We start from the raw sequence: 70,589 nt of genomic DNA, 5'->3' as shown, positions 1-70,589 counted from the left end.
GAGATTGGCCATGGATGTAACGAAGGAGAAAAAAAACTTTCTGTAGGAGAAAGCTCCCATAGATATGAGGTTAGTGGCCAAAACTTCAAACATAAATCAGGATTAACAGAACATCAGAAAATTCATAATATAAATAAGACCTATGAATGTAAGGAATGTGGAAAAACCTTCAACAGGAGTTCAAACCTGATAATACATCAGAGAATTCATCCTGGAAATAAACCATATGTGTGTAATGAATGTGGGAAGGACTCTAATCAAAGTTCAAATCTTATACATCAGAGAATTAATACAGGAAAGAAACCTTATATATGTCATGAATGTGGAAGACTTCAATCAGAGCTCTAATCTGCTGAGACATAAGCAAATTCACAGAGGCGGGAATCCCTATGAGTGCAAAGAGTGTGGGAAGGCTTTTAAGGGAAGCTCAAACCTTGTCCTACATCAGAGAATCCACAGTGTGGGGAAGCGATATTTATGCAATAAATGTGGGAAGGCCTTCAGTCAAAGTTCCCACCTTGTCACACATCAGAGAATTCACACTGGAGAGAAACCCCTCAAGTGTAGTGAATGTGAAAAAGCCTTCAGGCAGCATTCTCACCTTACTGAACACCAGAGACTCCACAGTGGAGAGAAACACTATGAATGTCACAAACGTGGGAAGACCGTCAGTGGGCGCACAGCTTTCCTCAAACATCAGAGACTGCATGCTGGAGAGAAACTTGAAGAATGTGAGAAAACCTTCAGCAAGGATGAGGAGCTTACAGAAGAGCAGAGACTTCACCGGGAAGAAAAAGCTTATTTGTGTAATCAGTGTGGTAGGACTTTCCAGGGCAGCTCAGACCTCATCAGACATCAGGTAACTCATACTAGAGAGAAACCGTATGAATGTAAAGAATGTGGGAAAACTTTCAATAAGAGCTCACACCTTGTGAGACATCACAGAATTCACAGTGGAGAAAGACCTTATGTATGCACCGAATGTGGGAAATCTTTTATGAGTAGCTCAGAACTTAATACACACCATCGTGTTCATACTGGAGAGAAACCTCATGAATGTAGTGAATGTGGGAAATCCTTCAGCCACAGATCACACCTTGTTACACACCAGAAAATCCATACTGGAGAGAAGCCCTATCAGTGCACTGAATGTAGGAAAGCTTTCAGGCAGCGTTCCGTCCTTATTCGACATCAGAGAATTCACAGTGGTGAGAAGCCCTATGAATGTAAGGAATGTGGGAAACTCTTCATGTGGCGCAAGGCTTTCCTCAGACATCAGAGATTGCATGCTGGAGAGAAACTTGAATGTGAGAAAACCTTTAGCAAGGATGAGGAGCTTAGGAGAGAGCAGAGAACTCACCAGGAAGAGAAAGCTTATTGGTGTAATCGGTGTGGTAGGAATTTCCAGGGCAGCTCAGACTTCATCAGACATCAGGTAACTCATACAGGAGAGAAACCCTACGAATGTAAAGAATGTGGGAAAACTTTCAATGAGAGCTCAGACCTTCTGAAACATCATAGAATTCACAGTGGAGAAAAACCTTATGTATGCACCAAATGTGGGAAATCTTTTAGGGGAAGCTCAGATCTTATTAGACACTATCATATTCATACAGGAGAGAAACCCTATGAATGCCCTGAATGTGGGAAGGCCTTCAGTCGGAACTCACACCTTATCGGTCATCAAAGAATTCATACCAGAGAGAAACCCTTTGAATGTAGCAACTGTGGTAAGGCCTTCAGTGGGCGGACAGCTTTTCTTAAACACCAGAAACTTCACATTGGAAAGGAATTTGAGGACTTTAAGAGAGTCTACAAACAGGACCTATTCTAATACATAGCAGAAACCTAATGAATATAGTAAAACTACAAAAAGCCTGATGGAGACCACATCTTATTGCACTACAGATGGGTTTTATTAGGAAAACCATGTAAAGGTGGGAAAGCATAGAAAATTCCTGCTGGAGTTTTCAAAGATGTAAGTATAATCAAGTGGAAAAGCTAAAAGCTCTTGAACGTAATCACCTTTTTTTTTCTGTCTCAGAATTGACATTAGAATATGGTCCCAATGATACAATTTTTTTTGTTTGTTTGTTTTGTTTTTTGTTTTGTTTTTCAGACGGAGTCTCGCTCTGTCGCCCAGGCTGGAGTGCAGTGGCCGGATCTCAGCTCACTGCAAGCTCCGCCTCCCGGGTTCACGCCATTCTCCTGCCTCAGCCTCCTGAGTAGCTGGGACTACAGGCGCCCGCCACCTCGCCCGGCTATTTTTTTTGTATTTTTTAATAGAGACGGGTTTCACCGTGTTAGCCAGGATGGTCTCGATCTCCTGACCTTGTGATCCGCCCGTCGCGGCCTCCCAAAGTGCTGGGATTACAGGCTTGAGCCACCGCGCCCGGCCATGATACAATTTTTAAAATTATTTATTTTTTTAAAATACAAAGAGACGAGGTCTCACTATTTTGCCCAGGCTGGTCTTGAACTCCTGGGCACAAGCAGTCCTCCCTCCGCAGCCTCTCAAAGGGTTGGGATTACAGGCATGAGCCATTGCACCAATGTGTCAGGGGATGTCTATCATTATTAAAATCATTATAAATCGCTTTGGCAACAACCCCAAAACTAAATTATTCATGGAAAGAGCCATTTCAATCTTGACTTCCTAGTCGAGTGACAAGTTTAAATGTGGGAAAAAACCCTGTGAAAGTAAGGAGTGTAGGCCAGGTGTGGTGGCTCGTACCTGTAATTCCAGCACTTTGGGAGGCCGAGGTGGGTGGATCACGAGGTCAGGAGTTGATCACGAGGAGTTACTATGCCTGGCCAACATAGTAAAACCCTGTCTCTACTAAAAATACAAAAATTAGCTGGGCATGGTGGGGCATGCCTGTAGTCCCAGCTACTTGGGAGACTAAGACAGGAGAATCACTTGAATCTGGGAGGCGGAGGTTGCAGTGAGCTAAGATCATGCCACTGTACTCCAGCCTGGGCAACAAGAGTGAAACTCCATCTCAAAAAAAAAAAAAAAACAAAAGTCTAACTCTTTTACTTGTCTTTATGATGCTGTACAGTGAGAGCTAATGTTTATAAGGATAAACAGGATACCTAAAGGGATTTGAAGGTAATTTAATGCAGTGGTTTCCAACTTTTTAATCACCAAGGCCTTCTTTTTACTCCCCTATGTCCTGTGTTTTAAAAGATTATGTTTACCAAACTGCATTTATTAAATAATTATATTTTGCTACATAAAGGCATGTACAACACAAATCATGCTTCTGACTGGCACCATGTAGGCAGACCTAGGTACTAAAATTCCAGCCCAAAGCAAATAATTAAACATTTTCATTAGCCTTTTTATCCCTTTTGTGGGCAAACCTATCACCTATGTTAGGCTTTTTGAAATATGAACTATGACTTGTAAACTGCAGATTAAAAACTAACCGATTCATCTTTGATGGAGCTTGAATCAAACTAAGGGTACTGGACTTTTGAAAGATTGAAATTTTTGTTACACTACGGAATGTTTTCAACTGTGAATGTGGAAATAAGAGTTATTTAAGAATTACTTAGTGACTGTTTAGTATGTGCCAGGGTCCATAATTAGATGAGGCCAAAGAAAGACAGTCATTGTTCAAAGAATTTACAGTCCAGTGGGGGATGAAGGAGGACAAAGAGTTAACCTTCAGATAATCAGATAATCCATGAAATAAAAGCCCACCTATTCAAAGCTTTGATAGGTAGCAGAAGCTAATGTAGTAGTGTCCAGTTTGTAAACCTGAATTCTGTAAAATAAAACCTACCTGTTAAGGAGCCGTCTACTTTGGAACTTTGAGAAAAGAGCCTAAATGATCAAAGTTTGCCTTCATAAGATTTTAAACAGGCCAGGCGCGGTGGCTCAAGCCTGTAATCCCAGCACTTTGGGAGGCCGAGACGGGCGGATCACGAGGTCAGGAGATCGAGACCATCCTGGACGACACAGTGAAACCCCGTCTCTACTAAAAAAATACAGAAAACTAGCCGGGCGAGGTGGCGGGCGCCTGTAGTCCCAGCTACTCGGGAGGCTGAGGCAGGAGAATGGCGTGAACCCGGGAGGCAGAGCTTGCAGTGAGCTGAGATCCGGCCACTGTACTCCAGCCTGGGCGACAGAGCGAGACTCCGTCTCAAAAAAAAAAAAAAAAGATTTTAAACAGCTAAAGAACCAAACTCCAAGAGGACCAAAGCTGAGAAAGTCAGAGTCTGATTATCTCTTTGAGGAAGAGGGGTGATTGGAATGTGGCTTAGGAGAGGTTTCTTCATACAAATATTTGATAGTGATAGAGGCACGACAGGAAGTTGAGACATTCTAAGCAGATGTGGCAGGCCCCCTGTGAAACCCCACCTTTGAGCCGAAAAGCCTGAAACCCACAGCCCAAAGTAAGAACTTCTATTCCTCTTTGCTTGCTCCCTCCTAGTTGGTTCTTTCTGAATAATGTCTTCTTACCAATTGAATGTTGCCCTTTCCAAAACTATCTATGGCCGCCCCACCCTCATTCTGTGCCTATAAAGACCGCATACTCAGTCAGTAGATGAGAGAGATGGCCAGACTTTTGGGAAGAGATAGCCAGACTTTGGGGAGAAGATGACCGGCCCTTTCTATCCCCTCTCTAGCTCCCCTCTCCACTGAGAGCCATTGTGACCACTCTATAGAATTCTCCACCTTCATCATCCTTCAAGTGTTCCACACAACCTCATTCTTCTTGTATGCCAGACAAGAGCTCGGGACCCACCAAGTTTGGCTACCCAAAAGACTGTCACACCCGCTCTTTGCCCTCACTGGTGGCGGGTAGCCACCCCACACAATGAGGCTAGGGGCCAGCTGAGCTGTTAACACACAGCCATCCTCAAACAGTGGCACTAAGAGAGCACTGTAACACTCCCTCTGGGGCTTTGGGGTCATAGGCACCCCCACTTGGGCACCACCACAGACCCCAAATGGAGCTTGCTCCTGAAGCTGCCCAGAGCAGCCAGCTAGATCCTGCAGTCATTTGCTCATGCCTGCTCTGGTCACAGGCCCTGCATAGAGCTTGCTCGTGCTGGTGCCGGTAGTGGCCAGCCAGATCCTGCACTCGCTCGCTTACCTGCACACTCCTGCGAGAGGCTGAGCGCAGTGGGCTGAGTAAACAGGGTGCCCCGTCCTGAGTCCCACGAAGGAATCAAGGAAAAAAATCCTGCATCAATAGGAAATAAGACTGTCACTACCATCCCTGAGGGAGCGAGTGCATGACTGTGGTAGAATAAGTAAATGCTAGCCAATAATCTGCCAATATAGTCCACTTGTCTTTTTTATTTGTTTCCTGAGATGGAGTCCCTAGGCTAGAGTTGCCTAGGCTAGAGTGCAGTGGCATGAACTTGGCCCACTGCAACCTCTGCCTCCCGGGTCAAGTGATTCTCCTGCCTCAGCCTCCTGAGGAGCTGGGATTATAGGTGCAAGTCGGTACACCCAGCTAATTTTTGTAGTTTTGGTAGAGACAGCGTTCCACCACGTTGGCCAGCCTGGTCTCAAATTCCTGGTTATCTGCCTGCCTTGGCCTCCCAAAGTCCTGGGATTACAGGTGTGAGCCACTGCACCCAGCCTCACCTGTCTTGATTTTTAATGCCCTTAGAGTGAGGCCACCATTATCTCTTGCTTGTACTATTACCACAGCCTCCTAACATGCCTCCCTGATTCCAACCCTTCTCTACAGGGCAGCTGGAATGATCTTCCTTTAGAACAAATCTGATAGTGCCACCCTCTCTCTGAATTTCCACAGTGATTTCCCACTACAGCCTGAAGTCCAAAGTCCTTAATGTGACATACATATTCTGATGCAACCCCATTTATCCACTTGTGCCATAAATATTTACTGAGCTTTTTTTTTTTTTTTTTTTTTGGAGACAGAGCCTCGCTCTGTCACCCAGGCTGGAGTGCAGTGGTACAATCTTGGCTCACTGCAACCTCTGCCTCCCGGGTTCAACTGATTCTTCTGCCTCAGCCTACTGAGTAGCTGGGATTACAGGCATGTGCCACCACACCCGGCTAATTTTTGTATTTTTAGTCGAGAGGGTGTTTCACCATGTTGGTCAGGCTGGTCTTGAACTCCTGACCTCGTGATCCACCCGCGTCAGCCTCCCAAAGTGCTGGGATTAGAGGCGTGAGCCACTTCGCCCAACATTATCGAGCTTTTAATATGTGTTAAGCATTGGGTGCTACAAAGCAGGGCGAGCATAAATGGACAAGTCTCTGGCCGGACGGAGGTTATAATTGCAGAAGAGAAACCAATGGAGGTTATAATTGTAGAAGAGAAACTAATTAGAATCATTAATAAAGTTGCAACCATAATAAGTGCCTAAAAGGAGAGGCATATGATACTACAGTGGGGAGTCTGACCTAGTTGGGGAAGGGTTTCTGCAAAGTACTTACCTTTCCTTCCTATTATTTACCCATGAACTCTCTGCAGTTCCCCAAGAATGCAGGCACCGCCCTCCTGCCCTGTGACCATTCCACGAGATGTTCCCTCTGTCAAGATTGCTCCCTCCGTACCTAGCTCCATTATTTTCTAGTACTTGGTATGTGTTGGGTACCGTGATAAGCACTCAACATCGATTTTCTCTTGTATTTACCTCAGTGAGTGCAACTGTTAACCCTGTTTTATAAATAAGAAACTACGCTTTAGAAAGGCAAATTTGCTCAAAGACTCACAACTAGTAAGCGAAGAAACGAATTCAGAATCCCGGTGAGCCCGACTCGAAAGCGGTCTGGGCGGCACAGTCTTGTGTCTCCCAATTCCTTCCTGTCCAGGCCTCACGTATCCGCCCGTCTTTCCTGACCGACTCCTGGTGACGGTCTACCGCCTCCACGGGCCACGGCCATGGCAAGGTAGCAAGTGTAACTTGTCGCCTGCCCCACTAGGCTGAGCTCTTCCCGGACAGGGACTGGCCTTTTCCCTTTGGTCGGCTCCGTGACTCCGGGTAGACGCCCCTCAGACGCCACGCGCGACGGTGGCTCACGTGGGCCAGAAGTGTTCCCCTTCTCCCCCCACGGCTTTTCTAGGAAAGCAGGAGGACTCGGTTCGACTCCATGGTGCGCGCCCCAGCCCCGTGAAGCCGGGAGTGGTGAGGCGGCCCGCCCGCAGCCGGGCAGTCAGTGACGGCGCGCAGAGAGCCCGCAGGCGGAAAGTCCTCGCAGTGAGCATCTCGAGCGAGGCCTGCGACCCCTCATCATGACTACTAGTTGGGGCGGGGACGGCATGGGCGCGGCCGCCAAGGTAGCGCCGAGTGGGGGGAAGACTGATGGGCGCCTGGAGACAAGCTCCCACAGAGGCCGCGTATTTGGAGCTGGGAGCCGGGGCCCGCCCATCCCGGTGAGTCGCTAGCTGTCCCCTCCGCCTGGTCTCCGTGCCTTGCGCCCCCAGCGCCCTCCAGCCCTGCAGCTTTGCGGCCCTTCCGGCGCACGCACCCCGCCCGGATCCCCTGGCGCTGCCCCAGGAGGCTCTGCCTAGCCCGGCGCCTCCAGGACCCGGGCCTCAGTGGCCAAAGGCGGCGCGGGGTGCGCCCAGGCCCTGCCCCTGGGAGGCTGGACCGCCAGTCCGCGCATGAGGCCATCTGCGAGGCACGAGTGCAGGAGAGTGAAGGAGACCGGGGCTTGCTGGGTAAGGACCTCCTTCAGTGAATGGAAGGTTATTCATGAGGCCTTCTGACACTCCAGAAACGGAATTTCTCCAGGGTTTGATGAGTATCAGGGTGGTGGCTTCTTGAGTTTTGAACAGGCATCACAGATAAATCCCTCTGGAATTTTTTCTGCATCTGTTCCGTTTTGAGTTTTGTGTGTGTGTTTTTGGAGACGGAATCTTGCTCCGTTGCCCAGGCTGGAGTGCAGTGGCGCGATCTCAGCTCACTGTAACTTCCACCTCCCGGGTTAAAGCTATTCTCCTGCCTCAGCCTCCCAAGTAGCTGGGATTACAGGTGCCCACCACCACGCCAGGCTAATTTTGTATTTTTAGTAGAGATAAGGTGTCACCATGTTGGCCAGGCTGGTCTTGAACTCTTGACCTCAGGTGACCCACTGGCCTCGGCTTCTCAAAGTGCTTGGATTACAGGCGTGAGCCACTGCACATGGCCAGAACTCAGTCCTTATAGAACATCAGAGAATCCATACAGGTGAGAGGTCTTATAAATGCAGTGGGTGTGGGAAAGATTTGAGGGGTAATTCACAACTTATTCAGCATCAAAGAATTCACAGTGGAAACTTTATGAATGCAACGAATGTTCAAAGACTTGTAATCAGACCTCATTCAACATCATAGAATTCATAGTGGAGGAAAGCCCTGTGAACGTGACAAGCATGGGAAAGCCTTCACATGGAGCTCAGACCTTGTGAGGCATCTGGAAATTCATATTGGAGATAAAGTTTTGGAATGTAGTGAGCATGGAAGAATTTTCAATCAGAGCTCAGGTCTAATACAGCATCAAAGAAACCAAACAGAATCATAACCCTAGGAAGACAGTAATGATAAAGATGTCAGTATGTACATATAGGAAGAGAGAAGGAGAGTTTGTTTTTTGTCATAACTGCTTGGAAAATTCTAAGCTTCCTAAGAGCTAATTTTCATCTGATTCAGTGTATACTACTTAGTCTCAGGTCATGTGCAGATATGTCCTCCCCAAATGCTTACCACAAGATAAATCAGAAATCTTGACTGGAATAAGCTTCTAGTTTCATTTCACCCCTTTATCGTCAGAGGTTCCACACCACAGGAAAATCTTGTAAATGGTGGAAGCTGCATAAAGCACCATCTTCATCACAAAACGGTGTCCTTGTGTCTCCTGTTTTGCAGCACTGGGAATCTAATAGCTTTCCCCTTGCCTTTTTTTCCTTATTATGAATTGTGCCAGGGGAACAGTAAAATGGCTATGATATCCTGAACTCTAGGGTGGATGTCTTTCTGGGACAGAATCTAATCCAAAAGTCTGCAAATGGACTTGAGATTTTCACATTAGTATACATATCAATATGTAGTTTACGGAGTTTGCGTTCTTCCTCCATTCCTAGCAAAATTAGACACAGAAGCAGCTAATTAAATCAGGAAAGGGAAATTGATGGTAAGTCGTAAGACCCATTGTCTTCTTTCACATAAAAGTGGAAGTTGTGGCCGGGTGCGGTGGCTCAAGCCTGTAATCCCAGCACTTTGGGAGGCCGAGACGGGCGGATCACGAGGTCAGGAGATCGAGACCATCCTGGCTAACACGGTGAAACCCCGTCTCTACTAAAAAATACAAAAAACTAGCCGGGCGAGGTGGCGGGCGCCTGTAGTCCCAGCTACTCGGGAGGCTGAGGCAGGAGAATGGCGTAAACCCGGGAGGCGGAGCTTGCAGTGAGCTGAGATCCGGTCACTGCACTCCAGCCTGGGCGACAGAGCGAGACTCCGTCTCAAAAAAAAAAAAAAAAGTGGAAGTTGTGATTCAATCTATTCTGTAGGATTTGAAAGTATAATGGCACATGGAAGTCTGACATACCGAAATCCAGGCTCTGTCAATTTCATCTCTGTGACTTTTATTGTTTCTGAGTTTTGATTTTTCTCATCTGTAAAATCAAGATAATGACATTAATACAGTCCCTTGTGGGGCAACTGTGAAGACTAAATGAGACGATTTCATTAAGTTCCTAGCATAGTTCTAGACACACGGTAGACATTCAACAAATGATAACTAATTTTATCCATAGCTCCTACGTGCAGTAATTATCAATGGCACTTTGAAGGAAAAAAGATAATATATCCCCCAACCATGACCTTGAGGATTACAAGATTCTGCACTTCCTGATCCTACTTGATGTCAGAAGGGGCTTGGCCCAGTATAAGTAAATTGCAAGGATTTGGAGCAGGGGGTGTTATGCACATTTTCAAGGATACTATATCTTGGAGAAACAAATTTAATAATCTGAGAACTACACAGTTGAATAACAATTTTTCCTGGAAAGACTAGGATTAAGCTATTTTACAAAAGTATTGAGAGAAAAACTATTTTATGAAAGTATTGAGAGACTGGATCAATCAATATCCTGCAAATCTGATAGTGAGATAAATTTATTTTTAATTAGTTTTGGTTCTTTTGTTTTTGTTTTTTTTTTTTTTTTTGAGACGGAGTCTCGCTCTGTAGCCCAGGCTGGAGTGCAGTGGCACGATCTCAGCTCATTGCAACCTCTGCTTCCCGGGTTCAAAGGATTCTCCTGTCTCCTGAGTAGTGGGGACTACAGTCGCCTGCCACCATGCCGGGCTAACCTTTTTGTGTTTAATAGAGACAGGGTTTCACCATGTTGGCCACCGCGTCTCAAAAAAAAAAAAAAATTTTTTTTTAAATTAAAAATAAACAAAAAAACACCAACTCCTGTTTCCCCCATCGCAATAAAATCAACCTTAGACTTCTTTTTTCTCCTCCCCTCCCCGTACCCGGCCAGTGGTTGGGGAATATTTTTTTCGTGGAGGGGACCGTCTTCCTCAGCTGTGACCCTCTCATCAGGTCTGGGAAGTGGTCACTGGAAAATAGAACTCCTGGAGAAGTGTTACCACAGACCATGCACAAGGCCACAATTTCCCTGACATCTGTCCGCCAGCACCGCCCTTTCAGGTACAACTCCACAAGAGACCCGCCAAACTTAGTGAAGTCACCCGCTTACAGGGCTCGGTCTCCACCTGAGCAAGGACTGCAATTCCCAGGGCCCTCCAGGGCATCTGGCCGCGCCATTCCAGTCGTGCAGGCGGCGTGCTCTTTCCCGCTCCGCTCAAGTACGGGAACCGGTTCCCGGGCATCCAGCCTCTCGGCAGCGCCCACGCGCCTGGGCCGAAGTGCGCGAGCGGAAGCGGCCGGCGCGGAGGCTTCTGGGAGATGGAGGCCGAGGCTGCGACCTGCGCAGGCGCAAACCTGCAGCTGGGGTGAGGGCTGGAAGTGGCGCGGTTCGCGGCAGCGCCCCGATGTAACCTCCTGGTCCTGTGAGGTGAGTGTTGGCGGCGGCTTCCCAGAGGTCCACCTCGCGGCTTGGCTTTTGCCCGTCCCGCAGGCAGCGGCGGCTGTGCATTGAGCGGGCCTGGCAGGCAGCTCCGCGGGCGTGTGTGGAGAGGGGTTTGGGTTGCCTACTGTGCCCGCGCTGCGCTGCCCGCGTTGCGTCACGTGCCGTGGAGGGGGGTCTTGATGTCCCTCTAATCTTTTCTCGAGACCCCTGGGTAGGGAGTGAAGGGTGGGAGGGGGAGTTGTACCTGGCCTGGACGACGGCCTCCTTCCCGCGCTCCCGGGCGGGCACCTGCCCCAGGCCGGGGTAGAGAAGTTTTGCTGGGGCCAGCGCCGCCGGGCATCACCGTGGGAGACACGAGCTCCGCGTTTTTCTTCGCGCCTCCTTTGTCTTCGGCCAGCGGTCCCTCTTTGTGCTCCTTTCGTGGCCTCTGATGCGTCCCACCTCCTTCCCTGTGTGAAAGGAAAATAAAATCTCAGGACCCCAAACTTACTATGCCAAAGGGAAAAGTTAAGCTTGGAAACTGAGTCACGGAAAAAAAACTGCTTTTCCTTTTGTCCCTAAACCGATAGCTGCAAGATAGAAAGCAACATATGCCCCCAGGTGGCCTCCCTCACCCTGGCAATGTAAATGAACAGCCCAGCTTCACCGGACGAGACTAGAAATGCTTCCTCCACCCACCCGGAGACGAAGCTATTTGACTTCTTCCTCTACTCTAGATCTACTTTATCTTGTGGAAAATGCAGATGTACTGAGCACCAGACAAATTCATCATTGACTTCCTCTTTTCACGTGCAACAGGTGAACTCAGCTCTAATCAAATCCTCACAAGAATGTGGCCACTTACCTCACTACATACCCCCCCTCTTCTTTACTCCTTCCCCTCCTTTGCCAGCTTTCTCCCCATTAAATTGAAGCCCTCAAAACCCTCGGTGGTAAAAGTGCGGGCCACGGATCTTACTGTGGCTTGTGTGTCTTTTTCCTGGGTGCATCCTCAACCTTAGCAAAGTAACCCCTAAATTGGTTGAGACCTATCTCAGATGCTTTTGTGGTTTACACCTGTTAGATTCCTTGACGCAGGTCACTGTACCCGAGTTTTGTTCATAGCTGCCCCTTAATAGGGCTTCTGCGTTTGAATGAGATCCGACTCCGTAGAGGGGACTTAACGTTTTTCTTTTGCTGAAACTGCTACTTCAGAAAGGTTTTAAAGCAGGGAGGAGCCTCCCCAGCAAACCCCACCTCGCAGTGAAAGCTGCTGGGCTCCGGGCTCTGCATCTGGAAACTTGGGTTTTGCTTCAAACTTGTTTCTTCCCAATAATCATTTCTTCCCATAGGCCCCCACAACTTTTTTTTCCTTGATATTGTTTCCTGTTAATGGCATTTATTTAGTTGTATTGTAGAAAACCCCTTTACATTCCCGTCTCTACAACAAGGCAAGTTTCTCAAAAGCATTGACTTAGTACATCAGAATTCTCGGGAGGGGTGGAAGAGAAAGCCGGACTAAGGGGTATATATAGTACAGAGTTTGGCTCTTTGTAGTGCTGAGTATATGTTTAATGAATCAAAAAAAGAAGAGGCCAGGCATGGTGACTCATGCCTGTAATCCTACCACTTTGGGAGGCCGAGGCGGGTGGATCACCTGAGGTCAGGAGTTCAAGACCAGCCTGGCCAATATGGCAAAACCCTGTCCCTACTAAAAATACAAAAAAATTAGCTGGGCGTGGTGGTGGGCGCCTGTAATCCCAGCTACTCGGGAGGCTGAGGTAGGAGAATCTCTAGAACCCTGGGGGTGGAGGTTGCAGTGAGCTGAGATCGTGCCACTGCACTCCAGCCTGGGTAACAGAGTGAGACTCTGTCTCAAAAAAAAAAAAAAAAAAGAAGAGGAGGAATGATTTCTTCTTATGTTACAGGGGGCCCTTGCAATATTCCGGCTGGTATGAGCCTTCTGCAGAGCTAGTCCAGACTAGAACGGCTGTATCACTAACAGCAGCTGAAACTCTGGCCCTTCAGGGTACACGGGGACAAGAGAAGATTATGATGATGGAACCAAAGGAAGAGGAAGAGTCTTGTGAGTATGAGACCAGGCTACCTGGGAACCACTCTACCAGTCAAGAGATCTTCCGCCAACGCTTCAGGCATCTCCGCTACCAGGAGACTCCTGGTCCCCGGGAGGCCTTGAGCCAGCTACGGGTACTCTGCTGTGAGTGGCTAAGGCCAGAGAAACACACGAAGGAGCAGATCCTGGAGTTCCTGGTGCTGGAACAATTCTTGACCATCCTGCCTGAGGAGCTCCAGTCGTGGGTGCGGGGACATCACCCTAAGAGTGGAGAGGAGGCTGTGACTGTGCTGGAGGATTTAGAGAAAGAACTTGAACCAGAGCCGCAGGTGAGAAGGGGGATTTGGTCTGTTATGGGAGCCAGATCAATGACCTTCAGGCTGGACAGAGGGGCAGCAGTAGGGGGAGTTGCCAAGGTCAAACCTCTCTTGGGCCAGGTAGAGCAGTTAATGTGTGTTTCTGTGTCTGTCTTTTCCGGCCTCGAGCCCTGAATGAGAAAGAGACTCTAGCTCCTTTTCCTTCCCTTGTGCTGACTCCGAGGAGGCTCTCTAAAGTCTTCTTGGAAGCTTTGGTACAAGGAGAGTCACATCTGCAAGTGTCCAGGCAGGGGACAGAAACCACACTAGTAATTTGAAGAAAATTTAAAACTGAGTGGTGCCTGATCACCTCCAGGTCCCAGGCCCTGCACATGGACCTGCACAGGAAGAGCCATGGGAGAAGAAGGAATCTCTGGGAGCAGCCCAGGAAGCACTGAGCATCCGGCTCCAGACTAAGGAGACCCAGCCTTTCCCAAAGAGTGGTGAGGAGCAGGATTCTGTGGGGAGGGAGAGGAGAAAGAGGGATGATAAAGGGCACAGTGCCTAGTACCTGTAAAGGGTAAATAGTAGTAGGCACTTAAATGTTTGGTATCATCACAGCCTTACAATTCTTATCTCTTAGGTGAGAGACTTTGCCTGTTTCATCACTCGTAAAATTAGGAGTAAGAATAACCTGCCTCATAAGATAGCTCTGAGGATGAAGCTGAACTTGGGTCATATCTGGATATAAAGCCTGGCCAGTGTCTCTTAACTTTAGAGAGCCCTAAATCAGGACCAGGAAATAGTTCATTCACTTATGCCTTGTCATCTTCACTGCACTTAACTCCTAGTCTATAATAACTCTGCCCTGAGCTAGAGGCCAGCCTTGAGATCCTTTTTTTTTTTTTTTTTTAACTCCTGAGGCCTCGCAAAACACACTTTTTAAGCCATAGAGCACTCCTATGTGAGATACAGCCTGTCATCACCTTTACCACCTCTTCCTCATGTAAACAGCCCTATTTGAGGCCGAGACGGGCAGATCACAAGGTCAGGAGATCGAGACCATCCTGCCTAACACGGTGAAACCCCGTCTCTACTAAAAAACATAAAAAAAACTAGCCGGGCGAGGTGGCGGGCGCCTGTAGTCCCAGCTCCTCGGGAGGCTGAGGCAGGAGAATGGCGTAAACCCGGGAGGCAGAGCTTGCAGTGAGCTGAGATCCGGCCACTGCACTCCAGCCTGGGCGACACAGGGAGACTCCGTCTCAAAAAAAAAAAAAAACAGCCCTATTTGAAACTCTCTTATGTGTGTTCTCACCCTCTACCCTTCAGATTCACTACAGAAACTTCCTTCTTGGCCTGCATACATACCCGCAAACAACCTCTCCTCTCTGCCAGTGGCAAACACTAGACTTAGAGCCTCAGGAGTGTGAACTCTCCTTGTTGACCTCTGTAGCATCGTGACCGTATTGTGAATATGCTGCTAACCAAAAAGAGTCTACTTGATATTTGCTTTTACACCATAACCCCTCCCCGACACCACTATCACCAAACGAAGGCATTTGAAAAAATCAAATTCTTGTTAGTTACAAAATGGGAAAAAATAGAAATGGAGATTAATTAGATTCTGTCCCAAAAGTATGTTTCTACTTCTTAGCTCTTCTTTCTTCTTTGCTTTTTTTTCAGACTTTTTCTTGTCTCCTTTACTTCTGTTTAGTAAGCCTGTATTCATTTATCACTTTTATTACTTTACTTTCAAAAAGAAGCTAGCTATTGTGTGATTTTTTTTTTTCTCTATAGCAAGCATATTTCAGATTTTTTTAACCACAACATTTAACCTGAAAAAATGAATTTTTGGCTGGGCGCGGTGGCTCACGCCTGTAATCCCAGCACTTTGGGAGGCCGAGGCGGGCGGATCACAAGGTCAGGAGATCGAGACCATGGTGAAACCCCGTCTCTACTAAAAAAAATACAAAAAATTAGCCGGGCGCGGTGGCAGGTGCCTGTAGTCCCAGCTACTTGGGAGGCTGAGGCAGGAGAATGGCAGGAACCCGGGAGGCGGAGTTTGCAGTGAGCCGAGATCGCACCACTGCACTTCAGCCAGGGGGACAGAGCAAGACTCCGTCTCAAAAAAAAAAAAAAAATAAAAAAAAATGAATATTTAAAAATCAAATGATCTTGGCTGGGCACAGTGGCTCACACCTATAATCCCAGCACTTTGGGAGGCTGAGGCAGGCAGATCACTTGGGGTTAGGGGTTCAAGACCAGCCTGGCTAACATGGTGAAACCCCGTCTCTACTAAAAATACAAAAATTAGACGGGTGGGCCGGGCGCGGTGGCTCAAGCCTGTAATCCCAGCACTTTGGGAGGCCGAGACGGGCGGATCACGAGGTCAGGAGATCGAGACCATCCTGGCTAACACGGTGAAACCCCGTCTCTACTAAAAAATACAAAAAACTAGCCGGGCGCGGTGGCAGGCGCCTGTAGTCCCAACTACTCGGGAGGCTGAGGCAGGAGAATGGCGTGAACCCGGGAGGCGGAGCTTGCAGTGAGCTGAGATCCGGCCACTGCACTCCAGCCGGGGCGGCAGAGCGAGACTCCGTCTCAAAAAAAAAAAAAAAAAAAAAAAAAAATTAGACGGGTGTGGTGGTACGCGCCTGTAATCCCAGCTACTGGGGAGGCTGAGGCATGAGAATCACTTGAACCAGGGAAACGGAAGTTGCAGTGAGCCAAGATTATGCCACTACACTCCAGCCTGGGTGACAGAAAAAAAAAAAAAAAAAGTCAAATGACATTGAGTTATCTTAAAGCAATTGGTTTCTGTTCTCCTTAGGCTATAGGGAGTGTTACAACAGATAAAACATAAAATGTGCTATGGACATTTAAAAACAAAAAGGCAACGCACTCTTTTTCCCTTTTTAAGGAAGAGAAAGGCAGAAGGCACCAAGCAGATAGGAGGCAGGGAGCTGGAAGTCCTTTTGGTAAAGGAAGCAGTTAGTTGAGGATCCTGTAAAGAGACTATAGATTTATGCAGCTGGGAAATGGATGGGCAGAGGTGAAGGTTGCAGAGCCAGGAAGGGCACGTTTTTTTTGCCTTTAGAAACCTCCCTTTTCCTTAACCCTAATGATTCTTGTTTTTCCCTTTCTTCACACCATCACTCCCTGATTCCTTGAAAATATGAAAAATCCTAAAAAAAGACCATGCATTTGTAATTGCCTTCATTTTTTCTTTTTTTTTTTTTTTGAGACGGAGTCTTGCTCTGTCGCCCAGGCTGGAGTGCAGCGGCGCGATCTCGGCTCACTGCAAGCTCCGCTTCCCGGGTTCACGCAATTCTCCTGCCTCAGCCTCCCGAGGAGCTGGGACTACAGTCGCCCGCCACCACGCCTGGCTAATTTTTTGTATTTTTAGTAGGGACAGGGTTTCACCGTGTTAGCCAGGATGGTCTCGATCTCCTGACCTCGTGATCCGCCTGCCTCAGCCTCCCAGAGTGCTGGAATTACAGGCGTGAGCCACCGCGTCCGGCTTGCCTTCATTTTTTCAATAAAACTTCTTTAGTGCTTCATTATGGAGAAATTAGGGGAAAAAAAGCAGATAAATGGGAGAAATTAAAAAGCAGAAACCCTCTCCTCTGTAACATAGTCCCATCACCAAGAGTTAACCATTGGTAATATCCAAGTAAATATTCTTCCAGTCTTTGTCATATATATAGTAGTTTTTAAGTATTTTTTTTCATTCCAGAAATGTAAATTTTAATCTAAGTGTCATTTCTTCATACATCCAGAACAGGTGTATTTACATTTTCTGTCAGTTGTTACAGAAGATGGCCCAGAGCCCAAGGACAAAGGATCCTTGCCACAACCACCCATTACTGAAGCGGAATCACAGGTGTTCTCAGAAAAACTTGCTACTGACACCTCTACATTTGAAGCTACCTCTGAGGGTACCTTACAACCGCAGCAGAGAAATCCCAAAGCGGAGACACTGAGGTGGTCCCCTGCCCAGGGGAAAAGTTTCAGGCAGATGGTTGTCACCCATAAGGAAATTCCCACAGGGAAGAAAGAGCATGAATGTAGTGAATGTGGTAAAACCTTCATTTATAACTCACATCTTGTTGTCCACCAGAGAGTTCATTCTGGAGAGAAACCCTACAAGTGTAGTGACTGTGGGAAAACTTTCAAACAGAGCTCAAACCTCGGTCAGCATCAGAGAATTCATACAGGAGAGAAACCCTTCGAATGTAACGAATGTGGGAAGGCCTTCAGGTGGGGTGCTCATCTTGTTCAGCATCAGAGGATTCACTCAGGAGAGAAGCCCTATGAGTGTAATGAGTGTGGGAAGGCCTTTAGTCAAAGCTCCTATCTCAGTCAGCATCGGAGAGTTCACAGTGGAGAGAGACCTTTTATATGTAAAGAATGTGGGAAAGCTTATGGATGGTGCTCAGAACTCATTAGACATCGGAGAGTTCATGCCAGAAAAGAGCCTTCCCATTGAATTGAAGGGGAGAACGTCTCCAGACAGGATTCTACATCGGTCTAATCTACTTTAGGACTGGATCCCGTAAAAGTTATAAGCTCCTTAAGATTTTTCCTGTGTCTTTCTTTAGGAAAAACTGTTTACTTAGTTCTGCCTGTAGATCATCCCTTCATGTCCTTTGATTAAGATACTGATATTCATTAGGACGCCTTTGGCTGCAAGTAGTAGCCAAGTTGGTTTACTTCTCCTTTCTAGCATGATCTGCCTAGTTTGCCTACCAATAATGTCTACTTAATTATAATATATATATATATTTTTTTTGAGATGGAGTCTTGCTCTCTCTCCAGGCTGGAGTGCAGTGGCATGATCTCAGCTCACTGCAGCCTCCACCTCCTGGGTTCAAGCGATCCTCCTGCCTCAGCCTCTCAAGTAGCTGGGACTACAGGCGTGTGCCACCACGCCCAGCTAATTTTTTGTATTTTTAGTAGAGATGGGGTTTCACCATATTGGTCAGGCTGGTCTCAATCTCTTGACCTCATGATCTGCCCACCTCTGCCTCCCAAAATGCTGGGATTACAGGCCTGAGCCACAATGCCTGGCTACTTCATTAGAGTTTTTTTTTTTTTTTTTGGAGATGGAGTCTCGCTCTGTAGCCCAGGCTGGAGTGCAGTGGTACAGTCTCGGCTCACTGCAAGCTCCGCCCCCCCGGGTTTACACCATTCTCCTGCCTCAGCCTCCTGAGTAACTGGGACTACAGGTGTGTGCCACCATGCCCGGCTAATTTTTTTGTATTTTTAGTAGAGATGGGTTTCACCGTGTTAGTCAGGATGGTCTTGAACTCCTGACTTCATGATCCACCCACCTCAGCCTCCCAAAGTGCTGGGATTACAAGCGTGAGCCACCGTGCCTGTCCTTCATTGGAATTTTTAACCTGGCACTGAGCAGCTGCTCGAGAAGTGTTATATTTGTATTTATTGTGAATGGGGCTTTAGTCTGGCTCCCCTGCTTTTTTTTTTATTGGTAGAGATGGAGTCTCACTGTGTTGCCCAAGCTGGTGCCAAACTCCTGGTCTCAAGCAATCCTCCTGCCTTGGCCTTCCAAAGTATGGGGATTACAGGCATGAGCTGCACTGCCTGACCAGTTCTGGCCTTTTCTCAGACCTACTAGTCTGCCTGCTCAGACGGGGTCACATCTGCAAGTGTCCAGGCAGGGAACAAAAACCACACTAGTAATTTGAAGAAAATTTAAAGAAGTAACTAGTAAAAGGATTATCTGCTAAAGGGAATAAAGAGATCTCTAAAGAGGCCGGGCACGGTGGCTCACGCCTGTAATCCCAGCACTTTGGGAGGCCGAGATGGGCAGATCACGAGGTCAGGAGATCGAGACCATCCTGGCTAACATGGTGAAACCCCATCTCTACTAAAAATACAAAAATTAGCCAGGCGCAGTGGCGGGCACCTGTAGTCCCAGCTACACGGGAGGCTGAGGCAGGAGAATGGCGTGAACCCGGAAGGCGGAGCTTGCAGTGAGTGGAGATCGCACAACTGCACTCCAGCCTGGGCAACAGAGCGAGACTCTCTCTCAAAAAGAAAAAAAATAAATAAATAGATCTCTAAAGAATATAGGGGCTGGGTGCGGTGGCTCATGTCTGTAATCCCAACACATTGAGAGGCTGAGGCAGGTGAACCACTTGAGGTCACGAGTTTGAGACTAACCTGGCCAACATGGTGAAACCCCATCTCTACTAAAAACACAAAAAAAATTATCCGGGCATGGTGGTGGCGGGCGCCTATAATTCAGGTGGCTGAGGTAGCAGAATTGCCTAAACCTGGGAGGCAGAGGTTGCTGTGAGCCGAGATCATGCCACTGCACTCCAGCCTGGGTGACAGAGTGAGACTCCATCTCAAACAAACCAAACGAATATAGGAATAGGCCAGGCATGATGGCTCACTCCTGTAATCCCAGCACATTGGGAGGCTGAGGTGGGCAGATGGCTTGAACCCCGGAGTTTAAGACCAGCCTGAGCAACATGGTGAAACCCCATCTCTACAAAAAGATAAAAAAACTAGCCAGGTATGGTGGTGCGTGCCTAGAGTCCCAGCTACTTGGGAGGCTGAGGAGGGAGAATCACCTGAGCCCGGGAGGTTGAGGCTACAGTAAGTCATGATCACACCACTGCACACCAGCCTATGTGACGGAGTGAGACCCTGTGTCAAAAAATACAGGAATAGCAGAAAAGGGAACAGCTAATTCTCAAGAAGCAAACTTAGAAGAGCCCACACCCCCCTGACCAGGATTGAAATTGACACCTTATTGTGTAGGGTGTGGCTTTTCCCGTGTTGTGCTAGAGCCAGTCTGTACAGGCTGGCCAGAGCCAGTTTCGCACATCGCTTCCCAAGTCTGCATTGAAATCAGCCATGGTGGGAGTATTCACACCATAGAAATCAGCAAACACAGCAAAACCAAAAAGGTTTTGAACTACCTGTTAGCTATTTGTTAAATGTCTGCCAACACAAGTCAGGCCCAGTAGCAGGTACCTATGATCCCAGCTACTTGGGAGGCTGAGGTGGTCCAGCCTGGGCAACATAGCAAAATCCTACCTAAAAATTAAAAAAAACCTTTTTTAGTGTGCCTATCGTATAGAGTGCAAGGGACAAATGCATTCGATGCGGCTGGAGAGATGATGTTTATCAGAGATCAAGGCCTTTTAAGCCAGGTAAGGGATTTTGGATTTAAGAGCAGTGGGGAGCTATTACTAGGGAGTGACACCGTCAGTTACTCAGTTGTGTACTTCAGAAAGATCACTTCATCTACAGTGTGGAAAACTGCAAACAGACTCCTATTAGGAGACTTGTGGTAACCGCCAAGTAATATGGCTACCTAAACTGAGGGAGTGACCATGGGGATGTGGAAGAGGAGACAGATTTGAAAAGTATGAAGGGGGCAAGATCAGTAGGACTTTTGGGGGTAGATCTGACTGCCAGGCAGAAACCAGCTCACCCTCCCTCAGTTTATGCTTCAAGCCAAACAGTGCAAATGGTTCCAAGTTTTCCTCCCAAGAGCCTTAGGCTCTGTCCAGCAGCCCCATTCTACAGGCCTTTCTCAGGCACCTGCCTCTGCACACACCCAAGAGGACCCTGAGGGCAGAGGTGGCAGAGTGGCTGCCCTACAGACAGTGTGGCCGTAAGCCCTGGAGGGAGGGAGGAGAGCTGCAAACCAGGGAGCACATGGAAACGGGGAAGCTTTGGGCTTAGTGTTAAGGGAGTCAGTCTCCTCTTCTTCCAGCCACCCAAAAATTACTGAAGCAGTGTTGTAACTGTACTGCTAACTTTCAGAAGGAGGCTTTATATTGCAATGTTACAGATGAAGAAACAGACTAAAATAGATGAAATAATTTGTCCAAGGCCACATAATTGATAAGTGACAGAGCCAAGATCTGAACCTAAATATGATTTCAAAGCCTGTGCACATGGTACTCTTTACTCAGAGCTGCAGGGAAGAGAAGGGGGGCTTTTGCATTTCTTTTTTTTTTTTTTTTTTTTTTTTTGAGACTGAGTCTGGCTCTGTCGCCCAGGCTGGAGTGCGGTGGCCGGATCTCAGCTCACTGCAAGCTCCGCCTCCCGGGTTCACGCCATTCTCCTGTCTCAGCCTCCCGAGTAGCTGGGACCACAGGCGCCCGCCACTTCGCCCGGCTAGTTTTTGTATTTTTTAGTAGAGACGGGGTTTCACCGTGTTAGCCAGGATGGTCTCGATCTCCTGACCTCGTGATCCGCCCGTCTCGGCCTCCCAAAGTGCTGGGATTACAGGCTTGAGCCACCGCGCCCGGCCAAGGGCTTTTGCATTTCTAACTTGAACTGTGGAGCAGAGAAAGCCAAACTCACTGTCCCAGTCAGCACTGCTTCCCAGACAGATGAGTGCTTGGTCCCACCGATGAGACTATCTCTGCTGCCCAGGAACCAATGCAAAGTTTAACTAAATTGAAAATTAAATGTAACTGGATGGGCAGAGTGGCTCATGCCTGTAATCCCAGCACTTTGGGAGGCCGAGGTGGGTGGATCACCTGAGCTCAGGAGTTTGAGACCAGCCTGGCCAACATGGTGAAAACCCATCTCTAGTAAAATTACAAAAAATTAGCTGGGTATGATGGCGGGCGCCTGTAATTCCAGCTACTCGGGAGGCTGAAGCAGGAGGATCCCTTGAACCCGGGAGGCGGAGGTTGCAGTAAGCTGAGCTCACACCACTGCACTCCAGCCTGGACAACGAGCGAAACTCCGTCTCAAAATAATAGATTAAATGTAATTAATTCTTGTTAATTAATTCTGCAAATTAATGCTGTCACCTTAATTGCTTAATGGAACAATGAGAAATGAAGGTCTTTATTTAAAAAACGAAAGCCTTGAAAGAGTTCCATCAGCCACAAAATTGGCATACCCATAAACCTTATATCAAATGAGCAAATTTGGCTGGGCACGGTTGCTCACGCCTGTAATCCTAGCATTTTGAGGGGCTGACGCAGGCGGATTATTTGAACTCAGGAGTTCCAGACCAGTCTGGGAAACATGGCAAAACCTTGTCTCTACAAAAAAAAAAAAAAAAAAGCCAGGCATGGTGGCACACACCTGTAATCCCAGCTACTTGGGGGGCTGACACAGAGGGATTGCTTGAACCTGGGAGGTTGAGGCTGCAGTGAGCCGAGATTGTGCCACTGCACTCTAGCCTGGGTGACAAAGTGAGACCCTGTTAAAAAAAAAAAAAAAATAGAAGCAAATTTCTTTTTTCTGCTTCCAAGTATGAAACCATAATGGAGTAACGGACTGAATTTACCATCCCACATTTAAAAAGCCAGATAAAATATATGAAACAATAATTTTGAGAACTCGGCAACAGGCAATGTGAAAGAGCCCTGAGAGAAGGGAAACAAATGGGAGGAGTCCTAGCATTGGCCCAGCTTTTTTTTTTTGAAACAGGGTCTCATGATGATAGTTCACTGCGACCTCGACCTCCTAGACTCCCAAGTAGCTGGGACCACAGGTGCACAGCACCACACCCGGCTGATATTTGTATTTTTCTGTAGGGACAGGGTTTTGCCATGTTGGCCAGGCTGGTCTGGAACTTCTGGGCTCAAGTGACCCTCCTGCCTTGGCCTGTTAAAGTGCTGGGATTACAGGCGTGAGCCACCGCGCCTGGCCCTTGTTTTTTCTTTTGAGACGGAGTCTCGCTCTGTTGCCCAGGCTGGAGTGCAATGGTGCGATCTTGGTTCACTGCGACATCTGCCTCCCGGGTTCAAGTGATTCTCCTGCCTCAGCCTCCCGAGTAGCCGGGATTACAGGTATACGCCACCACGCCCAGCTAATTTTTGTATTTTTAGTAGAGACGGGGTTTCACCAGGTTGGCCAGGCTGGTCTTGAACTCCCGACCTCAGGTGATCCGCCCACCTCGGCCTCCCAAAGTGCTAGGATTACAGGTGTGAGCCACCGCGCCCGGCCCTCCATACCTATCTTCTTAGTCCCTCTGGCACTCTTAGACGACAGTGACTTCTTTCTAAAGCCAACCCTGCCTTTCATGTTTTGAGTCTATGCTTCCCGACTGCAAATAAGTTTAACTGTAATAATTATATATTAAATAGTTATAATAGGCCTGGCTTGGTGTCCAGAAAAGCCTGGGCCGCGAAAGGGATTCCGTAAATATCCGTGGGATGTGAAACGTCCTCACAAACTGCAAATCCCAGCAGGCGGAGAGACAGAAGTACAGGCCCATTGATTTGCCTCCAACTGCCACCCCGACCCCACCCCGCACACGCACGTAGGGGTCTCCGCGGACGCCCCAGAGCCCACGCACGCGGCCGTGAGCCCGCCCGGAGCGGGGGGGGGATCCCTCGGCCCTCAGGGGCCACCCCACTGGTCCCCGACAGAAAGGCCCGCCGGATGGCAGCTAATCTGCGCGCGGCGAGCCGCCCTCACCCCTCGAGCCCCGCCCCCGGCCGCCGAGGTCCCGCGCTAACGAGGGGTCCTCCCGGCGTCCTAGAGAAGCCCCGCGACAGACGCACTTCCGCTCGCGCCGCAGGGGCTCTTACCTCTCGGATGCCGGGCTGGCAGGCCTGCTAGCGCATTTGGGGACTTTTTGGAGGAGACGAGTACCAACAGAGTTGGGTCCATCAGAAGACACCTGCCTGTGAAGCGTATTATAAACAAGTAAAAACAATGGGTGTTCTTGTCCGCGGTACTGCAGGAGAGTGGAGTGGCCGTCGATTCCCAGGATTAGTAGACAAGGACGTGGGAAAGACGCCTGGGGGATTGGAAAGGGGTCCGAGCTCGGGTCCCGGGGCTCCTGAAATGGACTTCCACTGTCCGGTCGGTCACTGCCCTCAAGCCACCTTCCTCCTTCCCTTCTGTGCATCGTGCTGGCTCAGCGCTTCGGGGAGAGGGACAGGTGGGCGCGACGCTGCGTGGCCGCCCTGCGTTTGGGACCCTTTCCTGCGCCGCAGCGCTGACGCCGCTGGGCTGTTGAGGCGCCCAGCGCAGGTGTTGAGCGCTTGCCCGCCGCGCCTAGCGCAGGTGCTTCACGTCGCAGGCGGCCAGCGAGTGGATGACGACTGTGTCCACCTGCCCCGCTGAGGCTGCTCCCTTTCTCATGTGATCGCCAGAATCGTCCCCGCCCCTTCCCACTGGGCTTTTACTGAGGTCCAGCTGACTTCCATTTGCAGGGGTTCACCCAGACAAGTCTTTTTGACATAGCTTTATTCCCAAAGCTGAGAGGTGCGGTGAAGAGGAAATTATTGCGGCAGTGACTCGGTCTTTTTTTTTTTTTTTTTTTTTTTTAAGGTAAAATGTTTTATTTGGGGAACAGTGGTTAGAGGATGAATTTCAGGAAGTGCATGAATTCTCTGAAACTGCATGTACATTTTTCCGGGCAGAGCTTTCCTGGTTCTCAAAGAAGATTCATGACTTAACAGCATTAAGAACCTGGCATCCGCCAGGAGTCACAACACTTGTAAAAATTGAATGGTAGGCTGGGCGCGGTGGCTCAAGCCTGTAATCCCAGCACTTTGGGAGGCCGAGACGGGTGGATCACGAGGTCAGGAGATCGAGACCATCCTGGCTAACACGGTGAAACCCCGTCTCTACTAAGAAATACAAAAAACTAGCCGGGCGAGGTGGCGGGCGCCTGTAGTCCCAGCTACTCGGGAGGCTGAGGCCGGAGAATGGCGTGAACCCGGGAGGCGGAGCTTGCAGTGAGCTGAGATCCGGCCACTGCACTCTAGCCTGGGCTACAGAGCGAGACTCCGTCTCAAAAAAAAAAAAAAAAAAAAATTGAATGGTAAACAAGCAGCAGCACCCGCCGCCACCGTGAAATTTCAGTAATAAGGTGATTTTTTGTTAAAGGCCATACAAATGGTCCGGAATATCTTAAGTTGTTAATCATGAAGAAAAACGTGTATACCAACACACACACAATAGATAACACTTGTCCTGTTATTTAAGATGAAGGATCTCACCAAGCAAAGCAGAAGATCAAGGACACAGAATGTACACTGTATGCAAAACCAGAAGCTAACAAGCGTGTTGGGGTACTTTGGTAAGGTGAAACTTACAAGGTGGGGACAAAACTGGTAACCAAAGTCCTATTAAAAACTATAGTGAAGGGCCGGGCGCGGTGGCTCAAGCCTGTAATCCCAGCACTTTGGGAGGCCGAGACGGGCGGATCACGAGGTCAGGAGATCGAAACCATCCTGGCTAACATGGTGAAACCCTGTCTCTACTAAAAAAAAAATACAAAAAACTAGCTGGGCGAGGTGGCGGGCGCCTGTAGTCCCAGCTACTCGGGAGGCTGAGGCAGGAGAATGGCGTAAACCCGGGAGGCGGAGCTTGCAGTGAGCTGAGATCCGGCCACTGCACTCCAGCCTGGGTGACACAGCGAGACTCCATCTCAAAAAAAAAAAAAAAAAAAAAAAACCTATAGTGAAACATAATGCAATTTGGAATAATAAACATGACAAAGGCATTATCTCAATAAAATAGTAAAGAAATTTTATTCACCTAAGGTGTTAGTATACCATTAAAATTAGGGAAGGAAGAAAATCTACATGGGCATAGCTTCAAAAATTCTGAAGTGTATTTCTGGGTATTTAGGTAAGACTTTAAGATTGAGGCCTGTGCGGTTTTTTAATGGGTCTAAAATTAAGACAATTCATGTCCTTTCCTTCATAGTATTTGCACAAATCATCATTACCAGTCATGACTGTGGTCAGATGCTGACTCCCAAGTAAGTCGAAGAGGGAGGCAAACAGAAGGGAAAGAAAAATCTTCCTGAGATATCTGGGTAAGACGTGGAAGAGGACAGGGAATTGAGGTTAAGGATTTGCGTATAGTGTACCTAACAAGATGCAGGTAATTTCATTCACCAGCAATCTTTGGCGGGGGGGGGGGGGGGGGGGAGGCGGGTAGGGAATATATATCTATATATGGTAGATTTTTCTGGGAATGAGACGTGAGACTTCCCCCTTAAGAACATGCTCAGGTACAACAGGTCACTAAATTGCCTCCTAATGTTCCATTGAATTAATGGTGAACTAGAGGACGTTTTGCTGAGCAGTGATGGGATTGAGCTAGGGCCAGGGGAAGTGAGGGGATGGACTGGATATCTAGTAGGCAAAAAGAAGTTGAGGTGACTGAGCCTTGAGAGGGAAGGACAAAGAGAAAAACCTGCACTGGTGGTTTGGCCAATAAGGTACTTCTGAGAACAAAACGTCTAATAGGACGCACAGTGTGAGCTCTTCTCCTTTGCTTACACACTATCTTCAGTGAAGTCCAGATTGCTCAGGGGTGTTTGTGTGAATAGATTGTTTAGGAGAAGCCTGAAGGGGTGCCGAATTCTCTGTCAGGGCTGACAAGAGGTAAATGTGGCAATGAAACATGCCAACGGAATCAGGCATGGAAGGAATCGTGAGATCCAGGTTTCCTGTGGGAAAGAGATGGTCTGGGCACAATTCAGTCTGTGCTCCAGCAATGAGAACAGGAGGAAGAGGGCGCACTTCACTTGTCATCAACCAAAGGGAAGAAGTAAATCAAACAGCTTCCCTTACCAAGAGTGTGACTGTTCCAGGCAGAGGTATCTGGAAGGACGTGAAAACTCTGCAGTCATCTATTTGTACAACCCTTTTCTCAAGCCAAGTAGATAAACCTGGGAAGACACCTATATTGGAGTACAGAATAAACCGATTTGGTGAATTATTTTGGCTGTGATCAGTTCTGTTACCAAGGACATGATTTAAATTCATTATATTCAAATCTACGTAGAAATCAGTAATAGAAAATGTGCAAAGGAGTTCAGATAAGGTGGGAATGAATGTGCCTGTCTGCAGCACAGCACAGTGGTTAGGACCATCAACCAGGTTTGGAGTCTTGGCTCTCGCTCTTCCTAGCTGTGTAATCATGGGTCAATTACTTAACACTGCCCCTTCTGCCCCCTCCTTATCTTTTAAATTGGGGTAAGAATACCCACATCATTGATGGTTGCACCACTATGTAAATTAAAAATCATTCAACTGAACACTTAAAACAGGTGCATTTTATAGTATGTAAATTATACCTTCATAAAGCTTTAAAAAAATGAGTACCCATATCATAGAAATGATGTGAAAATTAAAATGTAAACTGGCACTGTGCCTGTCAGGTAGTAAACACTCAATAAATATTAGTGACTAATACTAGTGTAACAAAGACGAGGTTAAAGAACAATAAAGATATTTAAAGTTAAATTTTTAAAGAATTAAGGAATTACTGGGCTGGTTGAAACTTTAGCAATCATTTAGTTCAACTCTTCCATTTTGCAGATGAGAAAATTGGAGACCAGCAGGTGAAGTGCCTTATTCAAGGTCTAGCACTAAGACCAGACCCCAGGCCTGCTGGACCCCCATTAGTGCAATTCCCACTAACAGCCACTGCCTCAGAAACATGGACACATAAAAAATGGAGGCTGTGTTTCCTTAAAGAAGAAATAAATAGAGAACACAAAAAACATGCAGTGATGGTGAAGAAACAATTTCAAGTCTGGGCATGGTAGTTCACACCTGTAATCTCAATACTTTGGGAAGCGGAGGCAAAAAGGTCACTGGAGCCCAGGCGTTCAAGACCAGCCTGGGCAACACAGCAAGACCTTATCTCTGTTTTTTAAAAGTTATTCAAGAAAAAAGAATTTCAAGGCCAAGGGGGAAAACCAAGAAGAGGCTGCCACATCCTGACTTAGCCAGGGCCTCCAGTGGGGTCCAGGTAATGAGAACTGAAGTGCTTTGGCAAGCCCAGACCCTGGTTTGTCATCAGGTGCACTGGCTCACCACTGTAGCCAGGTGCCTGGAGGAGGCGAAGCCACAGTCCTCTCTACTACTTCCCGTCACAGTATCTGTCAGCAGTGGCAGGAGATGGGGCCAAAAATGTATGCAGCAGAATTCTTAGGAGCAGTCAGTCTGAGCACCCCTGAAGCGTGGACAGCTCCTGAATAGCTGCTTCTGCCCGTGCCAAGTAGTGTGACCTCAATTGTTTATCCCCTGTTGTTGCCTAATCGGCCCCTCTGGATGCTAAGGCCTTCACTTATAACCCTGTTGTAAATTGCCTGGCAGTTCCTCCATCATGGCAGCCTCTTCAGATGAATAAGGAAGCCTAACAGATGTGAAATGACCCTGCTTCTTCATTAATGCTGCCATCTTCTAAAGTAACTTGATAGCAGGGCTGGAAAACTTTGAAGCTAATAAAAACTTACTAAATTGGCCGGGCGCGGTGGCTCACGCCTGTAATCCCAGCACTTTGGGAGGCCGAGGCGGGCGGATCACAAGGTCAGGAGATCGAGACCACGGTGAAACCTCGTCTCTACTAAAAATACAAAAAATTAGCCGGGCGCAGTTGTGGGCGCCTGTAGTCCCAGCTACTCGGGAGGCTGAGCCAGGAGAATGGCGGGAACCCGGGAGGCGGAGCTTGCAGTGAGCTGAGATCCGGCCACTGCACTCCAGCCTGGGCGACAGAGCGAGACTCCGTCTCAAAAAAAAAAAAAAAAAAAAATACAAAAAAAATTAGCCGGGGGAGGTGGCGGGCGCCTGTAGTTCCAGCTACTCGGGAGGCTGAGACAGGAGAATGGCGTGAACCCGGGAGGCGGAGCTTGCAGTGAGCCGAGATCCCGCCGCTGCACTCCAGCCTGGGCGTCTGAGCAAGACTCCGTCTCAAATAAAAAAAAAAAACAAAAAACTTACTAAATTATTCCAGTGCTAAACAGTGGACAGGAGAAATGAGGTGTGTCTTCTAAGTTATGACTTTCTAATATTTCAGGGGGTAACATTCAGTGAGTCAACTCTGTCATTCTTAGGAGGTGGTGGAATCCTGTTCCCACAATTTTGCTGAAGAGTAATTGAGGAAAGATGGCTGGTACAGACCCTTAATGTTTGTTATGTGATCCACTGGGGGAGGAGAAGGGAAAGGAAGAAGGACAGAGGGGAAATTAAGGCCTGAAATAGCTTTTCGATTTAACTCAGTACATTGAAACCTCTCAATGAATAATTCATAAAAGTGCCTCATTAGTACCTGCAGTCCTAGCTACTTGGAAGGCTGAGGCAGGAGGACTACTTGAGCCCAGCAGTTCAAGGAAGCAGTCAGTTATGATTGTGCCACTGCATCCCATCCTGGGCAACAGAGCAACACCCCACCACTTAAAAAAAAAAAAAAAAAAAAGTGCCTCATCTTCTTCAACCCACTGTTTAAGATCAGTGGGAGGACAGAGATTCTGTCCATTCATTTGATTTGAATACTTGGGACACATAGTATAAACAAATGAATATGTTGGACTTTAGCTTTTCCCCTAAAAACTTTCCTATTTTGCAGATTACTCCATACAGTGAACACTTTGATGTCGGAGGAGGTGAGAGCTCCGACTAAAAGTCTTTTGACATTCTTGGCACTCATAAGGCTTCTCTCCAGTGTGAATTCTCTGATGTATGATAAGTTGGGAATGCTGGCTAAATGTTTTCTCACACTCACTACATTCATAAGGTTTCTCTCCAATATGAATTTTCTGGTGGAGAAGCAGCTCAGAATTATCCCAAAAGGTTCTTGCACACTCATTACACTGATGGGGTTTCTCTCCAGTATGAATTCTCTGGTGGACAATCAGGTGAGAGGTCCGCCTGAAAGCCTTTCCACACTCAAAGCATTCATAGGGTTTCTCTCCAGTGTGAATTCTCTCATGTCTAAGAAGTTCTGAGTTTCCCCTGAAGGCCTTCCCACATTCCTTACATACATAGGGCTTCTCACCAGTATGAATTCTAATATGTCTAATAATCTCTGAGTTCTGGCCGAAAGTTTTCCCACATTCATTACATTCATAGGGTTTGTCCCCTGTATGAATTCTCTGATGCCGGATAAGCTCCGAACTCTGACCAAAGCCCTTCCCACATTCATTACACAGATACGGTTTTTCTCCAGTATGAATTTTCTGGTGTCTGATAAGGCCTGAGCTATGCTTGAAGGCTTTGCCACACTCGTTGCATTCATGGTATCTTTCTTCAGTATGAATTCTCTGATGCTGAATAAGCTGTGAACTAACCCTAAAGGTCTTCCCACATTCATTACATTCATATGGTTTCTCTCCAGTATGGATTCTCTGGTGTAGAATAAGGGCTGAATTTTGACTGAAGGCTTTACCACATTCTTCACATTTATAGGGCCTCTCTCCAGTATGAATTCTATGATGGTGGATAAGATGTGAACTCTGAATGAAGGCCTTTCCACATTCATTACAAGCAAAGGGTTTTTCTCCAGCATGAATTCTCAGGTGCCGTCGAAGGCTCGAATTAGTTCCGAATGTCTTTCCACATTCTTGGCATTCAAAGGGTTTTTCTCCACTGTGAACTCTCATATGCTGGATGAGATGTGAGTTCTGATTAAAGGCTTTCCCACACTCTTTACACGCGTGAGGCTTTTCTCCCACAGAACTTCTCTGTGTTTTGTGAGATTCTAAAATCTCTATGAAGTTTTGGCCAGAGGTAGCAAATGCGCTTACTCCCTCTGTTGTAGTAGCTCCCTGATGTGTAACCAGATTTGCGCTGGGACTGCAGCCTCTCTCACTCTCATTCTTCTCCTGGTCTTTCTCACTTGAGGGTGATTTCTTAAAGATCATCAACCCTGATGGAAAGTCTCTCTCCTGAGGAGACATCTGCTCTATAACCTCTTCCATGGACTCCTCTCTCGAATGTCCCTCCAACCTGTCTTCTTCACATCCTGCTCCAAACTCATCACCTTGGTAAACCACTTTTGGAAATTTTTCTAATATTGACCCATGTGGCTCAGATTCTTCAGAAATTTCTTCCTTGGGAATCACCTCCTTGTTCTCAGTCCCCATCTCACAATCTGAAACGAGAAAGGGTAAGTATGTGAAGGGACTGTATCATAGTGAAATGAAGCTAACACTGTAGGAGAACAGAGCTTTGATGTAGTTCTCATAGCACTCAAAAACACTCTTGGTAAGGGGAAGAGGGCAGCTGAGGCAGGGGATTGCTTGAGCCTGGGGAGGTCAAGGCTGCAGTGAGCTGAAACACACCACTGCACTTCAGCCTGAGTGACAAAGAAAGACCCTGTCTCAGAACAACAAAACAGTCTTGGTATCTGGTGACATGACAGCATGCTGCCAAAAAGAAGGTAAAGATTTAGGATTATGGTGGACATGCTAAACAGTGGATGCTGACTAACAGGAGTGAGAAGACATTTCAAGAGAGAAGTAGGAGATGGATGGTAAGGAGATGCTGATTTAAAAAAAGTTCCATAACATTAATGGTGAGTTGGGATAGAACTTGAAGGTGATAAAGAAAACATCTAGGGAAAATGGTGGCCATATTAATAGATAGGTATATGATAAATGTTGAAAGAAGGGACAGAAATGACATGGTGGTTCACACCTGTAATCCCAGCACTTTGGGAGGTCGAGGTGGGTGGATCACTTGAGCTCAGGAGTTCAAGACCAACCTGGGCAACATGGTGAAACCCTGTCTACTAAAAATACAAAAATTAACTGGGCATAGTGGCGGGCACCTGTATTCCTAGCTTCTTGGGGGGCTGAGGCAGGACAATCACTTGAACCAGGGAGGCAGAGGTTGCAGTGAGTCGAGACTGCACCACTGCACTCCAGCCTGGGTGACAGAGTGAGACCCTGTCTCAAAAAAAAAAGGAAAAAAAAAAAAAAAGGACAAGTTAATAGAAATAACTTTTGGGTGTATAGGGGAAGTAACGGCAAAATGAGTAACAAGAGGACTGTTCTTAGTCCTGTTCTCTGGTACTCATCAGCTGTGTAGAGCAGCAGAGGGGACATACAGGGCTTACCCCTTCAAAAGGTGAATGTGTCTTAACTGAAACTAGCACAGAAGCACCACCTTTTGACTCCCTGATGTTTCGAGCCACTGGCTTTAATCTTCTCCAGATGGCTAGTGAATTGTGTCAATACCATTTACTGAATAATTCTCTCCCCTACTGATTTAAAATGCCACCTACTCCATAGTCTAAATATCCATCTATATTTGGGCCAACTTCCGGATTCTATTCCGTTCCACTGATCTGTGTCTTCTCTAATATCAAACAGTTCAACCTGTTAGCTTTATTTTATTTTATTTTTTTTTTTTTTTGAGACGGAGTTTCGCTCTATCGCCCAGGCTGGAGTGCAGTGGCCAGATCTCAGCTCACTACAAGCTCTGCCTCCCGGGTTCACGCCATTCTCCTGCCTCAGCCTCCCAAATAGCTGGGACTACAGGCGCCCGCCACCTTGCCCGGCTAGTTTTTTTTTTTTTTTTTTTGTACTTTTTAGTAGAGACGGGGTTTCACCATATTAACCAGGATGGTCTCGATCTCCTGACCTCGTGATCCGCCCGTCTCGGCCTCCCAAAGTGCTGGGATTACAGGCTTGAGCCACCGCGCCCGGCCCCTGTTAGCTTTATTAACATTTTTAATAGATGCTAGAGAAAGTTCTCTCTCAGTTTTCTTTTTCAGACCTTTCCCGTCTATTCTCATATCTTCCCAAGTAAACTTTAGTATAAATTTGTAGTCCAAACTTATTCTGACGTTGTTTTTATGTTCATCATGTCTCTGTACCTCTTTTCCTTTTTACATTTTGTAACTGGCTATTACTTTTATATATACTAATGCTGTTGATAATTACATATTTTGTAATCAGCTCTCTTATAGTATTTTCTTAATACCTTCATAAATCTTAGAGAGTACATTTTTGGGCCGGGCGCGGTGGCTCACGCCTGTAATCACAGCACTTTGGGAGGCCGAGGCGGGCAGATCACAAGGTCAGGAGATCGAGACCATCCTGGCTAACATGGTGAAACCCCGTCTCTACTAAAAATACAAAAAAATTAGCCGGGCGTGGTGGCGGGCTACTTGGGAGGCTGAGGCAGGAGAATGGTGTGAACCCAGCAGGCGGAGCTTGCAGTGAGCTGAGATGGCGCCACTGCACTCCAGCCTGGGTGACAGAGTGAGACTCCGTCTCAAAAAAAAAATTGGCCAGGGGCAGAGGCATGTGTCTGTAGTCTCAGCTACTGGGGAGGCTGAGGTAGGAGGGTCACTTGAGCCCAGGAGGTCAAGGTTGCAATGAGCCGTGATTGTGCCACTGCACTCCAGCCTGGGCAACAGAACAAGACACCTTGTTTCTTGGGTGGCGGTGGGGGGCGGGGGGAGTACATTTTTTAAACTTTTAGAAAGATTTTTAGTTGTGGCAAAAATGTTTAGTTGCCTACCCCAATATCTCTTATTCCCCATTGCCTGATAATAGAATAATAAATTTATGTAGTGTGGCAATTAGCCTAGCTAAAAAAAAACACATTCCCCAGCTTTTTAATTTTTGCAGTTGGGATTGGCCGCATGATCATATTCTACCCAATGAGACAGTGAGATGCAAATGAAAACACATGGGACTACTAGGAAATCTGAAGGATGAGGGGATACATTTATTCCATCTTGTCTTCCATGCTGTTCCCAGAGCATGATGTGATAGCTGGACACCATCCTAGACCATGAGTATACTGGTATACCCTAGGACTGGGGATCATAGCTGGAAGGAACCTGGGTCCCTGATGACTCCATGGCACTGCCATACCATTCCTGGAATGCCAGCCTCTGGACTTCATTTATCCAAGAGAGAAATAAGCTTTTGCCTTGCTTAAGATATTGGGGGGGTTTTGTTATTATATGAGGCCAAACCTATTCCTAATAAAATTGTCCTGGGGATTTAGCTGTCCCCACCACAGACAAGGGGTCCAAATGTCAGGAGAATAAGCTTGACCTTTGTTCAGATGGTAAACAACCTGGAACTAATATTCAAGTGGCCTTTGCTTAGGGCAGTATATTTGTGCACTACAGCAAATCTGAGGAATACAATCTTCCCGTCAGTGAGAGTGTTCATTGTGGAAGGTGATTCTCAAGGGGGTGTGGGCATGTATGGAACTTCATCCTTCAGACAATGCACAACTATGCGATGGTTTTTCTAAACCAAGGGGTTACGCCGGGCGCGGTGACTCACGCCTGTAATCCCAGCACTTTGGGAGGCCGAGATGGGTGGATCACGAGGTCAGGAGATCGAGATCATCCTGGTGAACACGGTAAAACCCCGTCTCTACTGAAAATACAAAAAAAAATTAGCCAGGCATGGTGGGCGCCTGTAGTCCCAGCTTCCAGGGAGACTGAGGCAGGAGAATGGCGTAAACCCGGGAGGTGGCGGAGCTTGCAGTGAGTGGAGATCGCGCCACTGCACTCCAGCCTGAGCAACAGAGCGAGACTCCATCTCAAAAAAAAAAAAAAAATGAGCCGGGCGCGGTAGCTCAAGCCTGTAATCCCAGCACTTTGGGAGGCGGAGACGGGTGGATCACGAGGTCAGGAGATCCAGACCAACCTGGCTAACACGGTGAAACCCCGTCTCTATTAAAAATACAAAAAACTAGCCGGGCGAGGTGGCGGGCGCCTGTAGTCCCAGCTACTCGGGAGGCTGAGGCAGGAGAATGGCGGGAACCCGGGAGGCGGAGCTTGCAGTGAGCTGAGATCCGGCCACTGTACTCCAGCCTGGGTGACAGAGAGAGACTCCGTCTCAAAAAAAAGAAAAAAAAAAAAAATCAAATGCAGTTGAGATTCACTAGCATAAGAATTAGAAAATGTCTACTGAGGCTGGGCATGGTGGCTCACACCTATAATCCAAGCACGCTGGGAGGCCAAGGAGGGTGGTCACGAGGTCAGGAGATCCAGACCATCTTGACTAACACGGTGAAACCCCACCTCTACTAAAAAATACAAAAAACTAGCCGGGCGAGGTGGCGGGCGCCTGTAGTCCCAGCTATTCGGGAGACTGAGGCAGGAGAATGGCGTGAACCCGGGAGGCGGAGCTTGCAGTGAGCCAAGATCACGCCGCTACACTCCAGCCCCGGTGACAGAGAGAGACTCCATCTCAAAAAAAAAAAAAAAAGAAAAAGAAAAAGAAAAAGAAGAAAATGTCTACTGAGACAATAGATAGTCATATATGAACTGTGAGCACAGATTCAGGGGAATGACAGAAGCAAAAATCAGCTGGTAGTGGACTGAATAATGAATTTGCTGCTGCTTTCAAAAAAAAAAAAAGTGGATGAAAGGAGAAGACCAAGATAGTGCTATAGAGAATGGCTTTTCTCTGATGAGATAGGGACATGTTTACATTAGAAGGAATAGTTCCAGCAGAAAGACAGGGGTCAAGAGTGAAGAAAGGAGGAGATCACTGAAGAAAAAAAACCCTGTGGCCGGGCGCGGTGGCTCAAGCCTGTAATCCCAGCACTTTGGGAGGCCGAGACGGGCGGATCACGAGGTCAGGAGATCGAGACCATCCTGGCTAACACGGTGAAACCCCGTCTCTACTAAAAATACAAAAAAAAAATAAGCCGGGCGAGGTGGCGGGCGCCTGTAGTCCCAGCTGCTCGGGAGGCTGAGGCAGGAGAATTGCGCGAACCCGGGAGGCGGAGCTTGCAGTGAACTGAGATCCGGCCACTGCACTCCAGCCTGGGCGACAGAGCCAGACTCCGTCTCAAAAAAAAAGAAAAAAAAAGAAAAAGAAAAAAGACCCTGAGCAGCAGAGGAGGCTGCAGTCATGTGGTAAAGGAAGGGGAAAAGTGGAGATTTGGGGGTGACTTTGGACTCCCCTTCTCTCTGCCCAGCCTCCCGTTATCCACAGGATGTTGCTTACTAACACCATCTGGCTCGGGCACCTCCAGTCACTCATCAGGGAAGCCCTGGCAATGTCCCCCTCCCCAGACACCTGGAAGGAACCTGATCTCCTACTGGAATCCTGAAGTCTTAGAAGCTCTTTGTGCTACACCCGAAAATGAGATGGAACTTTCTTCAACTTTCCCCATCGCAGCATCTTCTCTCATTTTCCCATGAAGTAAGAGAGGGCACCTAAAAACTGTACTTCTCCTTTTTGTTGAACTCTTTGCAAATGATAGGTAATGTGTATCTGTACCATTGTTAAGAATCCACTGTCGAGAATTTAGCTGTCTTCTTCCTCCATGGTACCATCTGAGTTGGGAAGTACTGTCTTAAATACATTCTCTGTCATCCCTACCCAAGAGCAAGTTCCACAAGCTGCCATTTCAGTCTCCATCTGCTTCCAACCCCCTTTCTGGTCTTTCCTTTTCATCCTCATGCCTCCTAGAGTTGCTTCTTTTCCATCATCTAGTTCTTTACAAAATCAGCATTCATAGAGCCGACGTGTGTACCACAATAAATGGAAAGTCACTTTTCCTTAGTAAAAACAAGATACAACAGAAGTTAGGTATATATTTATCCCCAGTCAAGTAACCAGGACTTAGTTTAAAACTCAAATTCAGGGCCAGGCGCGGTGGCTCACGCCTGTAATCCCAGCACTTTGGGAGGCAGAGGTGGGCGGATCACGAGGTCAGGAGATCGAGACCATCCTGCCTAACACGGTGAAACTCCATCTCTACTAAAAACACAAAAAATTAGCCGGGCATGATGGCAAGCGCCTGTAGTCCCAGCTACTCAGGAGGCTGAGGCAGGAGAATGGTGTGAACCCGGGAGATGGAGCTTGCAGTGAGCCGAGATTGTGCCACTATACTCCAGCCTGGGCGACACAGCGAGCCTCTATCTCAAAACAAAAACAAAAACAAACAAAAAACAAAAAAAAAAACTGCAATTCAGAAAGTCTCCCCTGGCCAGGCGCGGTGGCTCATGCCTGTAATCCCAGCACTTTGGGAGACTGAGGCAGGCAGATCACCTGAGGTCAGGAGTTCGAGACTAGCCTGGCCAACATGGTGAAACCCTGTCTCTACTAAAAATACACACAAAAAAGTTAGCCGGGCGTGGTGGTGTGCATCTGTAGTCCCAGCTACTGGGGAGGGTGAGGCAGGAGAATCACTTGAGCCCAGGAGGCACAGGTTGTAGTGAGCCGAGATCACTCCACTGTACTCCAGCCTGGGCAACAGAGCAAGACTCCATCTCAAAAAAACACAGAAAGCCTTCCCCAACTAAATCTTTTTTTTTTTTTTTTTTTTTTTTTGAGACGGAGTCTCGCTCTGTCGCCCAGGCTGGAGTGCAGTGGCCGGATCTCAGCTCACGGCAAGCTCCGCCTCCCGGGTTCACGCCATTCTCCCGCCTCAGCCTCCCGAGTAGCTGGGACCACAGGCGCCCGCCACCTCGCGCGGCTAATTTTTTGTATTTTTTTAGTAGAGACGGGGTTTCACCGTGTTAGCCAGCATGGTCTCGATCTCCTGACCTCGTGATCCGCCCGTCTCGGCCTCCCAAAGTGCTGGGATTACAGGCTTGAGCCACCGCGCCCGGCCCCCCAACTAAATCTTATTGGCTCTGATCATTATTTTACTTTGCATTCTGCCAGCAACACAATATCAATGTCATTTGTTAAATACTGCTTTATGGGTATTTTATCACATACAAACCAATCAAAGCCAATCTCCATTTGGTTGATTTTTCCAGAGGCACAGCCATACATTAGGCCTCAGACTCATATGGAAACACCACTTCTCATAGCCTAAATTCACGTTCCCAAATACAATTTTCTATCTTTCCGTTTCTCACTTCCTCACTTTTCTCAATCTGAAATTTAATGTTTCTGAAGAGAGATAAGACAGAGATGCTACTGGAGGAGTGCAGGTTGACCACTGGTCCTCAGTTTGGGGATGACAGGCAGACCTCTACTGGGGCTCCATAGCTCAGAATAGGATCCTCAACTTGGCAGACCTAAATTTGTCTTTTCAATGCGCCCAAGGAAAGCAAGCTCAAAAAGCTTCATTCATAAAGTACTGATGTAGAAACCAGATATCTGTTAATTAACAACAAGAAATAAAATTTCTAAAGGACCATATTACCTAGATGAAAATCTACATGAGCTGGGCATGGTAGCTCATGCCTGTAATCCCAGCACTTCAGGAGGCCGAGGCGGGCAGATCACTTGAGGTCAGGAGTTCAAGACCAGCCTGGCCAACATGGTGAAACCTCATCTCTACAAAAATACAAAAACTGGCTGGGCATGATGGTGAGTGCCTATAATCCCAGCTACTCGGGAGGGTGAGGTGGGAGAATCGCTTGAACCTGGGAGGTGGAGTATGCAGTGAGCTGAGATCGTGCCATTGTACTCCAGCCTGGGCGACAGAGCCAGACTCCATCTGAAAAGAAAAAAGAACCCCACTCCTGGTACCTGCCGGGCGCGGTGGCTCAAGCCTGTAATCCCAGCACTTTGGGAGGCTGAGACGGGTGGATCACGAGGTCAGGAGATCGAGACCATCCTGGCTAACATGGTGAAACCCCGCCTCTACTAAAAAAAAAATACAAAAATTAGCCGGGCGCGGTGGCGGGCGCCTATAGTCCCAGCTACACAGGAGGCTGAGGCAGGAGAATGGCGTGAACCCGGGAGGCGGAGCTTGCAGTGAGTGGAGATGGCGCCACTGCACTCCAGCCTGGGCGACAGAGCGAGACTCCGTCTCAAAAAAAAAATAAAAGAATCCACTGAGAAATCTGTTAAAAATACTAATTTCCAGGTCCCGTCTCAGATGTCTCAGAATCTCTAGTGGGGCCAAGAGATCTGTATTTTAAACAAGTGCCCTAGGTGATTCTGATGCCCAGCCAGGTTTGAAAACCACTGTTACAAAGTCTTTTTTTTTTTTTTTGAGATGGAGTTTCGCTCTTGTTCCCCAGCTGGAGTGCAGTGGTGTGATCTCGGCTCACTGCAACCTCCACCTCCCGGGATCAAGCAATTCTCCTGCTTCAGCCTCCCGAGTAGCTGGGATTACCGGCATGGACCACCACGCCCGGCTAATTTTGTATTTTTAGTAGAGACGGGGTTTCTCCATGTTGGTCAGGCTGGTCTGGAACTCCTGACCTCAGGTGATCCACCCACCTCGGCCTCCCAAAGTGCTGGATTACAAGCGTGAGCCACTGCGCCTGCCCTACAAAGTCTTAATGATTGGAGTTTTCCTACTCTTAATGTGCTGTATCCATCTCTCCCCAAAATCTGGCCTACAGGCAGATCAACACAGGGGCCAAGCAGCAGAATTATGGTGCATTGCCAGTTCCTGCTTGGACTTTTTTCCTCTTCTCAATCTAGGTTGCCCCTCCCCTCCCCTAAACCCGAGAGCAGACAGGGCAGATATAATACAACTGACTGCTTACCTTTTCTGAGTTAAAAACCACCTTTCCGTTATGCTTATCAAACTGACGCTAGTTACTGTAACTGGACCTGATTTTGCCCAAACTGCATAAATCTACATTTACAGCAATCTCTTATGATAGCAATATCACAACTTTTTGAACTTATCTGCCAAAAAGCCACACGGTGATCTGTAGTAAAACATTACGGCATAATCTGTCAGCTGACTGACAACGTGATTACATATTTTAAAAATTTTGTCCCCTTAAGGTCACCATGGTGCATCACTCTGTGGTGGAAAATCCTCTAGCGTGCCATACAGAGATAATTTGTTGCATTTCTTGGACCTTTTGTAATACAAGTCCCAATCTTCGCTCCCCCAAGAATTTTACTTTATTTTTTGAGATAGGGTCTCTTATTCTGTCACCCAGGCTGCAGTGCAGTGGTGCAATCACAGCTCACTGCAGCCTTGACCTCCCAGCCTCATTACCGTGCCCAGCTAATTTTTTTGTAATTTTTCTAGAGACAGGTTTCACCATGTTGGCCAGTCTGGTCTCAGACTCCTGGGCTTAAGTGATGTGCCCACCTTAGCCTCTCAAAGTGCCAGGATTATAGGCGTGCCCAGCACCTATAATTTAAAAAATGTTTTAAAAATATGTATTTACTGATATGTAATCCCAGTACTTTGGGAGGCTAAGGCGGGTGGATCACGAGGTCAGGAGATCAAGACCATCCTGGCTAACATGGTGAAACCCTGTCTCTACTAAAAACACAAAAAGTTAGCTGGGCACGGTGGCGGGCACCTGTAGTCCCAGCTACTCGGGAGGCTGAGGCAGGAGAATGGCATTAACCCTGGGGAGGCAGAGCTTGCAGTGAGCCGAGAACGTGCCACCGCACTCCAGCCCAAGCGACAGAGTGAGACTCCGTCTCAAACAAACAAACAAACAAAGAACAGAAACAGAAAAAGCATTTGGATTTCAACGTAGCATGCACAAGGGTGGGATAAATACGGAAGAGGGGAAGATGAGCAAGGCAGCACTGACATTTTGATGTGGAGGGTAATGATAAGCTCTCACTAAGTGCTAAGCAACATACAGACATTAACCCTCACTACCTCCTGATGAAACAAGCACACTGGAGAGCATCAGAGTGAAGAGGGGCCAATCACCATGCTCTCCTGACTTCTTTCAGTGGCAGTTTTGGCAGTTTGAGAATCCAGGGAGGTGTGTGGTGGAAGACTGAGGAGGTGAGGCCTAGGGAGGTTAGTCAGGACAGAGCTGAGATGACTGAGTGAGACAGGCATGGAAATGAAGTGGGGCTCGGAGGAGTGGGGTGCTAACAGAAGGAGGTTACAGAGACGGTGAAGATGTGACGAGCACCGTCTTTGTGCTCCAAGGGAAGGTAACCAAGGGAAGGTATCTGGGAAGCTGGGACGAGGCTTTATTTTGAAAATTTTTAATACCTCAAAAATAATATCCTTTGAAACTCATTAAAATGTATGAGAAATGGAAATGTTTTGGATGTCAACTTGCAAGTGCATAAAGAGATACAAACCTTCCAAAATTATTTTACAGGGTATGTGAGCAAAAATATTTTACAGGGTATGTGAGCAAAAATATTTGCAGTGGCTTTGCTTTCCTTGCCAGAGATCTAACCTCATCCAAGAACTCCAGCAGCACACTCCAACCGAGTTAACCCAGTCAAATAAATGCCCTAATTCTTGCAAGGCACTGGTTCAGAAACAACAAGGATTCGGGAATTCCTGGTTCAGAAATGGGCATCCACCTTCATCTGGGTCAATATTTTGAGGAAGTTTGCTGGGAGCTTCTGAGAATAGTTTCCTGCCATCCTGAGAGAACCATACGATAATACTTCCATATATTATTGCCTATACCTGCTGCTGCCATCTCACTACCAGTCTGTGGATAAGGGCAGCTAAAGCTAAGGAAAACAAGGGAGATACTGGCCAGGCGCGGTGGCTCACGCCTGTAATCCCAGCACTTTGGGAGGCCGAGACAGGCGGATCACGAGGTCAGGAGATCAAGACCACCCTGGCTAACACGGTGAAACCCCGTCTCCACTAAAAATACAAAAATTAGACAGGCGTGGTGGCGGACACCTGCAGTCCCAGCTACTCGGGAGGCTGAGGCAGGAGAATGGCGAGAACCTGGGAGGCGGAGCTTGCAATGAGCCGACATCGCGCCACTGCACTCCAGCCTGGGCAACAAAGCGAGACTCCACCTCAATAAAAAAAAAAACAAAAAGAAAAAGGAAGAAAGAAAAACAAGGGAGATGCTGCCAGGATTAAATCAATCCTGAAACTACTATACCTCTTTTTTTTTTTTTTTTTTCTTTTGAGACAGAGCCTCGTTCTGTTTCCCACACTGGAGTGCAATGGCAATCTCGGCTCACTGCAACCTCTGCCTTTGAGGCTCAGGCGATTCTCCCGCCTCAGCCTCCCGAGTAGCTAGTATTACAGGCATCCGTCACCAGGCCTGGCTAATTTTGTAGTTTTAGTAGAAACGGGGTTTCACCATATTGGCCAGGCTAGTCTCGAGCTCCTGACCTCAGGTGATCCACCCGCCTCAGCCTCCCAAAGTGCTGGAATTACAGGCATGAGCCAACATGCCCAGCCTATACCTCTTGCCTTCCAATTATGAGAGCCTATATACTTACATATTTTAAAGCCAGCTTGAGTTGGGTTGTGTTACAGACAAAAGCATCTTAACTGATGCAAATGATTTTCCTCAACCTCTGAAAGGCCAGATCCTACCAGATATTCCATAGTTAGTACAAGGATCACCTCCTTCTCAAAGTCTTCGCTAACATCTGCAGGAAAGAGGTTCTCTCTTGGTCCTCTGAGCCAGCATTTCATTGGCCCTTTTCTCTCTTTCACTGTACTATAGTTATCATGTCGCTTCCTGTTTATTGCATCCCAAAGCCTACAGAATAAAAACTTCTTCTCATGGCTCACAATGTCCCCCCGAGAAAGCCCATTTCCCCTTCTCATCTCCTGTCCCACACCCTCCATTAACTGCTGGAAGGTGCAGTCATGCTTAGTGTCCTGCAGTTTAAACATTTTCTTTTTTTTCTTTTTTTTTGAGATGGAGTCTCTCTCTGTTGCCCAGGCTGGAGTGCAGTGGCACGACCTCGGCTCACTGCAAGCTCAGCCTCCTGGGTTCACACCATTCTCCTGCCTCAGCCTCCATAGTAGTTGGGACTACAGGCCTGTGCCACCATGCCTGGCTAAATTTTTTTGCATTTTTAGTAGAGATGGGGTCTCACCATATTAGCCAGGATGGTCTCGATCTCCTGACCTCGTGATCTGGCCTCCCAAAGTGCTGGGATTACAGGCGTGAGCCACCGTGCCGGGCCTAAACATTTTCTATTCTTTAAAGCTTCTTTGCCTTTGAGAACAAGTTATTCCCACCTCCTGGAAATCTACTGCCTACTTTGTGCACTTCACAAGCATCTCCATCTCCAAGCCTCGGCTGAGGCATGGACAGACCCCCCTCCATTTTTTTTTTTTTTTTGAGACGGAGTATCACTTCTTCATCTAGACTGGAGTGTAGTAATGCGATCTTGGCTTACTGCAACCTCCGCCTCCCAGGTTCAAGTGATTCTCCTGCCTCAGTCTCCTACATAGCTGGGATTATAGGTGTGCGCCACCACGCTTGGCTAATTTTTGTATTTTTAGTACAGACAGGGTTTCACCATGTTGGCCAGGCTGGTCTCAAACTCCTGACCTCAGGTGAGCCGCCCACCTTGGCCTCCCAAAGTGCTGGGATTACAGGTATGAGCTATCACACCCGGCTGACCCCCTCCATTTTCTTTCCTGACCCCCATGCTCTAAGGCAGACAGCTACTCCTTCACCTTGTAGCAGCTACCCCACTGCATTATTAATTTTCTTTTTTTTTTTTTTTTTTTTTTTTTTTTTTTTTTTTTTTTTTTTTTTTGAGACGGAGTCTCGCTGTGTCTCCCAGGCTGGAGTGCAGTGGCGTGATCTCGGCTCACTGCAAGCTCCGCCTCCCGGGTTCACGCCATTCTCCCGCCTCAGCCTCCCAAGTAGCTGGGACTACAGGCGCCCGCCACCGTGCCCGGCTAATTTTTTGTATTTTTAGTAGAGACGGGGTTTCACCATGTTAGCCAGGATAGTCTCGATCTCCTGACCTCGTGATCCACCCGCCTCGGCCTCCCAAAGTGCTGGGATTACAGGCTTGAGCCACCGCGCCCGGCCTGCATTATTAATTTTCATACCTATTTTCTTCTCTAGACCATAAGCAAGGATGCTGTTCCATTCATCCTGGTATTCTGGGTACCCAGCATATTTCAGATACCTGGTAAATGTTAAGTAAATTTGTGTAACTGTCTTATATATATATATAAAATGAATCTGCAATACCTCCCTTTTTTCTGAGACAGGGTCTTGGCTCTACTGCCCAGACTCACTGCAACTTCAACTTCCCGCGCTCAAGAAAATCCTCCCACGTCAGTCTCCCAAGTAGCTGGGACTACAAGCATGCGCCACCACACCCAACTACCCAACTAATTTCTTTATTTTTTGTACAGATGGTGTCTCACTATGTTGCCCAGGCTGGTCTTGAACTCCTGGGCTCAAGTGATCCTCCCGCCTAGGCCTCCCAAAATGCTGGGATTACCGGCATGAGCCACCGCACCCAGCCTCTGCAATGCTCTTGATGGCTAACTGGATATTTCATTCATCATTGTATCTAAAGAGCCTAGGATAATGTCTGACACAGAGCTGCTGTCAATAACTGTTTGTAAAAATAAGTTCCTTCTCCCAATCTGGGTGATACTTAATTTATGGCACTGTTATCCTCCTTTCCTCTCTTCTCCCTCTGGTACCCATAATAGGGCTCTATCTTTGCAGGTCAAACCTGTCTCCTTTTCACAACCACCCCTCATAATCCAGTATCTTGTCTGGCAGCACAGGGCACAATCTGCCACTGGGGCCTTAAGTTTGTGACACTGCCCGCCATTTCGTCCTAGCGGTTTACTTGGGGGTGGAATGTGTGAGAAAACCACAGCTCCCACGGGTCCCCACCTCGGGACGTAAGGGAGTGTCCTGCTTCTCCCGCCCCCACGGCTGACAGGCACCAAACCAGAGCTGGGACGGTCCCTGGCGGTGTCCAGGCGCCACCCTGTCTGCGTGCAGGTGGAAATGAAGGCCTGGGGGCGGGGGCAATGGAGGGAGGCATAAACTTCAAGGTCACAAACCGAACCCCGGTCAGAACGGGCCTAAACGTAGGGTTTCCGCTCGGCTCTCCAGGGAGTTGGGAGCCCTGCCCCCGCCTACCCCCACAGCCGCGACTGAATGAGGTCTCACCGCAGGCCGCTACCGCCCCGCGCTCGCTCACTCCGCTCAGGCTCCGCGCTGCTGGGCCGCTCGCACACAGCCCGCAGCTGTTGTCCCGGTGTCACTGGCGACGGGCATCGGCCACTTCCGGTACCCGGGCGGCACTCCAGCCAATCGGCGCGCGTCGCACTCCGCTGGAGGAACAGGTGGTCAGCGCACGAACGCCCCCTTGCCTTTTCCGGCTTTGCTTTTCGCCGGTTCTCGCCCTAGCCCTAGCTCCACGTCGCCGCCGCCTGCCAAGCCGGCTCCCTGGAACAGCAAAGTGCACCCGTCGACGCCCACTTCAGCCCCGGGATCAGTGACGAACTGAGTCCTCCGGGTTTCCTAGAACGGCTCCGGGGATGAACTTCCGCTCCGCGATCTGCCGCTCTGCGCCCTGGTGTCGCTCCCCAAGCATTGCGCTGGGCTGAAGAACTCCGGAATCTGCTTTGCATTCCCGCGGGGACGGATTGCGCGACCCTTTTAACTCTCCCACCCCGCATCGTTCTTATCCCGTCTTTCCCTTCCACAGACTCCGTGGGTCTGATAAACACCGGGTGCAGATCCTGGGAACAGGCCGCTCCTCGGCGGGAGCTAAGGGAGACCTGCTTTGAGTTCCTCTGTAGTTTTGCACAGCCAGTTTGTTTTTTGTTTGTTTGTTTGTTTTATTTGTTTTTTTGAGATGGAGTTTCGCTTTGGTTGCCCAGGCTGGCGTGCGATGGCTCCATCTCGGCTCATCGCAACCTCCGCCTCCCAGATTCCAGCGATTCTCCTACTTCAGCCTCCCCGAGTAGCTGGGATTACAGGCATGTGCCACCACGCCCGGCTAATTTTGTGTTTTTAGTAGAGACGGGGTTTCTCCATTTTGTTCAGGCTAGTCTCGAACTCCCGACATCAGGTGATCCTGCCGCCTCGGCCTCCCAAAGCGCTGGGATTACAGACATGAGCCACCGCGCCCGGTCTCCAGCTTGGTTTTTTTGTTTGTTTTTTGAGACGGAGTTTCGCTCTTGTCGCCCATGCTGGAGTGCAATGGCATGATCTCCGCTCACTGCAACCTCCACCTCCCGGGTTCAAGCGATTCTTCAGCCTCAGCCTCCAGAGTAGCTGGGATTACAGGTGCCAGCCACCACGCCCGGCTAATTTTTATATTTTTAGTACAGATGGGGGTTTCACCATGTTGGTCAGGCGGGTCTCGAACTTCTGACCTTAGGTGATCCACCCACCTTGGCCTCCCAAAGTGCTGGGGTTACAGGCCTGAGCTACCGCACCTGGCCAGCCACCTTATTTTTAGGTGTCAGTTCCAAGATCATCACATTGAAGCCTTTCATTCTATGTAATGTTGCCTCAGAGTACACTATCCTTCCCAAATATCAGTTACAAAGAAGGACTATGATTAACCCTGTTTGGGTCTGGTGCTCAACCCTGGACCAGTCAAGAGGGAAAGGACCATGTATTAACCAAACCTGGTCACCTGCCTTCCCACAAGGATGAGGGCGGGCTTCTCTGTTTGCCTCACCATAATACTATGAAATAGGGAAAGGAGTGAACACCTTCAGAAAGGAATATTGTGTTTATATCCCATACACAATCTAGCAGAAAGAAAACTTTCTCTTGAATTCATCATTGCCGTTAGGCCCTAGACTCTATGGCCCATCACTTTAGCCACTCTCCTACTAAAATCCTTAACTCCCTTGCCCTACTGTCTGCAACTGCATGGGAAGTTTGTTAACTTATCTATTTTCCAGCCGGGGGTGGTGAGTCACTCGTGTAATCCCAGTACTTTGGGAGGCTGAGGCAGGCAGATCACTTGATGTCAGGAGTTTGAAACCAGCCTGGCCAAAATGGTGAAACCCCATCTCTATTAAAAGTACAAAAATTAGGGCTAGGCGTGGTGGGTCACGCCTGTAATCCCAGCACTTTGGGAGGCCGAGGTGGGCGGATTGCAAGGTCAGGAGTTTGAGACCAGCCTGGCCAATATGGTGAAACCCCGTCTCTACTAAAAATACAAAAATTAGCCAGGCATTGTGGCTCGTGCCTGTAGTCCCAGCAGGAGGCTGAGGCAGAATAATCACTTGAACCTGGGAGGCGGAGGTTGCAGTGAGCTGAGATCTCGACACTGCACTCCAGCCTGGGCGACGGAGTAAGACTCCTTCCCAAAAATAGAAAAACTACAAAAATTAGCTGGGCATGGTGGTGGGCACCTGTAATCCCAGCTACTCGGGAGGCTGAGGCAGGAGAATCACTTGAACCCGGGAGGCAGAGGTTGCTGTGAGCCAAGATCACGCCACTGCACTCCAGCCTGGGCCACAGAGTGAGACTCCATGTCAAAAAAAAAAAAAAAAAAAAAATCTATTTTCCTTACCCATTAGTGGGAAAAATATATTTTGTTGAAGAGTCCTAAGGTAATTTTATGGTCTTTGCTTTCCACAGGCCCAGAAATCACTTTCTGTTTCCCTAATCAGCTTGTCTACCATTTTCCACGGTTGCCATTACAACCTTCCTTACTCTGCTCAAAACTTTCTCCAAGCCGCGATCCAAGAAAAGATCATTTCAATCAAAATCATTGCAAGCTACATTTATCCCAAGGAAAGATGCCCAGACTACAAAAATATCCTGCCTCAGAACCAAGGGTAGAAGATGTTTGGTTTTACTGACCTTTATCTAGTACACCTGCATTAATGGATGTCTGCCTCAAGAGCCTAAATTGTGATTCTCGACCTTGACTGCACATTGGAATCACCTGGGATCTAAAATTATGGCTGTCTGGTGCCTCCCACATAGACTCTGCTGAAATTGATCTGAAATATGATCTGGACATGGGTTGTTTTGCTTTTAACTTTCCAAGTAATTCTGACCTACAGCTATGGTTGAAAACCAATAGCATAGGCCAATGGTTCTCAAAGTGTGGTCTCTAAACCAGCAGCATTAGCATCTCCTGGGGACTTGTTAGAAATGAAAATTCTCAGGCCCCACCCACAGATCTCCTAAATCAGAAACTCTGGAGTTGGAGCTCAGAAATGTGTTGTGTTGTGTGATTTTTGTTGTTGTTGTTGTTTTCTGAGATGGAGTCCACTCTGTCACCCAGGCTGGGGTGCAGTGGCACCATCTCAGCTCACCACAACCTCGGCCTTTTGGGTTCAAGTGATTCTCCTGCCTCAGCCTCCCGAGTAGCTGGGATTATAAGTATGCACCACCACACCTGGGTAATTTTTGTACTTTTAGTAGAGACAGGGTTTCACCATGTTGGCCAGGCTGGTCTTGATCTCCTGTCCTCAGGTGATCCACCTGTCTCAGCCTCCCAAAGTGCTGAGATTTCAGGTGTGAGCCACCATGCCCGGCCCAGAAATGTGTGTTTTAACAACACTTCATGGCTCTGATGCACAATAAAGTTTGAGAATCATTGGCCCCAGCTTTGGCAGTGCTTAATCTGACCTGCCCTTGTGTATGGGTTAGGAAGTAAAAGGATAAGTTGTCTCCTCTCGGCCACTCCCCGGCTCACCGTTTGCTTTATTTTATTTTATTTTATTTTTATTTTTTTTGAGACGGAGTCTCGCTCACTGCAAGCTCCGCCTCCTGAGTTCACGCCATTCTCCTACCTCAGCCTCCTGAGTAGCTGGGACTACAAGTGCCCACCACCACGCCCAGCTAATTTTTTTGTATTTCTAGTAGAGATGGGGTTTCACCGTGTTAGCCAGGATGGTCTCAATCTCCTGACCTCATGATCCGCCCACCTCGGCCTCCCAAAGTGCTGGGATTACAGGTATGAGCCACCGGGCCTGGCCCAAGTCAGGCATTTTTTTATATGCATTAGCGTGAATAGCGTGAATTGTTTACGATTTCCTTTGCAAGCTTTCAAATTGCAACTTTTTTTTTTTTTTTGAGACGGAGTCTCGCTCTGTCGCCCAGGCTGGAGTGCAGTGGCCCGCTCTCAGCTCACTGCAAGCTCCGCCTCCTGGGTTTACGCCATTCTCCTGCCTCAGCCTCCCGAGTAGCTGGGACTACAGGCGCCCGCCACCTCGCCCGGCTAGTTTTTGTTTTTTGTGTTTTTTAGTAGAGACGGGGTTTCACCATGTTAGCCAGGATGGTCTCGATCTCCTGACCTCGTGATCTGCCCATCTCGGCCTCCCAAAGTGCTGGGATTACAGGCTTGAGCCACCGCGCCCGGCCTATCAAATTGCAACTCTTGAAGTGTTGTTTTTGATTAGATTGTCTTTTTATTTTTTATTTATTTATTTTTTGAGACAAGGTCTCATTCTGTAGCCCAGGCTGGAGTGCAGTGGTGAAATCATAGCTCAGGGCAGCCTCGACCTCCTGGGCTCACGTAATCGTCCCATCTCAACCTCCCCATGTAGCCGGGACTACAGGTACACACCACCATGCCCGACTAATTTTTTTATTTATTGTAAAGAAAGGATCTCACTATGTTGCCCAGGCTCAGCTTGAACTCCTGGACTCAAGCAGTCCTCCTGCCTCAGCCTCCGAAGGTGCTGGGCTTACAAGCATGAGGCACCACACCCTGCCCGATTGTCTTTATTTCACATTTTGTGAATAAAATGAGTTTTATATCACATGCTGTAAAACCACTCAATGTCCATAAAATGCATCCGGCAATACCACACAAATATAAGGTGGGGCCCCTGGTGAGGAGACTACAGATTCCAGAACCCAGGGACCCAGCTCAGGAGACTAATTTAGAAGGTCCAGATGAGGGTCAGAGCTATTTTTAATTTAATCTCCAAGTGATTCTGATGCATTTGGGAATCTTTAAGGAACAAGCTTATATATTTAAATTCAGTGTGGAAGTAACACAGCAAGCCCTAATGGTGAAATTCACACTAAAGAGAAGTAATAATGAATATTTAATTAAACATATGCCAAGATACATATGTATAGACATCCTTAAACCTATATGACCTCCCAAATTCCATTTTTAAATTGGTTATTTGAAGCCTAAAATACGTTTATTTACCCTTGGAACACAGTTATGAATGTTGGGTAAGTTCTTCTAACAACCCACGAAAATGTATTTACCCAATTACATAAGTGAAGTAGCATACCCTTGCAATGAGCAATATAAATCAATATTCTGGTGATACTAGATACAAAACAAAATAGGAAAATGAGTAAGAAATTATCTTTTTAATTTTTATTTTTTATTTTTTAGAGACAGAGTCTTGCTGTAGCCAAGGCTGGAGTTCAGTGGTACAACTATAGCTCACTGTGGCCTCAAACTCCTGGGCTCAAGTGATCCTCTTGCCTCCGCCTCACAGATCACTGGGAAAAAAATGAGGGGGCAGATGGAGTTATTGAAGGAAGCTTCTGCATTATTTGGTTGTTTTTGTTTTGTTTTTTGTTTTTGAGACAGAGTCTTGCTCTGTTTCCCAGGCTGGAGTGCAGTGGCACAATCTTGGCTCGCTGTAACGTCCGCCTCCTGGGTTCAAGCGATTATCATGCCTCAGCCTCCGGAGTAGCTGGGATTACAGGCACGCACCACCACACCCAGCTAATTTGTATTTTTAGTAGAGACGGGTTTTGCCATGTTGGCCAGGCTGGTCTCAAACTCCTGACCTCAGGTGATCCACCCATCTCGGACTCCCAAAGTGCTGGAATTACAGGCATGAACCACCGTGCCTGGCCTTCTGCACTATTTGAAGAGCTCTCAATGTTGTTAGCCCATTTTCCGCTTAAAATCCAACTCTGTATTTTCCTTTTTTTTTTCTTTTTAAACTATCTCACTCTGTCGCTCAGGCTGGAGTGCAGTGGCGCGATCTTGGCTCACTGCAACTTCCACCTCCCAACCCTCTTCCTCTTTTTATAAGGACACACATCATATTGGATAGGGGCCCCACCTTTACAATATTATTTAATCTCAGTTACCTCCTTAAAAGCCTTATCTCTAAATAGAGTCACATTTGGGATTAAGGCTTCGACATATAAATTTTGGGGGAATACAGTTCAGTCTGTAACACCATGCTTCACCCCAGATCAATTAAAATTTGGAGGAGGAGGCCGGGAGGGGTGGTTCACGCCTGTAATCCTAGCACTTTGGGAAGCCAACGTGGTGGTGCGCAGCTGTAGTCCCAGGTACTCAGGAGACTGAGATAGGAGAATCGCTTGAACCTGGGAGGCAGAGGTTGCAGTGAGCTGAGATCGTGCCACTGCACTCCAGCCTGGTGACAGTGCGAGACTCCGTCTCAAAAAAAAAAAAAAAAGGCCGGGCGCGGTGGCTCACGCCTGTAATCCCAGCACTTTGGGAGGCCGAGGCGGGCGGATCCCGAGGTCAGGAGATCGAGACCATCCTGGCTAACACGGTGAAACTCCGTCTCTACTAAAAATGCAAAAAATTAGCCGAGCGAGGCGGCGGGCGCCTGTAGTCCCAGCTACTCGGGAGGCTGAGGCAGGAGAATGGCGTGAACCCGGGAGGCGGAGCTTGCAGTGAGCCGAGATCGCGCCACTGCACTCCAGCCTGGGCGACAGAGCGAGACTCTGTCTCAAAAAAAAAAAAAAAAAAAAATTGGAGAAGGAGGGCAAGCATTGGTACCTTTTCTTTTTTCTTTTTTTTTTTGAGACACGGTTTCACAGTGTTGCCCAGGCTGGAATGCAGTGGCATGATCACAGCTCACTGCTCCCACCTCAGCCACCTGAGTAGCTAGGACCACAGGCATGCACCACCATACTCAGCTAATTTTATTTTTATTATTTTTTGTAGAGACAGGGGTCTCACTATGCTGCCCAAACTGGTCTGGAACTCTTGGGCTCAAGCAATCCGCCCACCTTGACCTCCCAAAGTGCTAGGATTACAGGCATGAGCCACTGCGCCCAGCCAGCATTGGTACTTTTAAAAGAGCTCTCCAGGCTTGGCCAAGCATGATGTCTCACGCCTGTAATCCCAGCACTTTGGGAGGCCAAGGCAAGAGGATCACTTGAGGTCAGGAGTTTTGAGACCAGCCTGGCCAACATGGTGAAACCCCCGTCTCTACGAAAAATACAAAAATTATGTGGGTGTGATGGTATGCACCTGTAGTCCCAGCTAACTCAGGAGGCTGAGGCAGGAGAATTGCTTGAACCTGGGAGGCAGAAGTTACAGTGAGTTGAGATGGTGCCACTGCAGTCCAGCCTGGGCGACAGAGTGAAACTCCATCTCAAAAAAAAAAAAAAAAAAAAACTCTCCAGGATTAAGAACCACTAGTAGCCGGGCGCGGTGGCTCACGCCTGTAATCCCAGCACTTTGGGAGGCCGAGGCGGGTGGATCACAAGGTCAGGAGATCGAGACCACAGTGAAACCCCGTCTCTACTAAAAATACAAAAAAAAAATTAGCCGGGCGCGGTAGCGGGCGCCTGTAGTCCCAGCTACTCGGGAGGCTGAGACAGGAGAATGGCGTGAACGCGGGAGGCGGAGCTTGCAGTGAGCCGAGATCGCGCCACCGCACTCCAGCCTGGGCGACAGAGCGAGACTCCGTCTCAAAAAAAAAAAAAAAAAAAAAAAAAGAACCACTAGTAAAGCATGAGCTTTGAAGACAACCCCACACTCCCGTTGGGTTTCTGCTATTTCCCATGTACCTAAGAAAGTGCCCTGAGTTCAGATTCCTTTCCTATAAAATGGGAGTACTATTAGCACATAGGGTTCATGTGAGAATTAAATGAGACACTGCACGCAAAGCACGTCACACCTGCCAGGCTGCAGCAGGTACTATACAATAGCAGTCCCCATTCAGCTACTGCTACCATGAAGAAGGAGACAGATTTTTTTTTTTTTTTTTTTTGAGACGGAGTCTTGCTCTGTCGCCCGGGCTGGAGTGCAGTGGCCAGATCTCGGCTCACTGCAAGCTCCGCCTCCCGGGTTCACGCCATTCTCCTGCCTCAGCCTCCCAAGTAGCTGGGACTACAGGCACCCGCCACCTCGCCTAGCTAGTTTTTTGTGTTTTTAGTAGAAACGGGGTTTCACCGTGTTAGCCAGGATGGTCTCGATCTCCTGACCTCGGGATCCGCCCGTCTCACCCTCCCAAAGTGCTGGGATTACAGGCTTGAGCCACCGCGCCCGGCCGAGACAGATTTTCTTGAGGCAGCAGGCAACAGCTGAAAGGGGGAGCAGGAAAGGGTGTTTATGTGAGGAAGATTATCTGAAGCAGAATTAAGTAAACTGAATGTTGAAAGAGAAGGAGAACCTGGGCATGGTGGCTCGGGCCTGTAATCCCAGCACTTTAGGAAGCTCAGATGGGCAGATCACCTGAGGTCAGGAGTTCGAGACCCACCTGGCCAACATGGCGAAACCCCATCTCTACTAAAAAACAAAATATTAGCCTGGCGTGGTGGTGCACGCCTGTAGTCCCAGGTACTTGGGAGGCTGAGGCATGAGAATTACTTGAACCCAGGAGGCAGAGGTTGCAGTGAGTCAAGATCACGCCACTGCATGCCAGCCTGGGCGACAGAGCTGGAAAAGAAAAAAGAAAAGAGGCCGGGCGCGGTGGCTCAAGCCTGTAATCCCAGCACTTTGGGAGGCCGAGGCGGGCGGATCACGAGGTCAGGAGATCGAGACCATCCTGGCTAACATGGTGAAACCCCGTCTCTACTAAAAATACAAAAAACTAGCCGGGCGTGGTGGCGGGTGCCTGTAGTCCCGGCTACTCGGAGGCTGAGGCAGGAGAATGGCCTGAACCTGGGAGGCGGAGCTTGCAGTGAGCCGAGATCGCGCCACTGCACTCCAGCCTGGGTGACACAGCGCGAGACTCCGTCTCAAAAAAAAAAAAAAAAAAAAAAAAAAAGAAAGAAAAAAGAAAAGAAGGCCGGGCACGGTGGCTCACGCCTATAATCCCAGCACTTAGGGAGGCCGAGTTGGGCAGATCACGAGGTCAGGAGTTCAAGACCCACCTGACCAATATGGTGAAACCCCGTCTCTCCTAAAAATACAAAAATTAGCTGGGCATGGTGGCACATGCCTGTAGTCACAGCTACTCGGGAGGCTGAAGCACAAGAATTGCTTGAACCCAGGAGGCGGAGGTTGCCGTGAGCCGAGATTGTGCTATTACACTCCAGCCTGGGCAACAGAGCCAGACTCTGTCTCAAAAAAAAAAAAAAATGGTGCAGTGGCTCACGCCTGTAATCCCAGCACTTTGGGAGGCCAGTGGGTGGATTACGAGGTCAGGAGATCGAGACCATCCTGGCTAACATGGTAAAACCCCGTCTCTACTAAAAATACAAAAAAAAAAGTTAGCTGGGCATGGTGGCGGGCACCTGTAGTCCCAGCTACTCGGGAGGCTGAGGCAGGAGAATGGTGTGAACCTGGAAGGCAGAGCTTGCAGTGAGCATAGATCCTGCCACTGCACTCCAGCCTGGGCGACAGAGCGAGACTCCGTCTCTAAATAAATAAATAAATAAATAAATAAATAAATAAATAAATAAAATTAAAATTAAAATTAAAAAGAAGAGAAGTAGATATGTTTACAGATTTCGGCATCCTCCTCCCTGCTCAGGAATAAAGAGACAGTTCTCTTGCTGGGCATCAGGTGGCGCCAGGAACTTACAGACGAAAATTTCAACTGTGGCTGGGAGACTGGATGAGGAAGGAAAGTTGAGTCCCAGGTCTCCCTGATGCAGCTGCCACTTTGTCTAGACAGAGTGTCCTCAATCGCCTAAATTTCAGTGAACCCATGAAATTCAGTATGTGGACTAATCCACCTCCTCTAGATCTTTTCTAATTATTTTTATATCAAGGGACATGTATAAACATGCATCTTCTGTGTTTGTGGTGTTTTCTTAGACTGGCTGAAGGTATTCTCTTTCACTGGAGTCATAGGATTATTCCCTGAGACAAATTATTTGATATTGTCATAAAGATTGACCTAGGCCAGACAGCATTTACACATCTATTACATTCAAAGTTTCTCTCCAGTATGAATTCTCTGGGGTAGAGTAAGGCATGAACTATAATTACAGGACTTCCAATATTTATGACACTCACAGGTTTTCTCCCCAGAGGTAATTCTTTGATGTGGACTACGATCTGAGCTCTGATTAAAGGTTTACCACATTCAATAAATTATGGGACTTCTCTCCTGAGTGAGGAAAGGTTTTCCTGCAGTCATTACATTCAAAGGATTCCTCTTCTAACATGAAGTCTCCAGAAAAGGCTAAATTATAGCTAAATATTTCCCCACACTCCTTCCTTTTTTTTTTTTTTTTTTTTTTTGAGACAAGTTTTGCTCTTGTCGCCCAGGCTGGAGTGCAGTGGTGTGATCTCAGCTCACTGCAACCTCCACCTTCCAGGTTCAAGGAATTCTGCCTCAGCCTCCCAAGTAGCTGGGATTATAGACACCCGCCACCACACCCGGCTAATTTTTTTGTATTTTTAGTAGAGATGGGGTTTCACCATGTTGGTGGGGCTGGTCTTGAACCCCTGACCTCAGGTGATCCACCCATCTGGGCTTCCCAAAGTGCTGGGATTACAGGCATAAGGCACCGCACTTGGCCTACACTCCTTACTTTCACAGGGTTTTTTCCCAGTGTGAATTCTGTGATATTCAATAAAACCTAAGCTATCGCTGAAGGCTCTTCCTTCCACACTCAATGCACTTACAGGGTTTTCCTCCCAAATGAATCATATCATGTTGAACAAGTTGAGACCACCACCTAAAATATTTTCCAGCCAGTGGTAGTGCTTCTTGCCTATAATCCCAGTACTTTGGGAGGCCAAGGCAGGAGGATCACTTGAGCCCAGAATTTCCAGACCAGCCTGGACCACACACGGAGACCCTGTCTCTACAAAAACTAAAACAATTAGCCGGCATGGTGGCACACACCTGGAGTCCCAGCTACTTGGGAGGCTGAGGTGGGAGGATCACTTGAGCCTGAGAGGTCGAGGCTACAGTGATCCATGATCATGCGATTCTACTCCAGCCTAGGCAACACAGCAAGGCTCTGTCTCAAAAAAACATTCCCACATTTATTACATTCATAAGGTTTCTTTCTACTATGAATTCAACAATATCTAATGAGCTCTAACTTCCCTTTGAAAGTGCTTTCCCAGCCAGGTGTGGTGGCTCACACCTGTAATCCCAGCACTTTGGGAGGCCAAGGTGAGTGGACCACAAGGTCAGGAGATCGAGACCATCCTGGCTAACACGGTGAAACCCCGTCTCTACTAAAAATACAAAAAACTAGCCGGGCGAGGTGGCAGGCGCCTGTAGTCCCAGCTACTCGGGAGGCTGAGGCAGGAGAATGGCGTGAACCCGGGAGGCGGAGCTTGCAGTGAGCTGAGATCCGGCCACTGTACTCCAGCCTGGGCGGCAGAGCAAGACTCCGTCTCAAAAAAAAAAAAAAAAAAATACAAAAATTAGCCGGGCATGGTGGTGGACACCTGTAGTCCCAGCTACTCAGGAGGCTGAGGCAGGAGAATCACTTGAACCTGGGAGGTGGAGGTTGCAGTGAGCTGAGATTGCACCACTGCACTGCAGCCTAGGCGACAGAGCAAGACTCCAACTCAAAAGAAAAAAAAAAGTGTTCTCACATCTGCTCTGTTTATATGATTCTTCTACAATATGAATTCTCTTGATTAGAGTATAGTGTTATGGACTGAATGTATGTGTTCCCAAAAAATTCATAAGTTGAAGACCCAACTCCCAGCATGGCTGTATTTGGAATAATTAATTGGAAGTAATTAAGGTTCAATGAAGTCATAAATTTGAGGCCCTGGCCGGAAGCAGTGGCTCAGACCTGTAATCCCAGCACTTTGAGAGGTCAAGACAGGAGGATGGCTTGAGCCATGGGGTTTCAGACCAGTCTGGGCAACATAGTGAGATGCCATCTCTACAAAAAATTTAGGCCGGGCACGGTGGCTCACGCCTGTAATCCCAGCACTTTGGGAGGCCGAGACGGGCGGATCACGAGGTCAGGAGATCGAGGCCATCCTGGCTAACACGGTGAAACCCCGTCTCTACTAAAAATACAAAAAAACTAGCCGGGCGTAGTGGCGGGTGCCTGTAGTCCCAGCTAGCTACTCAGGAGGCTGAGGCAGGAGAATGGCGTGAACCCAGGAGGCGGAGCTTGCAGTGAGCCCTCCACTGCACTCCAGCCTGGGCGACTGAGCAAGACTCCCTCTCAAAAAAAAAAAAAGAAAAAAAAAATTGGCCGGGCGCGGTGGCTCAAGCCTGTAATCCCAGCACTTTGGGAGGCCGAGATGGGCGGATCACGAGGTCAGGAGATTGAGACCATCCTGGCTAACACGGTGAAACCCCGTCTCTACTAAGAAATACAAAAAATAGCCGGGCGAGGTGGCGGGCGCCTGTAGTCCCAGCTACTCGGGAGGCTGAGGCCGGAGAATGGCGTGAACCCGGGAGGCGGAGCTTGCAGTGAGCTGAGATCCGGCCACTGCACTCCAGCCTGGGCTACAGAGCGAGACTCCGTCTCAAAAAAAAAAAAAAAAGAAAAGAAAAAAAGAATTTAAAAATTAGCTGGGCATGGTGGTGCATGATTGTGGTCCCAGCTACTCAGGAGGCTGAGGTGGGAGGATCGCTTGAGCCAAGGAGATTGAGGCTACAGTGAGCTGTGATTGCTGGGCTACTGCACTGCAGCCTGGGTGACAGGGTGAGACCCTGTCTCAAAAAAAGAAGATGAAGGAGAAGGAGAAGAAGACAGAAGAAAGAAGAAAGAAGGAGAAGAAAAGAAAAGAGGAGGAGGAGAAGGAGGAGGAGGGGGGAGGAGGGGGAAGGGGGAGGAGGGGGAAGAGGGAGGAAGGAGGAAGGGGGAAGGAAGAAGGAGAAAGAAGAGACACCAGAGAGCTCTCTCATCCTCTCCTTTTCTTCCTCCCTCTCCCCAGCACTCCCCTAACTGCCCCCCCCCCACCACCCCATAACCTGCACACTTGCATAGAGGAAAGGCCATGTGAGGACATAGCAAGAAGGCAGACATCTATCTGCAAGCCAAGCAGAGAGCCTTTCCCAGAAACCAAATTGGCTGGAACCTTGATATTGGACTTGTAGCCTCCACAACTGTGAGAAAATAAGTGTCTGGTTTAAGCCACCCAGTCTATGGTATTTCATTACAGCAGCCTGAGCAAACTAATACATATGGTGTTAATTTTCTTTGCCACATGTGTCATGTTTTCACCTAGCTCACTGGTAAAGATTTTTTTTTAATTTTTTTTGAGACAGAGTCTCACTCTGTTGCCCAGGCTGGGAGTGCAGTGGTGCGTGAAGCAGCATGATCACGGCTCACTGCAACCTCTGCCTCCCGGGTTCAAGTGATTCTCCTGCCTCAGCCTCCTGAGTAGCTGGTCTTACAGGCACGCCACCATGCCTGGCTTTTTTTTTTTTTTTTTTTTTTTTAGTAGAGATGGGGTTTCACCATGTTGGTCGGGCTGGTCTTGAACTCCTGACCTGATGATCCACCCGCCTCGGCCTTCCAAAGTGCTGGGATTACAAGTGTGAGTCACCGCGCCAGGCAAGATTTTTTTTAATGATACAACTTTGAGCCGGGCTTTGGGAGTCCACGACGGGCGGATCACGAGGTCAGGAGATCGAGACCATCCTGGCTAACACGGTGAAACCCCATCTCTACTAAAAAAAAAATACAGAAAACTAGCCGGGCGAGGTGGCGGGCACCTGTAGTCCCAGCTACTTGGGAGGCTGAGGCAGGAGAATGGCGTGAACCCCGGAGGCGGAGCTTGCAATGAGCCAGGATTGCACCACTGCACTCCAGCTTGGGTGACAAAGCAAGACTGTCTCAAAATAAAAATAAAAATGATACAACTTTGTTGAGGCTGGGGGTGGGAGGTAAGAGCACTTGTTCATTGTTAGAGGATTGCAAACTGGTACAAATTACAGGGAGAGCAAATCTTGCCAAAGGTAATAGTCAGGAACCCTTTGACTGAGCAATTCCACTTCTGCAAACGTATTCTACAGATACTCTTGTCTATAAATTTACACGTGTACAAAGTTATTTGGTGCAACATTGTTCATAATACCAAATAGTTTGAAACAGTTTAAATGTATCCGGAGGGAAGTGGTTTAATTAATTAAGATACACCTGGCCAGGCGCAGTGGCTCAGGTGGCTCACGCCTGTAATCCCAGCACCTTGGGAGGTTGAGGTGGGGAGATCACGAGGTCAGGATATCGAGACCATCCTGGCTAACACAGTGAAACCCCGTCTTTACTAAAAATACAAAAAATTAGCCGGGCGTAATGGCGGGCGCCTGTGGCCCTAGCTACTTGGGAGGCTGAAGCAGGAGCCGGGCCTGAACCCAGGAGGCGGAGATTGCAGTGAGCCGAGATCACACCACTGCACTGCAGCCAGGACGACAGAGTGAGACTGTCTCAAAAAAAAAAAAAAAAAAAAAAAAAAAAGATACATCCATAAAACGGATTAACAGCCAGGGTGGCTCATGCCTGTAATCCCAGCACTTTGGGAGGCTGAGGCAGGTGGATCCCTTGAGTCCAGGAGTTCCAGACCAGCCTGGCCAACATGGTGAAACCCTGTCTCTACTAAAAATACAGAAATTAGCTGGGCATGGTGCCGCATGCCTGTAATCCCAGCTACTTGGGGGCTGAGGTAGGAGAATCACTTGAACCTGGGAGGCAGAGGTTGCGGTGAGCCAAGATCATGCCATCGCACTCCAGCCCGGGCAACAAGAGTGAAACTTTCTAAAAAAAAAAAATTAGCTGGGTGTGGTGGCACGTGCCCGTAATCCCAGCTACTCGGGAGGCTGTGGCAGGAGAATTGCTTGAACCTGGAAGTCGGAGGTTGCAGTGAGCCAAGATCGTGCCATTGCACTCCAGCCTGGCGACAGAACAAGACTCCATCTCAAAAACAAAACAAACAAACAAAATAAATAAACAAATAAACAAATAAATAAAGTGGTTCCCAAGAACACTATGGCTTCCAAAGTGGGAACCAACAGGGCAGAACAGCCTGTGTCCTCAACAAACTCGGAAATGTGTGCTAGGGGAAGGAATATTGGGTCATCGCAAGAGAAATCAACGAGGGGAGTGGCGAGGCTGAACAAAGGATAAAGCATTGATGATTATTTACAACAGGGAAGTTCTCAGTGTGGGCAGCCTGTGGATTCAGCACTCTAAACTATCCCTGACCTGCCTCTGGGGGCTGTGGCCCTCCCTACCATGTACCATCCCTATCTGCTGCTTTGCCCTTTGGCCATTTCTTCTCTTCGTGTGTTTCTTTCCCACTTCTACTCTTATTTCTCTGTTTCTCTCAACCTTTTCTTCTTCCTAGAAGGTTTCTCTTCTTCTTCTTCTTTTTCTTTTTTTTTAAACTGGTGAAGTTCTATGCTGAAAATCATAGAAGGTTTAGAGTTCCCTAAGGGCCAAAAGGATTGCTGACCCTTGCTAAACTTAGTAACCTTAAATGAAATTTGAATCCACTAGAGGAGCCTGGTAAAAATCAATCAAATGGCTGGGCGTGGTGGCTCACGCCTGTAATCCCAGCACTTTGGGCGACTGAGGCAGGCAGATCACGAGGTCAAGAGATTGAGATCATCCTGGCTAACATAGTGAAACCCCGTCTCTACTAAAAAGACAAAAATTAGCTGGGCATGGTGGTGCGTGCTTGTAGTCCCAGCTACTCGGGAGGCTGAGGCAGGAGAATTGCTTGAACCCAGGAGACGGAAGTTGCAGTGAGCCAAGATCACGCCACTGCACTGCAGCCTGGTGACAGAGCAAGACTCCGTCTCTGAAAGAAAAGAAAAAAATATCAGTCAAACATATTTTAAGATCTCTGCATTTATTGAGCACACTGGAGTTATACTCAGTCTAATGGAAGAGGTGGACATGTAAAATCAAAGTTATCTGAAGTAAAATACGTAATATAGTGCTCTGCATGCTCAGAGCATGACAGGCGTACACCACCTTGCTTGACTAATTTTTGTAATTTTTTTTTTTTTGAGACGGAGTCTCTCTCTGTCGCCCAGGCTGGAGTGCAGTGGCGCAATCTTGGCTCACTGCAAGCTCCGCCTCCCGGGTTCACGCCATTCTCCCGCCTCAGCCTCCCAAGTAGCTGGGACTACAGGTGCCCACCAACACGCCGGCTAATTTTTTGTATTTTTAGTAGAGACGGGGTTTCATTGTGTTAGCCAGGATGGTCTCCATCTCCTGACCTTGTGATCCACCCGCCTCGGCCTCCCAAAGTGCTGGGAGCCACCATGCCCAGCCTAATTTTTGTAATTTTTTTGTAGAGACCGGGTTTAACCATGTTGCCCAGGCTGGTACAGACTGTAATTAAGAGTACATATTTCTGTAGGCTGGGCACTGTGGTTCATGCCTGTAACCCCAATACTTTGGGAGGCCAAGGCAGGTGGATCACTTGAGCTCAGGAGTTTGAGACCAGCGTGAGTAACATGGCAAAACTCCATCTCTACTAAAAATACAAAAATTAGCCAGACATGGTGGCGGGCGGCTGTAATCCCAGCTACTCGGGAGGTTGAGAGAGGAGAATCGCTTGAACCCAGGAGGTGGAGGTTGCGGTGAGCTGAGATCGTGCCACTGCACTCCAGCCTGGGTGACAAGAGCAAAACTCCAAAAGAAGGAAGAGAAGAGAAGAGAAGAGAAGAGAAGAGAAGAGAAGAGAAGAGAAGAGAAGAGAAGAGAAGAGAAGAGAAGAGAAGGAAAAGGGAGGAAGGAGGGAGGGGAGGAAGGAAGGAAGGAAGGAAAGAAGGAAGGAAGGAAGGAAGGAAGGAAGGAAGGAAGGAAGGAAGGAAACAGACAAGAAAAAACTGAGCAAAATCTGACTGCAATGAACTGTATCAAATCAAATGACGCCTTAGAAAGTGAAGGGGAGGGCCAGGCGCGGTGGCTCACACATGTAATCCCAGTACTTTAGGAGGCCGAGGCGGGCGGATCATGAAGCCACGAAATTGAGACAATCCTGGCTAACACGGTGAAACCCCATCTCTACTAAAAATACAAAAATTAGCTGGGCGTGGTGGTGGGTGCCTGTAATCCCAGCTACTCAGGAGGCTGAGGTAGGAGAATCACTCGAACCCAGGAGGCAGAGGTTGCAGTGAGCTGGGATCGTGCCATTGCACTCCAGCCTGGGTGACAAGAGCGAACTCCGTCTCAAAAATAAAAAAAGAAGAAAAGAAAAAGGGGCCGGGCGCGGTGGCTCAAGCCTGTAATCCCAGCACTTTGGGAGGCCGAGACGGGCGGATCACGAGGTCAGGAGATCGAGACCATCCTGGCTAACACGGTGAAACCCTGGCTCTACTAAAAAGATACAAAAAATTAGCCGGGCGAGGTGGCGGGCGCCTGTAGTCCCAGCTACTCGGGAGGCTGAGGCAGGAGGATGGTGTGAACCCGGGAGGCGGAGCTTGCAGTGAGCTGAGATCCGGCCACTGCACTCCAGCCTGGGCGACACAGCCAGACTCCATCTCAAAAAAAAAAAAAAAAAAAAAAAAAAAAAAAAAAAAAAAAAAAAAAAAGAAAAGAAAAAGGAAGTGAAGGGGAGAAAAGCATCTGTAAAAGCCCAAGGGTGGTAGGATAAGAGCTCAAGTTTCCCTGTGCACCTGGGGGCGCACATTCCCCTGGAGGACCAGGGAGGCCCCTCGTCCTCTTAGGGCCACTCTAGGTGAGGGGAAGGAACCGCCTATAGTCCTAGAAAGGCAGACCCGCTCTAGGCTTCCAAATCGATGGTAAGCTGGAAGAGTGGTGACCCGGCTCATCTTCAGAGTGCTTTCTTGTGCTGTCAGTGTCCTCCAGAGGAGAGGCTGTGCGAGATGGGACAATGACCGCCCAGGGTAGGCCCATGTCATAGTGAGGCAGTGCCGAGACCTTAAAATCTTTTTTTTTTTTTTTTTTGGAGTTAGAGTTTCACTCTTGTCCAGGCTGGAGTGCAGTGGCACGTTCTTGGCTCTGCGCAACCTCCACTTCCCAGGGGTTCAAGCGATTCTCCTGCCTCAGCCTCCCGAGTGGCTGGGATTACAGGCATGCGCCACCATGCCCAGCTAATTTTGTATTTTTAGTAGAGATGGGGTTTCTTCATGTTGGTCAAGCTGTTCTCGAACTCCCGACCTCAGGTGATCCACCCGCCTCGGCCTTCCAAAGTGTTGGGATTACAGGCGTGAGCCACCGCGCCTGACTTTTTTCTGTTTGTTTTCTTTTTGTAATGCAGGAGGGGAAATGCAGCAAACAGCCTCCATGTTCTTGCTGTCTGGGATGGTATGAGACGTGTTCCTTCCCCAGGGCCTTTGCACATCCTATTCTCTCTTCCTAGAATGTTCTTCCTCCAGAGGCCATATGTCTCTTTCACCTCTTTTACGCTCTAGCCAAAAGTCTGCCATCCTATCTAATAGTTCAATATCCTACCTCCCTCCATTCACACACTTTGTAGCCCCCTGTCTCACTTTATATATTCTAAACAGCTTTTTTTTTTTGGACAGTCTTGCTCTGTCACCTGCACTGGAGTGGCCACTCCTGCAACCTCCACCTCCCGGATTCAAGCGATTCTCCTGCCTCAGCCTTTCAAGTAGCTGGGAATACAGGCATGCACCACCACGTCCAGCTAAGTTTTGTATTTTTAGTAGAGATGGGGTTTTGCCATGTTGGCCACGCTGGTCTCGAACTCCTGATCTCAGGTGATCCACCTGCCTCAGCCTCCCAAAGTGCTGGGATTACAGACATGAGCCACCACAACTGGCCCGTGCTACGTATTTTATTTACTTTTTAAATTATTGTTTTGTTTTCTGCTCTGATTGTATAATTCATGAGGGCAGGGATTTTTTTTTTTTTTTTTTTTTTTTTTTTTAGACGGAGTCTCGCGCTGTGTCACCCAGGCTGGAGTGCAGTGGCGCGATCTCGGCTCACTGCAAGCTCCGCCTCCCGGGTTCACGCCATTCTCCTGCCTCAGCCTCCGAGTAGCTGGGACTACAGGCGCCCGCCACCACGCCCGGCTAGTTTTTTGTATTTTTAGTAGAGACGGGGTTTCACCATGTTAGCCAGGATGGTCTCGATCTCCTGACCTCGTGATCCACCCGCCTCGGCCTCCCAAAGTGCTGGGATTACAGGCTTGAGCCACCGCGCCCGGCCGAGGGCAGGGATTATTGTCAGGTTTTTTTCCTCTTGTCTATCCCCAGAGCCTAGACCCACACTATCTAGGTACATACAAATATAGAGAATGAGGGCCTACAGTGGTACACAGAACTGTGAAGTAGGTCCTGGGAAAGATACAAAGAGGTGTGAGATGTTAACCCTTGCCTAAGAGGAGTTACAGATGAGGTGAAGTCAGTACACTTAGGGGCACCCACCTCAAATGAAAAGTGAAATATGGCCAGTTGCAGCAACTCATGCCTGTAATTCCAGAACTTTGGGAGGCCAAGGCAGGTGGATCACCTGAGGTCAGGAGTTCAAGACCAGCCTGGGCAACATGGTGAAACCCATCTCTACTAAAAAAAACATAATAATAATAATACAAAATTATCCAGGTGTGGTGGCACACACCTGTAATCCCAGCTACTCAGGAGGCTGAGGTACGAGAATCGCTTGAACAGGAGGCGGAGGTTGCAGTGAGCCAAGGTCGTGCCACTGCACTCCAGCCTGGGCGACAGAGGGAGACTCTGTCTCAAATGAAAAAAAAAAAAAAAGAAGGAAAAGTGCAATCAGGTGCCAAACCGAGGGTACCAAAAGCAAATCTTGTAAGAGGAAGGAAATCAGTGTGGGCTAAGCAAATGGGAGCTCCAGAATGTCTATTAAATGAACAAGCTGTTAGGACTTGCTGGCTGTAGCTATAATCAAATAAAAGAAGCAAGGAGTCAAAAAGGACAGGGTTTGAGCCGGGATGACTGGAAAGTCAGGGTACTATTGGCAGATGAGAAAGTTGGTTGGGCAGGGCATATTAGGTTTGGGGCATATTAACATAACTTCTGCCGGATGCGGTGACTCACGCATGTAATCCCAGCGCTTTGGGAGGCCGAGGCGGGCAGATCACCTGAGACTGGGAGTTCGAGACCAGCCTGACCAAAATGGAGAAACCTTGTCTCTACTAAAAATACAAAATTAGCCGGGTGTGGTGGCAGGTGCCTGTAATCCCAGCTACTTGGGAGGCTGAGGCAGGAGAATCACTTGAACCCGGGAGGTGGAGGTTGCGGTGAGCCGAGATTGCGCCATTGCACTCTAGCCTGGGCAACAAGAGAGAAACTCCATCTCAAAAAACAAAAATAAAAACAAAAAAAAAAACACTGTAGTCCTGTTGTACTTTATTCACTTGGCTTATAGGTGTTATTTTATCTTTCATTTTCTTTTCTTTTCTTTTTTTTTTTTTTTTTTGAGACCAAGTCTCACTCTTGTCGCCCAGGCCAGAGCGCAGTGGCACGATCTCAGCTCACTGCAGCTTCTACCTCCCTGATTCAAGTGATTCTCCTGCCTCAGCCTCCCGAGTAGCTGGGGTTACAGGCACCCGCCACCACGCCTGGCTAATTTTTGTATTTTTAGTAGAGACAGGATTTCACCATGTCGGCCAGGCTGGTCTCGAACTCCTGACCTCAGGTAAGCGACCCGCCTTGGCCTCCCAAATTGCTGGGATTACAGGCCTGAGCCAGCGCGCCTGGCCTATCTTTCCTTTTCAAAGCTTGTTTTTGAGTGGTGGCCTGGGGCACACCCCTGTACTGCTAGTGGGAAGGAATATTAGAATCGCCATTTGTGAAAGAAATCTCTTTGTAATGGGCCCTTGTTGCTTTTACCTACGCAGTGCCTCTGTTCCTCTTCTGATGACTGAATTCCTCCTTCATCTACCAATTTATACCAGCAGGGTTTGAGATTCTTTCATGACTTCCAACCAATCAAATTATCTGAAAAATATTCTTTTTAGTTTTTCAGACAGGGTCTCACTCTTTCGCCCAGGCTGGAGCACTGTGGTGTGATCTCGGCTCACTGAAGCCTCAACCTCGTGGGCTCAAGGGATCCTCCCACCTCAGCCTCCTGAGTAGCTGGAACTACAGGTGCACACCAGCATGCCCAACTAAATCTTATATTTTTTGTAGAGACGGGGTTTCGCCATGTTGCTTGGGCTAGTCTCGAATTCCTGGACTCCTGTGACCCGCCCACCCCAGCCTCCCAGAGTGCTGGGACTACAGGCATGGGCCATCGGGCCTAGCCTGTAAAATATTCTTTTCAACTTGACAAATGGTATCTTACTGATGTCTTAATTTGCCTTTCTATATATATACAGTCAGGAAGAACACCTTTTCCACATGTCTGTTGTCCACGTGTATTTCCCATGAAATATTTCTTTTCTTTTTTTTTTTTTTTTGAGACGGAGTCTCGCTCTGTCACCCAGGCTGGAGTGCAGTGGCCTGATCTCAGCTCACTGCAAGCTCCGCCTCCCGGGTTCACGCCATTCTCCTGCCTCAGCCTCCCGAGTAGCTGGGACTACAGGCGTCCGCCACCTCGCCCGGCTAGTTTTTTGTATTTTTTAGTAGAGACGGGGTTTCACCATGTTAACCAGGATGGTCTCGATCTCCTGACCTCGTGATCCGCCCATCTCGGCCTCCCAAAGTGCTGGGATTACAGGCTTGAGCCACCGCGCCCGGCCCCCATGAAATATTTCATACCACCCCCTCACCATTTTACAGTATGATCTTTATCAGTGTCACAGCGCTAGGATATGTCTCTAACCTGTATCTTTTATTTTCTTTCGTTCCTTTTTTTTTGATGTGGAGTTTTCCTTTTGTCGTCCAATCTGGAATGCAATGACACGATCTCGGCTCACTGCGATCTCCGCCTCCCGGGTTCAAGCAATTCTCCTGCCTCAGCCTCCCGAGTAGTTGGGATTATAGGCATGTTCCACTATGCCCAGCTAATTTTTTTTATTTTTTTTATTTTTTGAGATGGAGTCTCGCTCTGTCACCCAGGCTAGAGTGCAGCAGCGCGATCTCGGCTCATTGCCAGCTCTGCCTCCTGGGTTCACGCCATTCTCCTGCCTCAGCCTCCCAAGTAGCTGGGACCACAGGCACCTGCCACCACACACAGCTAATTTTTTGTATTTTTAGTAGAGATGGGGTTTCACCGTGTTAGCCAGGATGGTTTCGATCTTCTGACCTCATGATCCGCCTGCCTCAGCCTCCCAAAGTGCTGGGATTACAGGCGTGAGCCACCACGCCTGGCTAGTTTTGTATTTTTAGTAGAGACAGGGTTTCGCCATGTTGGTCAGGCTGGTCTCAAACTCCTGACCTCAGGTGATCCACCGCCCCCTCTTAGCCTCCCAAAGTGCTGGGATTACAGGCACGAACCACTGTGCCTGGGATCCACCCCCCTCAGCCTCCCAAAGTGCTGGGATTACGGGTGTGAACCACTGTGCCTGGGATTAACCTATATCTTTTTTTTTTTTTTTTTTTTTTTTGAGACGGAGTCTCGCTCTGTTGCCCAGGCTGGAGTGCAATGGCCGGATCTCAGCTCACTGCAAGCTCCGCCTCCCGGGTTTACGCCATTCTCCTGCCTCAGCCTCCCGAGTAGCTGGGACTACAGGCGCCCGCCACCTCGCCCAGCTAGTTTTTTGTATTTTTAGTAGAGACGGGGTTTCACCGTATTAGCCAGGATGGTCTCGATCTCCTGACCTCGTGATCCGCCCGTCTCGGCCTCCCAAAGTGCTGGGATTACAGGCTTGAGCCACCGCGCCCGGCCAACCTATATCTTTTCACTTATTAACTTGTCTGTGCTTACTGGAGTGCACAGTACTGAGTTGAGCCTGGACAGGTGAGACTTTCTGTCTCTAGAGGTTTGCCTATTCTATATATTTCATATAAACAGGATCATACAATATATTGGAATTGCGTCTTTATGTCTTTATGTCTTTATGTCTCTTTTCAGTAGTCCAATGGCACAATCTCAAAAACTGAACTTTCGCATACTGTTTGTTTGTGTTCTTCACATCTGGATTTGGCATTCCCACGCTGGAATGCTGTTTGGGGGGATGACACACAATCTTCGCTCAGTCTCCATGGTTATTGCTCTGAACTCACCGGCCCGCTGTAGGGCAGCACATGCATGTGACCATTGTAAACTGCAATACGCATTCAACTGAAATATAAAACCAGCTCAAGGATGCACAGTGAAGCTGGGTTTTTTTTTGAGGCGGGGAGGGGACAATGTTTTGCTCTTGTTGCCCAGGCTGGAGTGCAATGGCAAGATCTCAGCTCACTGCCACCTCCGCCTTCTGGGTTCAAGCGATTCTCATGCCTCAGCCTCCTGAATAGCTCGGATTTCAGATGCCTGCCACCACACCTGGCTAATTTTTGTATTTTTAATAGAGACGGGTTTTCACTATGTTGGCCAGGCTGGTGTCGAACTCCTGACCTCAGGTGATCCACCTGCCTCAGCCTCCCAAAGTGCTGGGATTACAGGTTTGAGCCACCGTGCCTGGCCTGCAGTGAAGTTTTCAAGTCTATCTTTTCCTTTCTCCTTTCCTTTCCTGTGGCAAAGCTGTCCCAAAGGCAGGACTATGCCCCTCCTCTTGAAGTTCCTCTGATTGTCCAGTCCTCCACGGAAAATCTTATTATTTGTTTATCAGAACAGAAACAAAATAAAAGCCCTTAAAAGGTGACAAGCAACAGCATGAAGAGGACCCCGCTTGCCCAGGCAGCCTCCTCCAATCCCACCCTTGCCCCACACCAGAAAGGAGGATAATTTCAGCGCCTGTGCCTGGGAAGACACCCAAAATGGGTGTCTGTAATTTGTTCCCTCTTTGAAAGAATGCAGGGCTTGAGAAGGCTCACTTTCCCTGCAGGCCTCTGTCTGGTGCCAGCTGGTGTAAGGGAGCAAAAACAGGCAAAGGACTAGCTGCTTTCAGCTTCAGGGTTTCAGTGTGGTTAATAGACAATTGAAATCAAAGAATCATGTTTACTTCTTTTTTCTTTTTCTTTTTTTTTTTTGACAAAGTGTTGCTCAGGCTGGAGTGCAGTGATGCGATCTGGGCTCACTGAGGCCTCAAACTCCTAGGCTCCAGGCTGGGGTGCGGTGGTGCGATCTCAGCTCACCACAACCTCCGCCCCCAGGCTCAAGCGATTCTCCTGCTTCGGCCTTCTGAGTAGCTGGGACTATAGGCACGCACCCCTACACCTGGCTAATTTTTGTATTTGTTTTTGTAGAGATGGGGTTTTGCCATGTTGCCCAGGCTGGTCTCGAACTCCCTCCTCGGCCTCCCAAAGTTCTTGGATTACAGGCATGAGCCACCATGCCCAGTGGAAATGCATGTGGAACATGTTCGTTTTCCCTCTACTGGCTTGTAGCCTGGCTTTCACTCCACTATTTGTGTTATTTCACCTCCTCCCACTTCAGCACCTCAGTCTCTTTCATCCTAAGAAAACCTACCTCACCCTGTGGAATTAAACACATGTAAACCAGCCAGGCACAGTGGTTCACGCCTGTAATCCCAGCACTTTGGGAGGCCGAGGCAGGTGGCTCACCTGAGATCAGGAGTTCAAGACCAGCCTGACCAACCAACATGGTGAAACCCCGTGTCTACTAAAAAATACAAAAATTATTTGGGCATGGTGGTGGGCGCCTGTAATCCTAGCTACTTGGGAGGCTGAAGCAGGAAAATCGCTTGACCCCAGGAGGCAGAGGTTGTAGTGAGCTGAGATGGTGCCATTGCACTCCAGCCTGGGGCACAAGAGCAAGACAATGTCTCAAAAAATAATAAAAAAGGGCCGGGCGCGGTGGCTCAAGCCTGTAATCCCAGCACTTTGGGAGGCCGAGACGGGCGGATCACGAGGTCAGGAGATCGAGACCATCCTGGCTAACCCGGTGAAACCCCGTCTCTACTAAAAAATACAAAAAACTAGCCGGGCGAGGTGGCGGGTGCCTGTAGTCCCAGCTACTCGGGAGGCTGAGGCAGGAGAATGGCGTGAACCCGGGAGGCGGAGCTTGCAGTGAGCCGAGATCCGGCCACTGCACTCCAGCCTGGGTGACAGAGCAAGACTCCGTCTCAAAAAAAAAATAATAATAATAATAATAATAAAAAAGAAAAAGGAAAAGAAAAGAAAAGAAATGGTTAGAGAATGCAAGGCCCTGGGTTAGTCATTAGCCTTTGTTTTTCAGAAGGACAAGAAATAAGGTGGGGAAATTTTTATACACCAGTGGCCATAAAATTTAAGTTAAATCTTGATTTATTCTGTGTCTTGGCCTGCTAAAACTGGGTTTCAGTTTCTTTTGGTTTTCTATAAGGGGAAAGGAGCTTTTCCTTCCTATGAGAAAGGTCATTTTCATAATTGTGAGAATTGTCACTTTGTCACCTTCAAACCTTGAGTCTGATCATGTTTGTTATTAGAATCTACATCTGTTTGAGTGTTTGTTGTGGAAAACTGTCTTTGTTCCAGGAAGTCGTAAACAATGTTGATCCTAAGATGCTGACTTCACTGCTGAATAGCATGACCTAATCGCTATTAACCCCAGTGGCATTACCATTCTAGCTGTAATTAACTCTACCAATAACAAAACCTCTGAGGATTCTCTGAAAATCAGGAAGCTATCTAAAGGCATTCCTTCTTGTAAAACACACACACACCCCACATCAATTAATAAGTAAATCTAGGCTGGGTGCCATGGCTCATGGCTGTAATCCCAGCACTTTGGGAGGCCGAGACAGAAGGATTGCTTGAGCCCAGGAGTTTGAAACAAACCTGGGCAACATAGAGAGACCTTGTCTCTACAAATACTTTTAAAATTAGCCGGGAGTGGTGGCACATGCCTGTGCTCCTAGCTACTTGGAAGGCTGAGGCGGGAGGATTACTTGAGCCCAGGAGGT

The 70,589-nt window shown here is 48.1% G+C and overlaps 3 protein-coding genes across 3 annotated transcripts in view; 2 read left to right on the top strand and 1 right to left on the bottom strand.

The window, feature by feature from the left end:
- The window catches only part of ZNF594 (zinc finger protein 594), a 13,301-nt gene extending 11,394 nt beyond the window's left edge, over positions 1 to 1,907 (top strand). The window contains 2 exon segments of the mRNA XM_025363704.1: positions 1 to 326; positions 328 to 1,907. The exon segment at positions 1 to 326 is cut by the window's left edge and continues 257 nt beyond it. Coding sequence (XP_025219489.1) covers positions 1 to 326; positions 328 to 1,834 — 1,833 coding nt within the window. The 3' untranslated portion in view covers positions 1,835 to 1,907.
- An 8,593-nt stretch (positions 1,908 to 10,500) lies between these two features.
- ZNF232 (zinc finger protein 232) lies at positions 10,501 to 17,942 on the top strand. Its single transcript, XM_025363705.1, has 4 exons — positions 10,501 to 10,999; positions 13,022 to 13,396; positions 13,740 to 13,866; positions 17,143 to 17,942. Exons 1-4 carry the CDS (start codon positions 10,580 to 10,582, stop codon positions 17,850 to 17,852), a joined length of 1,632 nt encoding a protein of 543 aa, XP_025219490.1. The 5' UTR covers positions 10,501 to 10,579; the 3' UTR covers positions 17,853 to 17,942.
- Positions 17,943 to 29,318: 11,376 nt separating this feature from the next.
- On the bottom strand, positions 29,319 to 45,173 carry ZFP3 (ZFP3 zinc finger protein). Its single transcript, XM_025362959.1, has 2 exons — positions 44,846 to 45,173; positions 29,319 to 31,222 (listed from the first exon to the last, which is right to left on the bottom strand). Exon 2 carries the CDS (start codon positions 31,212 to 31,214, stop codon positions 29,700 to 29,702), a length of 1,515 nt encoding a protein of 504 aa, XP_025218744.1. The 5' UTR covers positions 31,215 to 31,222; positions 44,846 to 45,173; the 3' UTR covers positions 29,319 to 29,699.
- Positions 45,174 to 70,589: the final 25,416 nt, after the last annotated feature.

This window comes from Theropithecus gelada, chromosome 16, assembly GCF_003255815.1.
Source record: "Theropithecus gelada isolate Dixy chromosome 16, Tgel_1.0, whole genome shotgun sequence".
Lineage (NCBI taxonomy): Eukaryota > Metazoa > Chordata > Mammalia > Primates > Cercopithecidae > Theropithecus > Theropithecus gelada.
The sequence above is the reverse complement of the archived record's forward strand: the minus strand, read 5'-3'. Positions and strand labels throughout refer to the sequence as shown.

Bases quoted from the DNA above. Each gene is read 5' to 3' on its own strand.
- ZFP3 (XM_025362959.1), bottom strand. From the start codon at position 31,214: ATGGGGACTGAGAACAAGGAGGTGATTCCCAAGGAAGAAATTTCTGAA.
- ZNF232 (XM_025363705.1), top strand. From the start codon at position 10,580: ATGCACAAGGCCACAATTTCCCTGACATCTGTCCGCCAGCACCGCCCT. The intron at 11,000-13,021 runs GTGAGTGTTGGC...CTGGCCCTTCAG, and splicing joins TAACCTCCTGGTCCTGTGAG to GGTACACGGGGACAAGAGAA. The intron at 13,397-13,739 runs GTGAGAAGGGGG...GATCACCTCCAG, and splicing joins AACTTGAACCAGAGCCGCAG to GTCCCAGGCCCTGCACATGG.